At 41.8% G+C, this 68,502-nt stretch overlaps 6 protein-coding genes across 15 annotated transcripts; 5 read left to right on the plus strand and 1 right to left on the minus strand.

The window, feature by feature from the left end:
- The first annotated feature begins 1,946 nt into the window (after positions 1 to 1,946).
- tmpob (thymopoietin b) lies at positions 1,947 to 7,305 on the plus strand. Its single transcript, XM_083762621.1, has 6 exons — positions 1,947 to 2,649; positions 3,366 to 3,483; positions 3,597 to 3,752; positions 4,893 to 5,002; positions 5,883 to 5,968; positions 6,122 to 7,305. The coding sequence occupies exons 1-6, from the start codon at positions 2,404 to 2,406 to the stop codon at positions 6,507 to 6,509; spliced, it is 1,104 nt and encodes a 367-aa protein (XP_083618747.1). The 5' UTR covers positions 1,947 to 2,403; the 3' UTR covers positions 6,510 to 7,305.
- A 1,798-nt stretch (positions 7,306 to 9,103) lies between these two features.
- Positions 9,104 to 18,722, plus strand: slc25a3b (solute carrier family 25 member 3b). Of its 3 annotated transcripts, none has more exons than XM_083763679.1 (8): positions 9,104 to 9,273; positions 11,561 to 11,725; positions 13,759 to 13,886; positions 14,255 to 14,434; positions 14,992 to 15,173; positions 15,961 to 16,133; positions 17,559 to 17,669; positions 18,288 to 18,722. In XM_083763679.1, exons 2-8 carry the CDS (start codon positions 11,581 to 11,583, stop codon positions 18,446 to 18,448), a joined length of 1,080 nt encoding a protein of 359 aa, XP_083619805.1. In that variant the 5' UTR covers positions 9,104 to 9,273; positions 11,561 to 11,580; the 3' UTR covers positions 18,449 to 18,722. The 3 variants fall into 3 exon arrangements, with proteins under 3 accessions (XP_083619805.1, XP_083619807.1, XP_083619806.1); XM_083763681.1 differs by lacking the exon at positions 9,104 to 9,273 and adding an exon at positions 9,557 to 9,574; XM_083763680.1 differs by lacking the exon at positions 9,104 to 9,273 and adding an exon at positions 9,711 to 10,025.
- Positions 18,723 to 18,799: 77 nt separating this feature from the next.
- Positions 18,800 to 27,783, plus strand: ldhbb (lactate dehydrogenase Bb). 2 transcript variants are annotated; one of them, XM_083763682.1, is made up of 8 exons: positions 18,800 to 18,923; positions 21,407 to 21,543; positions 22,521 to 22,638; positions 23,081 to 23,254; positions 23,805 to 23,978; positions 24,221 to 24,338; positions 24,839 to 24,962; positions 26,489 to 27,783. In XM_083763682.1, exons 2-8 carry the CDS (start codon positions 21,415 to 21,417, stop codon positions 26,654 to 26,656), a joined length of 1,005 nt encoding a protein of 334 aa, XP_083619808.1. In that variant the 5' UTR covers positions 18,800 to 18,923; positions 21,407 to 21,414; the 3' UTR covers positions 26,657 to 27,783. The 2 variants fall into 2 exon arrangements, with proteins under 2 accessions (XP_083619808.1, XP_083619809.1); XM_083763683.1 differs by lacking the exon at positions 18,800 to 18,923 and having other exon boundaries at positions 21,398 to 21,543.
- A 1,296-nt stretch (positions 27,784 to 29,079) lies between these two features.
- On the minus strand, positions 29,080 to 31,527 carry golt1bb (golgi transport 1Bb). The gene is made up of 5 exons (XM_083763464.1): positions 31,373 to 31,527; positions 31,107 to 31,198; positions 30,642 to 30,820; positions 30,470 to 30,551; positions 29,080 to 29,702 (listed from the first exon to the last, which is right to left on the minus strand). The coding sequence occupies exons 1-5, from the start codon at positions 31,395 to 31,397 to the stop codon at positions 29,664 to 29,666; spliced, it is 417 nt and encodes a 138-aa protein (XP_083619590.1). The 5' UTR covers positions 31,398 to 31,527; the 3' UTR covers positions 29,080 to 29,663.
- A 294-nt stretch (positions 31,528 to 31,821) lies between these two features.
- On the plus strand, positions 31,822 to 41,030 carry slc35b4 (solute carrier family 35 member B4). Its single transcript, XM_083763259.1, has 10 exons — positions 31,822 to 32,090; positions 32,306 to 32,419; positions 32,520 to 32,622; positions 33,046 to 33,095; positions 33,662 to 33,743; positions 33,890 to 33,950; positions 35,815 to 35,924; positions 36,133 to 36,208; positions 39,387 to 39,462; positions 40,035 to 41,030. Exons 1-10 carry the CDS (start codon positions 32,014 to 32,016, stop codon positions 40,282 to 40,284), a joined length of 999 nt encoding a protein of 332 aa, XP_083619385.1. The 5' UTR covers positions 31,822 to 32,013; the 3' UTR covers positions 40,285 to 41,030.
- Positions 41,031 to 42,179: 1,149 nt separating this feature from the next.
- Positions 42,180 to 52,140, plus strand: chchd3b (coiled-coil-helix-coiled-coil-helix domain containing 3b). Of its 7 annotated transcripts, none has more exons than XM_083763818.1 (10): positions 42,180 to 42,391; positions 44,987 to 46,715; positions 46,941 to 47,585; positions 47,931 to 48,242; positions 49,000 to 49,093; positions 49,177 to 49,357; positions 50,179 to 50,262; positions 50,400 to 50,470; positions 50,578 to 50,713; positions 51,281 to 52,140. In XM_083763818.1, exons 1-10 carry the CDS (start codon positions 42,311 to 42,313, stop codon positions 51,299 to 51,301), a joined length of 3,354 nt encoding a protein of 1,117 aa, XP_083619944.1. In that variant the 5' UTR covers positions 42,180 to 42,310; the 3' UTR covers positions 51,302 to 52,140. The 7 variants fall into 7 exon arrangements, with proteins under 7 accessions (XP_083619944.1, XP_083619946.1, XP_083619941.1 ...); XM_083763820.1 differs by having other exon boundaries at positions 46,941 to 47,018; positions 47,982 to 48,242; XM_083763815.1 differs by having other exon boundaries at positions 44,987 to 47,585.
- Positions 52,141 to 68,502: the final 16,362 nt, after the last annotated feature.

Consider the following 68,502-nt stretch of genomic DNA (forward strand, 5'->3'; position numbering starts at 1 on the left):
TGCTTAAAGAGGCACTTTCTATGATTCTTGGCCTGTGCCTTATTTTCTGTATAAATTACATACAAAGAAAGCTTAAGAGGTGTTTCTCAAGGGCTCAACATTTTTACGCTTACACTCCACTGGCAAGTCCAGTATGGAAAACCTGAACTGTACTTTGAGTCCTGTATTTAGTGTGGTTTGGACTTGAGGTGGGGATCAATTGCTTGGTTTCTGCAGCAGCATCGCAGAAAACCCAAGAGGGATGAGTTCTGAAGGACAGGTGGGGTGGCATGGCATGCACAGCCACCTCAATCCACTGTCCCCAAGGCATGGTCCCTCACCATAGAGTGAAGCCTAATTAAAAAGGCTATAGTTCTGTATTTATTATGTCCTAACTAAGGGCTGAGAACAAACACAGGTAGACAGACTAGTATAGGGAGAGACTGGCATCTCTCTACCTGTCTTTGTCCTGCTTCGCTTAAGTGTGGCTAGCTAGGCAATTTTGACCAGCTATGATCCTTCTCCAAGTTGTCAGATCCTTCTCCCAGTTGTCAAAAGAGATGACTGCCAGTGCCAGACCTCTAATAAAACTACCTATGGTTTCACCACAAAGGTTGATAAGGTAGCTGATACTGCCCCCTTCTGCCGCAAAAGCAGAATATTTACAGCCTACATTTTGATCTTTGATTTATTGATTGATTGAATTTATTAACAGTTTGCCAGAAGTAAATTTCAAGTACAACTCAATACAAAGACTGTTAACTGTGAGTGGACGACACCTTAAAGCATTACACTTGTTTACAATAGGGCCCACCATTTTCAATTCATCAAAACATTTAGAGACGGCCCAGGCCGTAGCGTAACGGTCTGGGCACCGGACTGGTGATCCAGTCGCGGTGTGCCGCGGGTTCGACTCCCGAACCCGACACGGCCTTTACCGCATGTCATCCCCCCATCTCTCTCCCGTTTCCTGTCAGCCTACTATCTGTCCCTTAAAAAATCAATAAAAGGCGTAAGCCGCAAAAAAAAAATCTAAAAAAAAAAAAAAAAAAACATTTAGAGACATACGAATATACACTTAGTTCTATATAGCCAAAAACAGGAAATCATATAGAGGTAAAAAAAAACCCATATATAGTGAGGGGAGAAAGGGGTGGTATGGGTGGGTGATTCAGATTTTACGGGGCCAGTTTCGAATTGCAGCCGTTCGTAGCTGCCCTTTGAGAGCAGTTTTGAAGGAGTCAAGTGATTTGCATGTCTTAATGACTGTTGGTAGGGCGTTCCACATTTTGGTGGTATAGGAGCTAAATGAATTTAGTCCCTTATTCCGTGTTCGTGCCGAATCTGGGTTGCACATGGTTTGTTGAACTCCCTTTGGTGGTGTGGACTTCGTTGACATTAAGGAAGTATTTAGACAGGTACATGGGTATCTTTGTATCGAATGTCATCAACTCGAAGCCATTCCAGCCTGTCAAAGTGGGCAGGGGTGAGGTGGGTTTGGGGAGTGAGGCCAAGTAGTAGCCTGACCAGTTTGTTTTGGGAAGTCTGGAGCCTTCTGCACTTGAAAGTGTTCCGTTCACCTCCATCTGTTCTCTCCACTCCAGGTAGGATTGCATCCAGCTCTTCGACTTCAATATTAAATTATGCTATTAAATATATTATTATATAATGCTAAATACACAAGGATTTTCTTCTTTTTTTATTAGCCTTCTTTTTTTTCTCAATTACAAAAAAAATCCTATTTATTAAGTGAGACCAGTGCCTAGGGGCAGGAATGGATTACTGTGGTTACTGGTTTCTTTGTGGCTCGCTGGTTTCGGCTGCCTAATTTATGCTTCATCGTACGGCGGTGCGGCGCGCGAAATACAGCCGATCTGCAAGCTCATCACGCGTCGCGGGCACGACCCGCGGTGAGCTTGTAGATTGGCTGTTTCCGGCGCGCCCGCCATCGCACGACGGCGTATAGCTCGGGCTTGCGTACATTCATAGCAAACCAATCAGACCAGAGTTTATTGGCGTCGCGTGTCCAATAGAAATCCTGATTCTTGTTGTGGCCTGATGCGACCGCAGGGCGCAGACAGAGTAGCAAGTGGGCCGGTTTGTAGCTAAGCTAATTCAACCGTGATTTTTTTTATATATCGAGTTGGTTTTAAAACCGTACACATTTTCACTTGCAGCATACACGTGTGTCTTATTGATTTTTCCCATTAATCCGGAGTCAAATTAGACGCGAACTGGGATTTATTTTATTTTTTAATTAAATGTTAGCTGTTTTGCTAGCAGCTACATCGCACGAGCGCGCACCAGTTCCGTTTGACAACAGCGGTCACGTTCCTCTGTGTTGTTGTTTGTAAGGGAGAGTTGCAGCTCGTTTTCAGCTGAACCGTTAAAAAAACACAACTAGACAGACAGAAAGGAAACAACATGTCCGTGTTTCTCGAAGATCCGTCGGTCCTCACGAAAGAAAAGCTCAAGAACGAGCTCACGGCGAACAATGTGCCGCTTCCCACCGGTGAGCACAAGAAGGAAGTGTACGTTCAGCTCTACCTGAAGAAGCTGACCGTGTTGAACAACAAGAAGAGCAGCATCCCCCCTACAGACACCTTCTCCAGTGATGATGACGAACTGCCCGCCCCTGTTGTCTCCAACAGAAGCCGTGCTTCAGGCAGAGTAAGTTTATGTTTTCATGTCTAAATATCTGCGTGGATCTATGGGTTTATATGCGTTAATAACACAAGCACAACAAAGACACACCGGAAAACCATAGAGCCGGTGTGCTCACTGTGATGCAGTTAAGCTTGATTGCTCATTGACCTTGACCGATCATAGAATAGAAATCATATTTTATTATTAATGAACCCAAGTTCAATTTATTGTCACAGATATACAGGTGTAAACGTGTGTACATTTTTATTTTGTGCAAGCTAGTAGAAGATGCCCACAAATTGCAGTTACATAAAGTACACAAGAAATGTCAAATATATTATATATCTAAACAAATGATAATAGCAGAGATGTTATCTTCTGTCTTCTCTGGACAATAAAGTTGTATTCTACTCCACTATAATCTGGCTCCATGTTGTGATTTGATTGTGAGTACTCATAGCAGACATTAACATGTATTGCAGTAGTTTAGCAAAGCGATTGTTTTGTGGCACACAACTATCAACTAATATATTAAAATGCTCTACTGCAAAAGCAAACAACATAGTGATTCATAATTGGCTATAGTTAACCATTTCAACGCTAAGGTCCCTATTTTGGGCATGTCCTGTCAAGGTATTCGTCGCGGGGTGAAATGTATCTATAGGGCTTAATTGTTTTTTGTGATATAAATACTTAAGAAGCACTCACAATAAATAATAATAATAATAATTACTCTACAGAAAGCTACTAGAAAGACAGACAAGCCACGCACAGAAGAAATAGAAGTGGCCGGACTCACTGATGAAGGCTTAAAAGAACAGCTGGAAAAACATGGTGTGGAGGCTGGACCCATCGTGGGTAAGATCATTGGAGCAGGCTCCCTGTGGTTGATAAAACCTTCAAAAATATTAGAAATGTGTTCTTTTACCACTACTTGACCACCATATGCGATATATATGCCCTCCTTTCAGCCTCCACACGTAAGGTGTATGAGAAGAAGCTGCAGAAGGTTTTGGATCAACCTCCATCAGAAGCCCCCAGTGCACTTGAGACCACCACAGAGACCACCGCAGACAGTAACCAGAACGGCAACACCAATTCTGACCATTACAGTGACAAGGAAGAAGGTAAGATCACATTCTGAACATTGATTCAGGCTGCTGGGTCCGAAATGGAAATTAAATACTGCATGGTGCACTTAAAGGGACACTTTAACTTAAAACCCATTGTTCTGATGTGAAGACATTTTGTGTGCCAATATATGACTTATATCTTCCGTGTATTTCTTCGCAAAATGTTGAGCCACAAAACACTGATCACACTGATCACATCATTATTGCCGTACGGATGACGTGAAACGATGCGTTTGACATTAGTATTTTTTCCACACTGAATTATTGATCTCCTCATATCAGAACAGTCGGATTTGGTTTGAACAGAACTTTTCACACAAGGTAAACTAGAGAGGTTCTTAAGGGATCCTAAGGGATCGAAACGTTGAATCAAATAAACCAGTGGAGCTGAGCTTTTCATACCAGTGTTGCAGACTCTATTTTTTCTCTTGTACTGCCTTTTGTCTAGCACCTGGGCTAGAGTGGAGGTGCATGCTCTATTTCCTTTGTTAGAGACACAAATTAACATGGAAATTATATAAAAATGTGTCTATGAAGTCCAAAACACGGATCATATTATCATTTAGATTCTCTTCAAAGTCATTTCTTGGATGAACTACACATTTGAATCCCCGAACATTTTCGGAGGATTCCGGCTAGGGTACAGCATCAGCCAACTACGAACATGTTCGTACCCCCGTATAGTGGAGACAGTCATTTTTACCTTTTAACGTTAATCTGGTTGCTATGCAACGTCTCCGTCCCCACCAGCTATGGGTTCTTTACATCCAGCCCCATTTACACTCCATTTAAGCAGTATTTTCAAAGCCCCGTTTCTCTAAAGCTTTGAGCGCTGTCCATGGTAATCCATTGTTCAGATTTAATTTGTGACTTTGTCTCACATCACTCCTGACGTATAACCGATTCTGGCGAGAGGTAAAGAGGTGCGCTCATGCTAATGATGAATCATCACATCAACCTCCCTGCTAACTCGGAAATTATACGGAGGCTTGTAGAATGGGAGTCTATGGCTGGCATAGCTTGGTTGTGCTTTTGCTACCACCTAGCGGGCAATAAATGAGTTTTAGCAATGTCATGTTTGGATTATTTCTCACTTCTTGCCTTGGTTTTCATCCATTATTCTATTTTTTTCAGATGAGACTCCTGCACCTGAACCAGAGACTGTTCCTGTTGTGGAGAAGCCTGTACAAAGCAGAGGGAAAACTCCTGTCACCCTCAGGACCAGTAGTAGACGTCAAAATAAGGTTAGATACATTCTGACAATACTAAACGTAGCTTAAATCTTGTTTAAGGCCCATTTCGGCTGCTTACTTAGTTTAATCCTCGCTTAAGGCCCATTTATGTTGCTTTAAGTGTCAGACGATGGGTCACACTACTGTTTACAGCAGCTGTGACTGCCAGTAATTGTTTACATTTTGATTTACTCTTTTATTGTTGGAGAAATCACCCTGTAATTTCTGCTCATTGCCCAGTTAGCCTACTGAAAGAGTCCAATTGACTTTACAGAAGGCCAAAAAGAAGTTGCCTTAAGTACAATTTACAATTTAGGCATTTAGCAGACGCTCTTAATCCAGAGAGACTTACATTAAGCAGAACTAGTAGTAGTACTAGTAGAGATTATAATCAAAATGTGTTTTGCACTTTTTTGTTAAATTAGCTGCTTATAAGGAATAAAACAAATCCTCTGTCTCTAGTCCCATACTGAATTGCATCTTCTTCTTTTTTTATTAAATGTTTTGCATCGCATTGTATTGCACCGAATCGCATCATATCACATTGGGTACAACTAAATTGTTATCACATCACATCGGGAACAGCGGCAAATCGTATCGGGCAGGGATTCAATGTATCGCAAATGTATCGTATCCCAGGCAATGTATCAAGATGCGTATCGAATCGGCCTCAGTGGTGGAGATTCACATGCTTATCTAGGAACTGAATGGTCTTGCACGTTACACAAAGGAGCTTACTTCTTCTTCCCAATCAATGTGATTACGCCTCATTTGATAAAATGTCTGCAACTGCGACATCCGGCGATTCATGCGAAGAATAAATTAGCCTTTAGGTACATATGTTTTATTATAGGAAGACACTATCTTACATTTTTTCCTAAAATATTGACAGGCAGTGGAGGAGACCCCAAAGAAGGCTGGGGAGAGTGTTGTTGAAGATATCCTTGCCAACGAAATTAGCACACCAACAGGCATCAGGTAACTTTTTAAATGGGACTCACTGATGATAGTTATTTATATGTAATTATTTTAATGTGACTACAGTATGATTAAATTTTGTACTGCGTGATACTTTTTGCATTGATTTAGCTGTGACATCTTCCCATGTGTGTCATCTTCTTCCGTGAGCAGTGCCAGCTGCAGGAGGCCAATACGAGGGGCAGCCGGGCGACCACTGAAACCAAGCGAGTATTGGCTGGACGAGTCCCTCCTGAAGCGCAGCGTCTGCACAGAGAGCCGCTCCTTTTCGGAGTCTGTCTCCCGTGTCTACAGCAGTACAGCCCCTCCCAGCAAGGCACCAGTTCGACAGGGCGTTCTGTCTATGCTACTCAGGCTGCTGCTCACGGTTGTAGTCGCAGGTTCACTCTTCTACGCCTATGAAAATGTGAGTGCTGAGCACGTTGATGCTCTCAAGAGCCTCCTGGAGAATGTGCTCACCCCCCTCCAGGGAGTGGTTGACAGTACAGCCACCTACCTTGGCATCAGTGGCAACGGTGTCGCACAGGTCACTGACAAGTAAGGACCCCTGTCTACCCAGCCTGCGCCACACCCTGCCATCTGCCACAATAGACCTTAACCTAAACAGCAATGTGCGAACGCCTATTCTTTTTATACATTGGTTGAATCAAGGACACAATTTCAGTTGGGTCACATTGTAGACCCCCAACACCCACTTGCTCCACTTTTCTTCCCACAACAAGAGGGAGGTTTGTTCTAATAGCAGCTTCTGTCCTGTGGCAGTCCAAGACTAAGACTAGTTTTTGTCATATTCAATCTGTGTGACTTGTTTTGTCCTTTTTTGTGAATTTGTATTCTTCTACGTAGATGTCAGTGCAGAATGGAGAGGACAGTTATCCATGCATGGTTGTAGTTATTGGTGGATATAGTTTTTAAAGGTGCCAGGTGTTTTCAGGTGAAGTGCCTGGACACTGTCAGCACTTAGTGCCCCGGCCCTCCCATTCCGAAGCACAATGAAATGCTACTACTAAACGACGTCTTTAAGTCTACACTGTAGTCATATAGAGCTAGATAGTGTCTCATTTATTTTTTATGATGCTCAGGTCAATTCCCCTCTAAACTAATGTGATCCGTACTGGGAGGAGACACCTGGTGAAATAAGGTTGCATCACTGTATGAGGAAAATCAGCCAAGCTTGTTGCTGAGGTAAAAAATAATACATTAAAAAAGATTTTTGCTCAGTTGCTAGTAGTCACTGTTGTGCTCAATAAAATAAATGAAGTTTCTTATGCCTGCTGGGATAAGCATACGCTATAACAGCTGGCTTGCATTGAATAAACTGCTGCGGAATTTATATATATTTTTTGCTGTGTTTAAGATTTGTGATCCTTCAGTCTCCTCTATAGGACTGGCTGTTAAAGTGCACCCACATAGCCCTGCACACTTACTGCGTTTATATTGAATCATGATTTATAATGTAGACCCATGAAGGACATAGTGTAAAATCATTATGTTAATTTAATTCAGTGTGTACAAATGTAACCAAATGGACTATTTCAGGTCAATTTGGTTAAATTTTTGTACTCAAGAGTTACAAATGGCTGAATTAACACAAGATTTTACTGTGTGACTGAAACTCCACTGATCTATTCTAATGATTTGATTTAAATTATTATTGATTAGTATTTCTGCCTGCAAATTACAGTGTTTAAATTCTAGGCTACTGTGAATGGGGCAGTGGCATTGATGTGGAAAATGTGGTGGAACATTTTAGTTTCTGGTATTTGGTATTTTTCTAATGTGACATGTTGAACTTTTTATAGCACATCCTAAAGCTGCAATCCATAATGTTATTTGCGACTACATTATTTTGGCCAAAATGCATGGCAGAGTATGCTAATACAATATAACTAGCACATGCAGTAGTTATAGTCGATCTACATGCTCTTTTATTGCCACAAGTTTATCCTGTGGTCAAGTAGGGCAACTACTGGTTGGTGAGATGTTTATTATTACATCTTATGGGTAGGCCTAGAGTAAAATATGTTTGTTACAGTTCCTCAGACAAGAGGTATAAACTATAAAAAGTCAAATTGCAGTTTAACCTCTGCTCAAACGAGCTTGGTGGTTGCAGACCCCACCGTTATCGATTGCAGCTTTATGTATAATGTAAATGCAATACGAAAATATACAAGTGTATTGTAATTAAAAAAAACATTGTTTACTTAAAACAATTGGTTTTTATCAGGCAGCTCTCTAAAGGACAGAAATGGTGGATTATGTGGGTAAGGATTTTGAATCTGTTTTTATTTATAATGTATTATGTGACGTGTATCATGAAATAAATTTGTTTTTTTTGCCAAATGTCTTGCTACTGTGTCTTTTTTTTTAAAACAATATATTTATTGCATTTTTCATTTTTTTTTGACAAACGGACAATACAACAAAACAATACATAATACAGACAATACAATTACTTAAAATGAAAAACAAAACAAAAACATACAATACATACATATATATAAATACAGTATAATAAAATAAGGGCACTTAGATTGGTAACAAGCAAACAATGACAGAGTCCTTATGGCCACAAGACCAAACAGCTGCAGAGAATACAATTAGACATTTTCAGTTTCCAACATTAAATAAGATAAATCATTAACCGTAATATTTCTACTGTGTCTTAAATCTAACACTCTAACACTCATACTCATTGAAGCTTTGTAAAAAATAATAATAAACCAAAATAATAAAGGAAAGATTTCAATATCAGTGCACTGGATCAAGACTGGTAAAATATCTTAAATAATTTGAGTCAATTAAAGGAAATATTGGATCCTACATGAAGATTATGTGATATGAAATATCAAATATGTATGCATCTGACTGACCAGCAGGACATGGAAATGTATACAGGAAGGAATAATGTTTATCTCCAGGGCATTGCTGAAAATATCCTGGCATTCATATTTTATATACTTAATTGACACGTGCATTTTGAAGATTTCAATTTTTTATTTTTTTACTTTTAAGATTGAAAATTGAAATCACGCCTTTCTCTATTTTTGTGTCTGTGACGTATTAGTTTTCGACAGTATTTTAGGCGTGTAACTCCGCGGTAGTTCTGACGGGCGGGGTTTAGGCACTGGAGGCTTGTGGAAAAGTGGAGAAAAGCAGCGTGCGAGGCAATAACGCGAAACGAGACAACTTTCGTAGGCTCGTCTAGACCGGATCCTTGCAGTCGGACGTCACTCACTCTTTTTTTACCCAGGCGGAGGCCCACACTAGCGGCAGCGCCATATTGTTACAGCAAAGTCTTAAGAGTAAGTATGTATATATACTAATCTAAGTACAGATAGTGGCATTATTTATGCTAGACCGGAATAAAAGCGTCGTTTCTGTTGAATAAGTTACTCGACTGTTTTTAAATATTTGAGAATAGTAGCCTACTACTAGTAGTGTTGCCTCGGGGTAGTAACTACGCAGGCTTCCAGAGAAACGTGCTTGGCAAGCACATAGACGTATATCTATGGGCAAGCAGTGCTGGCAGTTAAAGCTGCAATGCACAACTTTTTACTGCATGGCCTACTCAGGATTCGAACCCAAGTCTCTCCCGCATTGCCGGTCAGGCAAGATGCATTATTACTAGCTGCACTTAGGTAGCACTATTTAACAATCAGTAATTGTCCTACCCGACACCGCATACACACGACACGCATATTATTTACATACTAGATACTACCGTATATATTGGACACAATATTTTCTTGGTAGAAGTTTTGCAACTATTAGCTTGACTACATTTCCCAGTAGCTTGTGGGTAGACTCACGAATGAGTAAAAAATTCGAAATTGGGCTTATTTCTCACTCATTCATACAGGTAGGCTACAATTAGCCTAAAATGTAGACTCGTAGATGTATTTATCGATTCTGTCAGAATGTCAGAATCTATAAATACATCTACGAGAGTAAATTTTAGGCTAGGCTAATGAGAAGCGAAATGTTGGTGGGCTAACAACTATAGCTATAACAAGGATTCAAATTATGCCGGATGTGCTGTAATAAAAAACTACCGGTAAGTATAAGAAAAGATGGAAGATAAAGTTAAAATGTATATGTACTGAAATAACATAGCTTTTTGTAGATTTGGGAGTAGTTTGACCAAATAAGTCTGCTACATTTTCAGTGGCACATACGTAGGCTTTGTTCATTGAAGTATTTATTAACAGTTTGCAGAATTACAGTAAATGTCAAGCACAACTCGATACAAAAACTGTGGACGATACTATAAAGCATTACACTTGTTTACAATAGGGTCTACCATTTTCAATTCATCAGAACATTAGAGACGTACAAATATACACTCAAAAACAGGAAATCATAAAAGGCAGTAAAAAGGGAAATTCATATACAGTGAGGGGAAAAAGGGGTGTGTGGGGGATTCCGATTTTACGGGGACCAGTTTCGAATTGCAGCTGTCTGTAGGTGCCCTTTGAGAGTCAAGGAATTCACATGCATGTCTTAATGACATGTGGGTGTGGACTTCATTGACATTAAGGAAGTATCTAGACGTGTACATGGGTATCTTGGTGTTGTAGCAAATCTTGTGGACCAGACCCATTGCAAGATGCTGTACTCTGTCGTCAACCCAAAGCCATTTCAGCCTGTCAAAGTGGGCAGGGTTGAGGTGGATTTGGGGAGTGAGGAAGTCTGGAGCCTTGTTTTAAGGGCCTTTTGAGGTGCATGCATAGTCGAAGAAACCTTGTACGAGGGCTCCTGTTAGGGTCTTCAAGGTGTTTTTGTCGACCAGTGAGGAGATCCTGTATAGGACTCTTGTTCTTTGGTTGACTTTTTTTGATAACGTTGGTGGCCATTTGATAGGAACAGGAACAAGTTGCAGTCACACCGAAGGAGATGGAATCCTCCCTAAATTTCAGTTTTTACACAACATAATGTTTTATTCAATCACTCAATGACTCAATGTCAAACACCACTAGGTACAAAATACCTAAGCTACAAGAGTAACTAGGCTAGTAGCTTAGCTAGTTCCTTTTCTTTAATAAAGAGAATAGTATCTTAGCAAGCCCATTGCCCAACACTGTTGGGTTATTATTAGCATTGCTTCAACAAGCCAGTCGATGTGCTGTTGTAGATGCTGGAGGGAATTTTAGTCGATCTTTAGTTGATCTTAAAGGGATTGTGACATTAAAAAAAAGGTTTTGGAATAGTTCTTATTTGTTTTAGGTTTTCTAATCTCAATTGCACCCAAAAAACATGAACTTTTAACATTTAGTAGATTTTCTGTGATCTGGGGTTTTCTGGCTCAAACAGGTGCTCTGATTTGCCAGTAAGTGATGTAAGACCCTGCAAATCCCATCAATGGGATTTGCCAGCAGATGTCACTGTTTTCACTGTGTTGCCTGTTTTCATTGTAGTTTAAAAGGCTTCCAAACCCCAAAGAAAACTTCAGACCACAGAAAATCCACTGAATGTTCAAAGTTCAGGTTTATTGGGTGTAATTGAGGTCATAAAACCTAAAAGAAAAATAAATGAAAATGAATGTCATAAAACCTTTAACACTTTCTCACACAATCTCCTTTTGTACTACAGCTTATCCAGCCCAGGACACCATGTATCCGACTGCGCTGTTGCACCGTGCCCGGGCCAACCCATTCAGTGCCCCACAGTTCACACTACAAAAAGTCCATGAGCTAGAAGAACCAAGCCGCACTGTACCTGGCGGAGGACGGAGGCTGGCAGCTGCTGCAGTGGCCGGTAATAATTATCTCCTTATCCTGTCAAAAGTGGACAACGTCAGCAGCAGAGTGGTGTCATGTGAAGCTGGTGTCGATGTTCTTTTAACCTTTGATTTAGCATTTCAGCAGGAAGAGATTGGTGTCCTGAAGCCTAATCTGACAGATTGATTCCCCCATCCCACACTATTTTTCAGTTAGAAAGAGATGGTTGTGACTTTGTATCCGGTATGTGTACCACAAACTGCAGTACCTGGGATTCAGGTGACAGGTCTGTGACCTAAAGCCGAGGTGGCATGAATATCTTTGTTTTTGATTGCAATTTGACCTCGCCATACTAGTGACTTGGATTACATTTAAAAGCTACTGATATTCTTAACCCATTACGTTGATACCGCTAACGTCATGGATGGATAATAAAATGTAATATGTGAGATAACCATAATGTTTTCTTTTGAGAGAGAGAGAGAGAGAGAGAGGTATGCCTAACACAACAACCCCATCAATTATCCTCTATTCCATTCATTACAATTCCATATTCATTTCTACACCTGATTAGTGGTACACTTTGCATACAATTAAACTTCAGGTTTCATGCTTAACAAGATTGTGATGAGTAATGCAGGCTAACGGATTCAATGTTGTATTGTTGGTTACATAATACATCCCAGGTATACAAGTGTAAAGTCATTGATATAGTTTAACCTCTGCAAAATGGGGGTGAAAAAAGCGGGAAAACTCTGAAATTATGCACACAGGAGGGGCTCTGGGCGTGAGTATTGTGTTGAATTTGCTTGCTGCGATTTCATGTCATTGATATAGTTTAACCTCTGCAAAATGCGGGTGATAAAAGCGGAAGAATTATGCACACCTTAATTGAAACTATTTCAGAGAACATGCTCCTTAGATCCACCTCTGGGGGGACATCCTGTGCTACTGCTGTTGCAGCAGCGCGGAGACCCCCAGCAGCTTTCTAGGCTGTACAGTTGGAGGTGCTTGAGTCATTGGCATGTGAGAACAGTCCACCTGCTCCTCAGACCACAGAGCTGCACTGGCCCTTCACTGGACCACATCCAGTGTAGACAGTCTGGGGAGCGGACATCATTTCAACTTTATTTTCAATTATGGTGATACCCCTAACAACATGGATGGATAATAAAACGCAATATGTGAGTTAACCTTATGTTTTTCTTTTGAGAGCGAGGTATGCCTAACACAACAACCCCATCAATTAGCCTCTTCCATTAATTGCCATTCCATATTAATTTCTAGACCTGATCAGTGGTATACTTTGCATGAACTGGGTATTTAATTTGTTAAAATTAAACTTCAGGTTTCATGCTTAACAACATTGTGATGAATAATGCAGGCTAACGGATTCAATATTTTATTGTTGGTTACATAATACATCCTAGGTATACAAGTGTAAAGTTCATAATAGTATAAACAACTAGTAAGACACCCTGAGGGCGAGAAGCGACCTCACCCTAAATGGCGAGGTCGCATGCACGCATCCGCCTGTCAAAAGGGAGACATTGAAGAGGAAGGACGGGTGGGGTAGGATCAACATATGGAATGTCAGAACATTCAACTCCATATATAGAGATCTAAGTGTTTGAGGTCAGATGTAGAGTTGCTGGCCTGCTCCATATATGCAGATCTAGGTGATGATCCAGTCTATGTATGGCCATCCAGGGTTTGATGAGGTCAGTGGTGTTGTGATCTACATATATGTAGACGTGATGACACGAGGCGTGATGTCACAAGGCGTGATGGACTGATAACCATATATGGAGGTGTGATACGAGTCATACGACTGACGGACATGTTTTGCAAGTTTTCATAGTAATCTGTGACCTATAGTCGCAATAACTAAAATATAATAATGTGTGAGTTGCCTTTGTTAGGTGCTGCTGAGTGCATGGGACTTCTTAAAAATATACAGTATGTGTACATTTATAATGTGTACGCACATTTATCTGTATATGTGTACTGTATGTATAGTACATGTATCTGTACTGTAAAATGACAGCATGGTGTTTGTGTTCACTACAGACTCTGATGTGAGCTGTGACTTTGGTTCTGCTAAATACTATGCCTTTTGCGGCTTCGGGGGCATTCTCAGCTGCGGAATCACACATACAGCAGTTGTACCCCTTGATCTGGTCAAGTGCCGACTGCAGGTCTGTATTTTAGCTCTCCGTTGCATGTTTTGTTTGAAGGTGATGTATTAAAACAGCTTGTATTTCAAATAAAGGGATACACAACTTGCATAATTCCTGGGTAGGCCCGTTCACTGCCCACCTGTTTAGCTTGTGTGTGTGTGTGTGTATATGTATATGTGTGTGAATATATATATATATATATATAATAAAATCTGCATGCAACGTGGTAAATGGATGGTGTCTTGTTAGCCCACGTATTACTGAAATGAACACCATCACTAATTCGCATGAAGTGCTGGATCAAATGGATGTATTTTGTCTTTGTGGCATTTTCACCTCAATCATAAGCACTCGTGTCGCATCATCCTATATTTATTTTGTCTTAGGTTGACCCTGAGAAGTACCAGAACATCTTCAAAGGGTTCAGAATTACAGTGAAAGAGGATGGTGTTCGTGGGCTGGCAAAGGGCTGGGCTCCCACCTTCATTGGATACTCCATGCAGGGCCTCTGCAAGTTTGGCTTTTATGAGGTCTTTAAGCAAGTCTACAGTGACCTTCTGGGAGAGGTAAGCATTGCTCATTGTTGATTTTAACCTAAATAATAATCGTACAACGGTAATACCAGAGCTACCAACCTGCACACATTTTGTGTACCAACCACGCACTTCTAGGCGTATAGACACCTAGAATTGCGTGGTTGGTACACAATGTGTGCAGGTTGGTAGCTCTGTAATACTCACTGAAAATAGTGAGTGATGCGATCATACAACTGTAAAGTTATTTAGGCTTCAGGACAGGATCTGTGTAGATGATAACTCATTGAGTTGCTAAATATTTTACTCTATCTTATTTAGAGCCTTTTCCCTTCAAAAACATTTTTTTAAATTGATTAAAGGACCTATCCAGTAGGATCTAGTGAAAGAGGCCTACTGGGGGGCTTCCATACGGTGTGTCATAGGCTCAATATGTCAGTTTGACACATTCAGTAGATCTCGTGATCTTTTGTGCCCAGATGTAATTTCTTGGTCTAGTAGGACTATAGTAAATAATAAAAAAATAAATCGCTATAAAACTTTGTAAAAAATATATATATTTAGCCCCAATGCCCCCTGTAACTAAACAGGAAAATGCCTACCTGTGGAGGACATCTGTCTACCTGGCTGCGTCTGCCAGTGCAGAGTTCTTTGCGGACATTGCCCTGTCCCCCATGGAGGCATGTAAAGTGCGCATCCAGACCAAGCCTGGTTACGCCAACAACCTGCGAGAGTGTGCACCCAAGATGCATGCTGAGGAGGGGCTCTGGGCGTGAGTATTGTGTTGAATTTGCTTGCTGCGATTTCACGTCATTGATATAGTTTAACCTCTGCAAAATGGGGGTGATAAAAGCGGAAAACTTTGAAATTATGCACACCTTAATTGAAACGATTTCAGAGAAAACATGCTCCTTAGATCCACCTCTGGGGGGACATCCTGTGCTTCTGCTCTTGCAGCAGCTCGGAGACTCCCAGCAGCTTTCTAGGCTGTACAGTTGGAGGTGCTTGAGTCATTGGCATGTGAGAACAGTCCACCTGCTCCTCAGACCACAGAGCTGCACTGTCCCTTCACTGGACCACAACCAGTGTAGACAGTCTGGGGAGCGGACATCATTTATACTTTATAACTGTCGATTCAAGTGAAATTGTAATTTTTTCATTCAAATCATTCTGTTCAGTTTTATCCACTTGAACTCTAGTGTCCCTCCCTGGGCATGTCATAATAGGTGAGCATTCTGCATGAATGGCAGTAGCCGGGATCTACCATTTCCAGCACAGAGATTTTGTGTAGTGAAACCACTCCCCCTGCTGGACAACATTTACGTTCTGCCAGCAGGGAGAGTCTGGGAACTCAGGCAGAGATGATGTACTCCGGTCCAATTCTGGCCGGAGCGATATGCAGCTGTATGAGGCCGCTAGAGGCGGGATCAACGTGAGACTGATGACGTATTGAAGCGCTGCCACAGCGCAAATGTAAACAAGACTACAACTCAAAATTATTATAGAGATATCAAACAAAGTATACAGGATTCAAGTGTCTACGTTTCATCTTGCTGCAGGTTCTACAAAGGTGTGGTCCCGTTGTGGTGTAGGCAGATTCCATACACGATGATGAAGTTTGCCTGCTTTGAGAGGACCGTGGAGGTGCTCTATAAATACGCTGTGCCCAAGCCTCGCAGCGAGTGCACCAAGTCGGAGCAGCTAGTGGTGACCTTCGTGGCTGGTTACATCGGTGAGTTAGACATCGACAGTACCGCAGCTTGTTAAAGCTACAGTTCAGTCCATACGTCATCCTCTCTCGATGGAGAGGGGTAATTGCAACGATGTCCGAACTGCTATCAATTTGGCTCTAGTGTCCAATCAAGTGCCCTATCTGCTTCAAATAACTATTCCTGCTCGACACCAGGGTCTACAATTGTAAATGGAGGGAGACCACCTCCAACTAGTGCTGCCGGAATTGTCCAACAATTACATTCGGATATTCGTTTTAAAAACCCACGTGGATTCGAGCAATTCGACCCTTTCGGATTTCAATTCGAGCCATTCGGATTTATTAATTATATTTACCGTAATTTCCGGACTATAAGCCGCACCTGAATATAAGCCGCACCAGCCAAATTTAGGGAAAATCCCATATACAAGCCAGCCATATCAAACCGAGGCACGGAGGCAGTATTAATTCACAGAACAGAACACTGCATTGCTGCTGCTGCCGGACCCGGCACCACATTTCATCCTTACGCATTTTATTTATCTTTTTATAATTTCCTGAAGGATAAAGTCGCTTCATGATTGAAGATTGATGAGTGATAGATCTGTGTGTTGTCTAAAAATATACTCTCCCGTCTGTCCGAAACAACACCGAAGCAAAGCCTGTCAGAGATTCTGATCACTAGATACGGTGTTGACCGAAGATTTCACCCTTCTGAGCAGCGTACACCCACTGCGCAAAGAACGTAAAAGGCTCCCGCGGCCCCGCCCGCCCTGTGCTCACTACGCAGGCTGCGCTGCGTAGTCTGCGTTTAGGAAGAGTACGAGGCAGCTGATTTATTCTTTAATGTGTGTCGGCGTGTCGCGTGGCAAATATAACTAATCTACAAGCTCACAAGTCACAACGCGTTGCTTACCCGTCTCGCGAAAACTAATAATAAAAAATATTTTTTAGTTATTATTTTTAATTTGAACCTTAATTTTATATATTTGGTTATTCTTAAAAAAAATTGATTCGAAAATATATTCGGATATAGAATATTCGTTGGCAGCACTACCTCCAACCACTGCAGATTTCTAGCTTTATTCAATTGTATAAACTTATTCGACCATACATATTAGTTAAAATCACTTTTTATTAATTCAAATTAGTCCTGTGTTGTAGTCTGGAAAATACAGCTGTAATGTGATTTATTTTTTATAGAACCAGAAATATGAAAGCATTGTTTATTTAGTCTCGCATTCTAATCTGAAATATAAAATCTGATTGTGAATCCCACAATTAAGGCTTTCCCCCCTCTTTTTAATGCATTAACTTTTTATGGGCTAGCTGCTAGCATACCAGGTTCTGTTCAGAAACGTTCTATGTCGTCCTGAAGCTTGATCAGGATTGTATGCTAAGCTTATTCCTGACTGACCCGTGTTTCCTCTCTGCACCCCAATGCAGCCGGCGTGTTCTGTGCCATCGTGTCGCATCCCGCTGACTCTGTGGTGTCTGTGCTCAACAAGGAGAGTGGCAGCACAGCTGTCCAGGTGCTCAAGAAGCTGGGACCCATGGGTGAGTAAGAGTGGTCCTCTGTGAGCCTGACATCACACGAGCAATGGCTTGCAAAAAAACACCAGAATGAAACACGTTCCTTAGATCCACCTCTGGGGGGTGCTCCTGGGCTGCTGCTGATCTCTGTCCCAGAGTGTTGCAGCAGCTCTGAGACCCCCAGCAGCTTTCTAGGCTGTACAGTTGGAGGTGCTTGAGTCATTGGCGTGTGAGAACAGTCCACCTGCTCCTCAGACCACAGAGCTGCACTGGCCCTTAACTGGACCACAACCAGTGTAGACAGTCTGGGGAGCGGACAGCTCAGCCAAAAATCATTGCATGATGTTACTTTGTGCATGTCTGGAAATCAATTTTATCAATCCTTAGCTATTAGAAGAACTTATGGATGTATGGCTAAGTATGAAGAAATATTAAAAATGTCATAGTTTCAAATGTTATACAGTATGTGATATTAGTTGCATGAATAATCCTATAGTATGTGACCTAGCTTGCAGTTTTACACCCCCATGATGCATCATCTCAGACCCAATTCTCAATAGTATTCTTTTCTGTTTTACTGTATTTGTACCACCTGATGACTGGCTGAATGTAAACCCTTGTCCGTTATGTCCCCCATCCCAGGTGTGTGGAAGGGTCTGGTGGCTCGTATCATAATGATCGGCACCCTGACCGCCCTTCAGTGGTTCATCTACGATTCTGTTAAAGTGTACTTCCGTCTGCCTCGCCCCCCTCCCCCGGAGATGCCAGAATCCCTGAAGAAGAAGCTGGGACTGACGGAATAACACGAGCAGCCTTAAAACCCCCGCACAAAATTAGCCTTAACACCCCAGCCTTGTACCCAGCACTGCAGTGCACGAGTCTTCTGCCTGTTACAGCCTCAAGCTGTCCGGACGCCCACCTGCACTGGGCTTCTTGTCAGACTTGTGAAAACATTTAAACAAGGAATCCCGGTTTCCCTCCCCTCTTTGGAGGTCTATAAAAGTGAACTGTAGGCAAGCAGGTGTTGCCACCGGATTGTAGGTCAATGTTGAAATAAAAGAGAATTTATAAACAAAATTTTGTGGTCTTTTGCAGTGACATTAAAGTTTTCTCTTTCTCCACAAGGGAACGAGTGAGCATTGTGCTACCTGAGGTGTCATGAGTGACAGATTTGAGTCCTTGTAGGGGATGAAATGGCTTAGTCAATTAAATCCAGTCGTCAGTAGCAGCCAGACAAGCATAGCCGGCTAAGAGAGGACCTGATACAGCACACCAAGGGTAAGATTCACTATACCGTTGGTGAAAGGGAAAGGACAATATTTAGAACAGAAATGTGACAATGGTGTTATATTTGTATTGGAAATTCTTAGACCCTCGCAAGAGAACTTCAGTGTGATGTGATCTATAGATATGTTATCGTCGCTGTTGGGCAGAAACCTTGTATAGCCATTATTTCAAAATCATTTTTTAGTTAAAAGCATTGTTAATCTTAAACGCCTTAGACATGTTGGGATGTTTTTCTTTCTTTAATTTATCACGGTTCCATATATACAAGAAATGATTCAATAGCAACAACAGTGTCTACTGTATATCCTTGCCATCTTTAGTCGCATTATCCATGCAGGGATAATCAGAAGATAGCCTCTTATCTGCCATACTTCCTGTATGGTGTGAGTACCAACTCTGCCACCAGCTGGTACTAATAAGAAACTGATACAAATTATAATTTATCCCCAGCTCTATTAGAGCACTAAACAAGTGGCTAGGGTTGCACCAGCTGTTCTTACTTTAGTTGAAGTGTAAAGTTTATACTTAGGGCTTGGTAACTGCTAGTTAATTTTTGAGTATCTAGCTACTGCATTAGGTTTGACCATACTGTATGTTCTTACACAAGACTGAGTTACTACTAGGTAGCCTAAGATGTAGAAGGCAGAATAAGTCTTCCTTGATTGGTTCAATGAGGCATAAGCAGCCTTTAGTTTAAATTGTGGCTGCTATTCGTAGTAAAGTGTTTGCGTTAATACATGCATGGGGTATCGTGTTTTAACCATGTGTGATGCACAGTGATATTTAGTAGGGGTGCACGATTATGAAATTATGACCGATCTCCGATTATTTGTCATATCTGCCAATACCGATTCTGACTGATTCCGATATTATACAGAGGACCACAATTGAAACAAGCCTAGGCCCTAGGGGCTTGGCCCAAAGCCTGTTAATAAAGTATTCAATCAATCAATAAATAGCCTATACTCTCTTCAAAGTGTCTGTTTTCACAACTGCCTACTGAATGAGATTAGTACACAAATTAATATTCTTTTTTATTTGCTGGTAAAAAACGATAAAATCTGTATTTTGAGAACATACCGATATGGCCAATTCCGATTATGCTACTGATTAATAGTGCATCATCATTAGTGCACAAGTTGTAACTAAGTACCCACTACGTTACAATAGGCGTAGTTCTAATGTACCCTTGTGCACCAAACACTAGCCACCATTTATTGTCTACTGCGCTGTCCCGTATTGAGTAACGCATGATATTGAATGGTTCTGTGTATTACGTGATATTGTTTATGTACTGTTTACTGTAAAGTTTGGCGCTGTGAAACTAACAGGTTTGATTGCAGGACAGACAACAGCCAAAGGTTTTCGGGCCAAAAGATCTATTTTATTTCCTGATGCGGCTACCGGCTGCCATGCCTTGTGTATAATATAATACCCACAAGGAAATGTGTAAAACAAAACCGAGTCATCACAGAGGCTGTCCTTGTCTGAATGCGTGTGGATGACTGATTTATCCTATGTGCAATGTGCATTGATTAATGCAGGTGTGTAGTCACACCGAGCTCTATTTAAGTTAGACTCAGACAAAGTGAGTCTAACAGCCAAGTCGGCCATTCTACTCCTTTGAGACAATTATCTTGTTTAATAAATCCCTTCACCTACATACTGTACATATAGTGTCACAAGATATTAGAGAGAGACACGTTGATTAGACTAGCAGATGGCGACTGGGTTAAGGGATTACTGTTAACTCCTAACAGTCTGCAGGCAGTCAAGGTTGCTGTCCAATTAGGGTGACCCTCCATTTGGGCAGGAAGGGTAATGGAGAAGATGAGCATAACCCTGTGTGCATCACGCAACACACCAGTCTGGGCTGAGTCACATGCGCTCTGTGCACAGCAGCTGACGGACTGTATTGCACTGCTAACAGTGAGCCTGTGAGGCTTTGCGGATGCTGGGTTTACTGACCTCTGCCAACGCACCTTAGGTCTCCTTTTAGCTTACCATGCTGATTATATTTTGGTATATATACCTTGCAGCTCGGAGCTTCACTCAACAATGCAAGTATACCATGTTTGTTGTTTGTTGTGAGGCATAGCTCTCTCTTTTTGGGGTGAACTCTGCAGGAGGGTAAAGTCTGAGACGAGCCTGTTTTCTTGGATAAATAATGGATTCCTATGTCAGAAAGGAGTCACTCACAGCTCCATTAGTGTTAAATGAATCATGTCAACTTTAATCTCTAATCCCTAGAAATGCGTCTGTCCTCCAGAGAGCTACAGGAGAAGGCTACAGGCCTATGTCCTGAATGCAGTATTTATGAACTTTTATAAAGTAGAGAGTAGCACAGCATGTCCCGGCTGTGATTGTGTGACATCCAACACTTGTCTGAGGACTTGTCTGGCACCAACATTTTGTCTTTTATCTCTCCCTCTGTGGCTGCCACCCTTTGCTCACTCACTGTCCTCTCACTCTAGCACTGAAAATGGCCTCAATTCTGCAGCAGCTGCTCACCCCACTGTTCAGTGGTGAAGTTGAACCCCCCAGGAACAAGGTGACAGTGGTGGGGGTTGGCCAGGTGGGCATGGCCTGTGCTGTCAGCATCCTGCTCAGGGTAAGAGTCCCCCCTATTAGCCTCCCTAGTGTCACAGGAAGGGCACCAGGTAAAATCTGGTGTGTCTAACTCAAATTGTAGTCAGTTTTTATATGCCGGATATTACTGTGTCATTTCCAGGCTGACAACAGATTACCTTGTCTGAGGGTCTGTATGGGTATTATGCTGCCAAGGTTCAAGGTTCAAGGTCTTTATTAGTGTCCCAGAAGTGCAATTAGGTTTACAGCAAGAGTAGTGGTTTAAAACATACAAACAATACAGGACAACAACAGACATGAGACACCATAGCATAAACAGGTCTGGGCGCATCTCGTGCAAGTATAGTCAAAGATAAAAAAGGCTACATTCGGAAAAAGTTCTAGGATATAAAGTGCTTGTTTCAACATCGTCATCATCAGCAACATATCAACATCATTCTCCAATGCCACTCTCCTTGTTGGTGTGGTTAGAATGGCAGGTACACACTCACCTCGTTCTGTAGTTCAACACAACTTAATTTAGATTAATGTGGTAGTATCAGTAGAAAGTTGTAATAGTACTGCTCTGTGAAATGTGCAGTAATAACCATGAATATATAGGGTATGGGCGTGACATCATCATACCCAGATGTAATGCGGGAACGCCTACTGAGTGGCCTTGACAGCCCATACATCCAAACACGAAAGTCCTATCTAATTGCATTAAACAATGTTAGACAACATTAAACTCACTTTGCCACTCACTTTATGCAAGCGCATACCCTCTATAGAGGTTAGGTAGGTGCAGCTTTGTTCATTTATCCCAAAGCCTCATTGCCACACTGCAGAAACAATAATGATTTGAACTTCATTGTGTAGGTATTCTGGTAAAAGGACATCAGTGAGCTGTGAAGTGGTCTGTCCTTTTTACCTCTATAATTGTGTCCATAGGGAGATTATAATGTGATGTGATTGAGCCCAGTATATTTACATTTAAGATGTCCTGTGGTGTGTATGCAGGAACTGGCGGATGAGCTGGCCCTGGTAGATGTGATGGAAGACAAACTGAAAGGAGAGATGATGGACCTGCAGCATGGAAGCCTCTTCTTGAAGACCCCCACGATCGTTGCAGACAAAGGCAAGTTTATAACTGTTAACATAAGAAAAGAGGCCGCACAGCTCGTAGTCACGATGCTATAAACCTTTTAATGAACCAACGTTTCGGCAAGCAGGTTGCCTGCTTCAGGTTATGGTATATATAAGTTTATAACTGTTAACACACTCAACAAAGATCAAGATGGCCCCAAACTGATTATACTTCATCTTGTGGCCATTTTGCTTGATCTTCTACTGAAAACTGAAACTTGTATTGGTGCTTGAATCCTGTCAGTAAAATAGCTGCATGGTTCAGCTAAATTCCTGCACAATAGACTTGAACAAAAGTCTGACATTCAACCTATGACAGTGAACAACTGTATACCCCCCTCGTGTATTCCTTCACTCCTTCGTCTCCATACATCTGTCACCTCCTAGATAACCTTGCAGCACCAGTTCAACTCCACTTTCTCTCCTCTCTTCAGACTACTCTGTTACAGCTAACTCCCGCATCGTGGTGGTGACAGCTGGAGCCCGTCAGCAGGAGGGAGAGAGCCGACTCAACCTGGTCCAGAGGAACGTTAACATCTTTAAACACATCATCCCCCAAATAGTCACACACAGCCCTAACTGCATCATCATTGTCGTGTCCAACCCAGGTACCGTTGATGTATCATGTAACCTTTATTTAACCGGGGAAAAGCCATTTGAGCCCTTTTTCAAGGCAGACCTGGCCAAGAAAGGTAGCAAAAAGTAAAAGTTACATTGACAGAAATTATGACAAAACTTTGTAATTAAAATATCTTAAAATGAAACGGCCTATTGGAAACATCTACACTCCTCCTTAAAAACATTCCCCAATCAGGGTCTTGAAAGGTTCCCCAATTAATTTTCCTCAAGGGCCATATTTTGACTAGCGTACCAGGCTGGGGGCCGAGTCTGCACGCGCGAGGTCGAGGTCTTGCCCTGAAAATTCATTTTCAGGGCAAGACCCCATTTGAAAAGGATGCCCAGTTTGACATGCATAGGCTACTGACCCCCATTCAATGCCATTTATATCTGGGACCCTTCAAAAAAAGAAATTCTTTCATGGGCCACAAGGGGGCGCTCTGTGGGCCGCAAATGGCCCGCGGGCCGCCTATTGGGGAACCCTGTCCTATGGGATGCAGATAGACTATAATACAGCTCACATTCTTTCCTACCCCGCAGTTGATATTCTCACCTATGTCGCCTGGAAGCTGAGTGGTCTGCCAAAGCACCGCATCATTGGCAGCGGCACCAATCTGGACTCAGCCCGCTTCCGCTTCCTGATGGCTGACAAACTGGGCATCCACTCCAGTAGCTTCAATGGCTGGATCCTGGGAGAGCACGGAGACACCAGCGGTAAGACCACACTAGACTTAACATTATCGTAACAAAAGATGAAACTTGATATTTTCTATCTGTGGACTGGAGAATTAACCACATTGAATGCCTCAACTCCTACGTTCCAAGTGCTTGTCAGGGTGGTCCTCAGTTCAAATAGGATTATATCGGGGGGTTGCGGCCTGAACATGTTGAGAACCACTGGGATAATGCACAATGATGTGAAGTGTTGATGAGTTAGAGGTTCCTGTGTGTTTCAGTGCCTGTGTGGAGCGGAGCCAATGTAGCCGGAGTCAGCCTGCAGACATTGAACCCTGACATCGGCACTGACCTCGACACTGAGAACTGGAAGGAGACACACAAAATGGTGGTGGACAGGTTGGGAAATATTCACTAAAGCCTAATTTTATACACCTAGGATTGTGTAAAAGTGTCAAATAAAGTTCAGCCATTATAATTGTTCATATAACATATTATCAAACCATTCCTATGTATGAAGACAATGTGTTTAATTAATCATAAAGCTATTAATGTATATTTTGTGCATCAAGTGACCCTTGTCTTGTAGCGGCGATGGTTGATGGTTGAGTGGGAAATATACCACACTATGCACATTACTCAGACTTTGGTATGAATCAGTGATTCTCAAAGTGCGGTTCGGAGACCCAAGGGTCCTTGAGGTAGTTCCAGTGGGTCCCCAAGTGATAGTTAGGATCCAAATGGACCCTTAGAGCCTGGTCTGTAGGCGTAACTCTGACCCTGTACAAATGGAACCAAGATTGGCTCAATTTGTACAGTTATGGGTCCTTGGCACAATCAATGCATACCAAACTTGGAGTCCATGAAGTTAAAATGATTGAGATGGTGGTTTACTTCAGTGCCTATGAGGTCATCAAACTGAAAGGCTATACCAACTGGGCCATTGGACTGAGTGTGGCTGACCTGACAGAGAGCCTGATGAGGAACATGAACCGGATCCATCCTGTCTCATGCATGGTCCAGGTGAGCACTCCCCCAAACACACACACACACACACACACACACACACACCCGAGCAAATCAACTTATTTTCATTCCCCATTTAGCAAAGATACAAATAGAAATGGGGTGCGTAACCTTTTGAAAAGCAGTACTTAAAGTCGCTCACCAAGACATTTTCTGTGAGCGACACTGTCATAGCTAAGGCTATCGATATAGATAATATAATTGTGATTGTGAGGTTAGCTATTGGTGCTTTCACAAAATATTCACACAATGCGATTTTTACGGCGTGGCTCTATAGGAGGCAGAGCCATTTAAAAGAGGGTCTGTGAGACTGTGGGCTGTATTTTGCGTATCTTAAGTACCAGGTCTTATTCCCTAACTTGAGTAAACTAAAGACCTGGAGGTTGTGATCAATGCTCTTTGGCCACTCAGAATAGCCAAAAGAGCATTGATCACGCCTCCAGGTCTTTAGTTTACTCAAGTTAGGGAATAAGACCTGGTACTTAAGACACGCAAAATACAGCCCTGTGTGTCTCTGGAGTAACTTACGCAAACTATTTGTGACTGCTGATCAGTCGCAAACCACCAAATGTCTTGCGCACACTGCCAGTAGGCCACATTATAATTGAATATTGTAAGTCTGAAGCCTTACCCACATTTGGATTCATATGTCATAGATACGTCATAGCTGACTGGTGTAATAGATGACTCGTCAGTCGTCATAGGCTGGACACATGAGAAACAAGCCTTTTGCACAGGGAGGACCAAACTATGGCCAAATGTGTAGCAGAAAGAATATCCCGAACATTGTCCATTTAAGCCTGACGTCGACATTTAAAGATGGAGTGCCATGATTTTTGTCCACCCTAAAACATGATCAGCAGGTCTTATTGTTATATAAGGAGGAAGAAGTTTTTCAAAAAAGTGTACAGTATTTGTTAAAATGTAGTTTTTATGTGGGCACCCCCACCAGTTCATTAAGTATGGCTGGTTTGCCTGGTGGGTGGTAATCCACCTGAACTTAATCCACACCCACAGCTGTGTTAGGGGAGGGGCTGATAATGTGATGTCCTCTCTCCTTTCTTAGTTCTCTAAACAAACAAAAATGTCCATAGACTTGGCCGCCAGATGTTGGAGGGGCTAGCACCCTCAAAGATCTGAGATTTTTTATTGGGAATAGCCTGGACACATGAAGTGTGAGATCTACATTGGAGCCATTCTGTGTTCCCATGTGGATCCCGCGATCCACATGATTCAATGTTTGGTAATCATCAGTAATGCCTCCATTACTGGGTAAAGGCAAATAATAGAACGGCTAGAACAGGTAAGGTGAGTCAGAAAATGTCATCACTTTACTAAAAGGCAGCCTTTAAAACCTGGAAAAGACCACAGTTATGCTATATCATGATATTTAAAAAATCCCAAGCGATCTAAAATGTATTTTGCCCAGCCCTATTTTGCTTATGGGTAGCCATAGTCAGTGGGTCAAAAACGTCTGGGTTTCCGAGGCTAGTGGATCTCGAGCTGTTTATTTTCACCAACAGGGAATGCATGGGATTGAAGATGAAGTGTATCTGAGTCTGCCCTGCGTGCTGAACAGCAATGGTGTGTCCAGCGTTGTCAACGTGACTCTGACAGAGGACGAGGTGTCCCAACTGCAGGAGAGCGCCGCCACATTGTGGGGCATCCAAAAGGAACTGACGGATGTTTAACTGAACAGTAGGGGGAAACATACCTACTAGGCCAGTCAATCTAGGATTTGACCCAAAAGAAATTGCAATAGTAATCATTCAAGGTTTTTTTTATGAACCTCAGGGTCATCCAAATAACATTAAATGTGATTATTATATCAATTTTGGATCATGGTAAATTCAAGGGTGAACGTTAGGGTACCATTGAAAACCTGTATAATTCCAAATTAAATTATGCTTTAAAGGTTTTATGACATTCATTTTAATTTATTTTTCTTTTTTCTTTTAGGTTTTATGACCTCAATTACACCCAAAAAACCTGAACTTTGAACATTCAGTGGATTTTCTGTGGTCTGAAGTTTTCTTTGGGGTTTGGAAGCCTTTTGAGCTACAATGAAAAAAGGCAAAACAGTGACATCTGCTGGCAAATCCCATTGACATATATGGGATTTGCAGGATCTTACATCACAAACAGCAGGAAAATCAGAGCACCTGTTTGAGCCAGAAAACCCCAGATCACAGAAAATCTACTGAATGTTAAAAGTTCATGTTTTTTGGGTGCAATTGAGATTAGAAAACCTAAAAAAATAAAGAACAATTCCAAAACCTTTTTTTTAATGTCACAATCCCTTTAAGTAGCATATGACATGTCAAACTAGGGGTTATTCATGATTCTGAATCAATTGCAAGCATTAGTTTTGCACGAAAAACGGCCATAGCGGTCTTCACAAATGTGATGAGGTGGCTATGGCCGTTTTTAGCCTGACATTTTTGCCTTATATAGGTTTTCAATGGTACCCCAACATTCAACCCCTGAATGTACCATGATTACAATGTATATACGTAATAATCAATTTTTAATGTTATTTGGATGACCCTAAGGATCATAAAGAATCTTGAACAACTATATACAAATATTGCAATTTATTTTGGGTCACTTCCCTTTTTAGCTTCTATTGACTGGCCTATACTGTATACCTAACCCTACTTTGCAGAAGGCACAAAATAGCATACAGCTTGCACCTTGTCTGTCTATCCACCACTCTAGATTCCTATGTATGTGGGTTGTTAATCCAATAAATCTTAGGTAGGTTTCAAAATGTCTAAAGAGTTAAGTCTTAAAAAAACAAGAGTGGCCGCACACACTGATAGCCAAAGTGCCGATTATTTATTAGGATGCAGAGTAGGATGTAGGAACCAACGTTTCGGCAGGTACAACTGGTTTCTTCAGGGTATGCCCAGGTTATGGCTTCTTCAGGGTAATACCCTGGAGAAGCCAGTTGTACCTGCCGAAACTTGGTTCCTACTCTGCATCCTAATAAATAATCGGCACTTTGGCTATCAGTGTGTGCGGCCACTCTTTTGTCTTTTTAAGACCCTTTAGATTGTTTCTGCTGTGAGCTGGCACCACTACTAAGACTGGTGTGCGTTTAGCATCCTCCTGCACAGGTTTCAAAATGTGAAATGAATGTATTTGATGAATAAATTTGTTAATAAACCAGTGTTGGCACTTGAATAGGTTACATGCTGTTTAATTGTTCATTGCTATTAAATTAATGTGACGTCCAGCCATGTTTCGAATAAAAGGGTTTTGGTGCTACAGTTTTATTCCGAGGAAGACCTTTGTCGAAACATCAGTAACTTCTGCAATAAGTGAGTAAGTAGCAATAAACGTGCAAAACCAAGGGCTCTGGTGTCTTACTTTGGATAGTCTACCGGTATTATAAGTTGAAAGTTCCCAGTTAAGGTTTTTGATCACAACTTGTCTGTATCTTCACTGGTTGAAGTCAACTTATACATTATGAACTTGGTATAGTCCTTGCTAGTTTGACTCATAAGGCTGGAGGCAGCCATTCCAAATTGAAATGATTTGTGCATGGATAGTATCTTGTACCTACTATCACTGATCGCATTCACATGATTGATGACATCTTTGAAGAATACGGATATGCTAAGCCCTGCCCATGTATCAGATTTTTCTGATTGGTTGTCTGGTTTAGTGCAATCTCGGAACTCATTAGCGATGTGTGAGTCAACAGTCTGTCTCGAGAGACTAGGTTTATTATAATCTGTACATACCCAGGAATTAAAGCAGTTAAAAAAAAAAAAAAGACAGGTTTTCACTACTAAATAAAGGAGCCCCATCATTCTAAACCAGTAGGGGTGGAAAACTTCATGGAAAGGGCCACTATTTCCAAACTTATTCCAGAGGGCCACATTGCATATTGTTTCTGTGAGGCAGAAATCATTACTTGATGGCCTTCCTTGCCTTTGTGCCCTCTATACTACCAAACAAACGCTATGTGGCCGTGTCCCTAATAATTGCACTATTTTGTTTAAAATTACATGCCCAAAATAGGAACACCAAGGTCAATGACCAAAAAATAAGCACATCAGGGTTCATGTGGTTAAGAAAAGTATGAAATGCTCAACTGAGGCAGAAATTAAAAATCAAACTTTATTTCAAGTATGTATTTACAAAAGTTACATCCATTAAAATGTCTCTCTGACAAAGTTCATGTTTAAATAAAGTAGAGTTGTGAGACCAATCAGAGAGGTCTGCTGTGTATCTCCACAGCAGCTCATTTTGATCTTGATCACGTGGAGCAGAAACTGGTTCATGTAACAGCTGTACAAAATTTCAGTAACACTCCATTTCCAGTTGAGGAAAAAACGTTTTATCAGGCTCCCGGTTGCTCTCATCGAGTCGTCCAAGTATCCAGTGGTTGGTCCCAACATGTCTGTTTTTAATCAGTGGATATAACGAGTAGGGGATGATGGAAAAAAATGGAAGCCGACTTTGGGCCTAAAATGAAAAAAATCGCAGTGATAATGATGAAACAATTTCCTTTTAACAAAGGAAACTTCATGATGTCAGTCAAATGTCCAAAGGAATACTTTCCACCCATGATGTAAGAAAAGGGCCTGGATTCACAGTCTTGACCTTTACTATTGGCTTTGGCTGGTAAGGGCCAAAGTCAGTTGTAACTTGTAGGCGATTTGTGCCTCCTGCAGCTACAGCTCATTGTTATACCATGTTGTTGCTCTCGCCAACTTTGTCTACCAACTGAAAGGTAATAAGAAGTATGACAATTAAACACAAACTGCAATTTCCACAATATACACAGTAAGTATAGTGCTTCTGTCAACCACTTTGACTACTTAAAAAGTGCTACACAAATAAAGGATATTATATTTTAGCATTAGCTTGTCACATTCACTGATGAGACAACCGTGATGGATGCAGTTTTAATGCAATACAATGATATGCATTTATCCTCATTTTGTTTGACTATTATCTTCAAGAATCAAGAGGGGTGTACAGGTATAAGTAGCAACATGTTGGAGTAACAAGGTCTACAAAACTGTGCAAAAGCATAACAATATCCAACTGAGATAATAAGAATACTGGACCTGTAATGAAAATTTATAAAATAAACAATAATATTAAAATAATTAAAAAGATTTTAGTCACACCAACTATTAACAACAATGTGGATGTGCAATGGGGAATGCACAGAATTGGGGGAGTTATAATAGAATTCACCACACACACACACACCTTGATGGACTTGGTATATGAATCAGTGTCTCAAGAGAGATACATAGGCTGTGAAATTCATAACGGCATGTGTTTCAGGTTCAAATTCGCTGTCAAACCAATAAAACAGGGATATGGGAAAATGAACAGGAAACGTGTATGCCCTCTAACCTTTGGGAAACCTTGGGACTACAGTTATGCAACCTAATCAAGTCACCACCACCTTTAATAGAGGAGAGCTTTTAGGATCGCAAGTACAGTGGATTCTAAATCATAACAATCGTTATACTTACACTGCTGATCCCTGGTAAGTTGAGCAAGGACCCCAGTACAGGCACCCGCCTGATGAAACCGATAGCCACTGGGAAGAATCCCCTGTTGAGGGAAAACAGGTGAGGTCAAAATCTCAAATGTTTGGCCAATACTGAAACAGCACTCATTACAGTCATTTGCAACTGAGCTGACCTAAATAAGAGGAAGAACCCATAGATTTCCAAGACCACTCCAATGATGGGCCAGCCGATGAGAACCACAATCACTCCTCCCAGGAAGAAGCCTGTGGCTTTGGCTTTGTGTCTCTGGAAGAAGAATCTAAAGGTCCGCTCCAGTCCAATGACAAACGACAGGCCTGCGACAAAGAGGATCTACATACATACGGTATACACAGAATAAGATGTGAAGCATCTAGCCCCAATACGTTCCCTCAGTCCCTACGATCATTCTGTAGCTGCGTAGGGACTGAGGGAACGTATTGGGGCTATGACACATCATGATATGCGTTTCCAAATTGGCACTGGATACAACACAAATAGGAGATGGCATACAGTAAAGTGATCTGTTCAAAGAAAGTGAAACGAAGACAAGATGCACACAAACAATCAGATAATCATATTTACGCAGTCGTAATAATCAGATCACGAACAGACTTACATTTCCAATGGCCAGGAGAGCTGTGTCAAAAAACAGCATCATCCCAAAGAAGAGGAAAAACACCCCGAAACCCGTCAATCCCATACCGATTTCTGTAGATTGAAATAAGTTTTAGAACAAACAAGTCACAACACAAAGCTTAGCTACTACAAGTGCATTAACCCTACAGTGACCCACCACCACCAGAACACTGTCCTAATTCATTCATTCATGCTAAAGTTAGCACGCCTAATAGCAAATCAGAACTTCCATAAAATGCGTCTTACTTTGTGAATCCGTAAGAGAAATCATTTTGACTGCGGGCAATTGGCAAACCACTAGAAGACTCTTTAAAATAAAAAATAAATATTTGTTGAACTAGCACACAAAACTACTATCTGCCGATGATGATCGCAGCCAGAAACTGGGCTGGCGCCACGTCTTCCGGAACCACGCACGTACGTCGCATTCACGCATTTGAACATCTTCGTGAATCGCAACTGCGCAGATTTTGCGCAGATATAGTGTTTATCTCAGGTATGTATGCCTACTGGGTATGTATTATTGTTGTTGTTGTTGTTGTTGTTGTTCTTGCAAGTTTTCTCATCCAAATGCAGCTCAATTAATGGTTTCGTGATGTGTTGAAAATAACAAGCTATTTCAGATGTCAAAACAAACCGGATTTGGGATGATGTATGGACTACAACTCCCATGTTCCTCCAACGAGGAAGACTGTCTGCCTCTCGTCGCCGCATAACAAGATCCATACTCACCATAACTCTATGTACAAGATACGTACACACAAAAAGCAGAGTTTGTTGAGACTAGAGGAGATTTTGTGAAAACGTCCGGGGTTCTGTTCGCCAGAATGTAATTGATCAGGGATCCACTTCAAGGCGTAAAACATATTCATTTTGAATTTCAAATCATGTCTCCTGTTTTTGCAATTATTCTGGTCTTTGTTGGATGTTGTAGCAACGTGGTGTTTCTGGAGTTTCTTGTAAGGTCAGTGATGATTTTTACTATATGACCACTTAAAGGACCACTTCACCACTTTTCAATGTATCTTCATATAATACATTTTGTTATAACATTAACAACTACACTGGCTTCTACATTTGTATACATTTGTGTATATATATACACACACACACACACACACACACACACACACACACACACACACACACCGTATTAATTTACATGACATGCTCCTGCAGAGAACATCCAGGATGTGGGAACATTGTGACATTCGCTCAATTTGCATTCATCGCATTGGAGGGGTTCATCTTTGAGACAAACTTTGGGAGGAAGAAACCAGCTATCCCTATAAGGTATGACTGTGACATCTCACTGATTCTGTTTGAGAATCCTGTCATCATGGAGAAGATTGAACATGGACACTAAATGCTTCTTGAATCTCTTATTTTCCAGGAACTATGTGATTATGGTGACCATGTTCTTCACAGTCAGCGTGGTCAATAACTATGCGCTCAATTTCAACATATCTATGCCACTGCACATGATCTTCAGATCTGTAAGTACTGTTCTTATGATTTCAAATCATCTGTTGTCATTCTGACAGCTCCTCTACTAGACAGAAATAGACGTTTATTGTGCCAACTTGGAGAACACGATGACATGTGAGTGATGACTGAGATAGGTAGTAGAGTAGGTGAGATAGGATAATATATAAAACATGATGATGTGTCAGATGTGGTACAAACTCTGCTTAGGCACAGCATACCGTTTCCTGTCCTGATAAGTAGAAGAGTATGACAAAAACACATCAATTTGATGACACTGTTTAATGAGTAAGAACAATGTATTTACTGATACTGGTCTGGGATGTGCCTCATGCATTTTTCAACTGTATATTTGATTTTCATCTCAAATATCTACCACCAATACGTGGGCCTAATCTCTCTTCGACTAATGTCTTGTGTTCCTGTCTTCATAGGGGTCATTAATAGCTAACATGGTCCTGGGTATAATCATTCTGAAGAAAAGGTACCCATCTACCTATAACTTAACTTGTCAAGCTGGTCATAACTTGCCTTAAAGCTATAATCCTGAAGTTGCATGTCACTCCCGATGTAGTGAGGTAATTGCTACTATGTCCAAAGTACAATAATGTTAGTGTTGCATCTAATGTCCAATCCAGTGTGCCATCTACTACTGCTTCAAATACCTTTTTTTTACATTGTCAAATCAGCAGGTATCATACCTAACACCAAAAACTCCAAATGTCTACCCCCTGTCTGTCTCAAACAGGTGCTTAATGCTATTAAGATGCAAGGCTGCGTTAAACTTGTTACCGAATTCTTGAAGAGAACAATGTCCTGAATTTCAATGATCATGAAAGGAAGGAAAGGGTGACTAAAGTGCAAAATCGGCACCATATAGGTGAAAATAACCTTTTAGTTATAAAGACAAAACTTCAGGATTGTAGCTTCATACTTACTTACTGCATTTGTTTTCCTGTAGTAGTAACACTATCATAGTGCCAGACTGCCAGTAGATCCTATTTCCTAAGCTCATCATTGCTCAGAATGGTATTTATTTTTATCTTGCAGTTATTCAGCGAGTAAATACTTGTCCATAGTTCTCATTTCTGTTGGAATCTTCATATGCACCATTATGTCTGCTAAACAAGTGGTAAGTCACTCACTGATTGTGTGCCATTTTCATGTAATGCAAATTATGCAATAACACAACATACATTGTAACAGATACACCATACATACAACAAAAGTGATATGTGCTATTCCATGTTTTAGTGATTTGTCATTTTGTTTCTATAGAATGTGGCAAATGAAGCTTCAGAGGAGGAAGGTGTCTATGTGTTCATGCACTGGCTGTTAGGTAAGTTATGGTCTCAATAAGTCTATGAGCAGACCATGTTTCACTTGGATACACTGCTTAGGATGTACCATACTTTAACCTCACTTTACGATCCTGTAGGTTCACACTCTATTAACATACGACGAATTAGACCGTTCCTCACCATCTCCTAATCCAGACAACATTCTTGTCAAAACTTGACTATAGTAACTCCCTCCTTACTGGCCTACCGGCATGTGCACTTAAGCCTCTCCAACTGATCCAAAATGCTGCAGCTCGCTTGGTCTTCAACCAGCCACAATTCTCACATGTCTCCCCCCTGCTCCGCTCCCTGCACTGGCTCCCGGTCGCTGCCCGCACAGAATACAAAACTCTGTTGCTGGCATTCAAAGAAACCAAAGGTATGGCTCCCCCATATCTTGCAAGCATGATTGGACCCTACAAACCCTCCCGCGCACTCAGATCAGCCAACGCAGGAAAGCTGGAAGTACCTAGCCTGGTTAATAAACCAGACTAATATCGCACGGACCGCGGGATATTAGTCTGGGGAGGCTCAGCTTGGATTTCATTTCCAGGGGAGCGGGTTGAAACATTTTCTCTTTGACGCAATTGGTCAGAGCTACTGTCAGTCAAAGGTCTCAAGCATTGAAAGTCACTGTACCAAAGCCCGCCCATATTGCATACCGTGTCCCGATTGGCCACCCCATTTCTCTGGTGTAGGAAATGGGCGTACAATTGAGCCTCTCCAGACCGTAATCCGCCGGCAGGCAATTTATTTTTGCCAACGGCTGATTCGGTCTGGTTTATTAACCAGGCTAGGAAGTACCCTCACTAAAAATGCCGGGACAACGCTCCATATGTCCCAAACTCTTCTCCCTTCTGGCCCCAAAACTGTGGAATGCACTTCCCGTTGCAATCAGAACTGCAGCATCACTCCAAATCTTCCGCCGTAGTCTGAAAACCCACCTTTTCAGACTCTATCATGGCCCATAGCACTTGCCCTACCCCCTTAGATAGCACTTTAGACTTAGATAGCATTTGAAACAGACTTATAGCATGTCATGTAAGTACATTTTATTTATAGAGCACCTTTCGAAACAATGTTACAAAGTGCTGTACAACAAGGTAAAACAATCATGTTAAAACAAGGGCATGAAACAAACAATAGAAGGTAAAACATTGAGATGCAAATAAATCAAGTAAAAATATATCATAAAATAAAGTGCTGACGAAATAAATACGTTTTTAACAATTTCTTAAAACCGTCAACAGACTCTGCATTCTTCAGCTGAAGGGGCAGGGCATTCCACAAAGTGGGGGCAACCACTTCAAATGCACGGTCACCCTTAGTTTTGAGTCTAGTTGTAGGAATAGACAGAAGGCCTTTATCGGAGGACCTGAGAGAACGTGTGTTAGGTTTAGCATGCATTAGTTCAGAGATGTAGAGTGGAGCCAGTCCGTATAATGCCTTGTATGTTATTAAGAGAATTTTGAAATTGATCCTAGATTTGACGGGCAACCAATGGAGTGCAGCAAGCACGGGAGTAATATGAGATCTGCGGGGTGTGTTTGTGAGAATCCTGGCGGCTGTATTCTGTACTAGTTGTAGTAGACAGCACAATAATTGCATTGTATGTAGTCATAGCACTTCATAGTACATATGTATAGCATAGTATAGTATATATGTATAGTTTATATGTATAGTGTCATTATATAGATATGTTCTAGTTACGTTCTTAGCTTACGCATGTTTCATGATAAATGCATTCTATATATGTAATGTATTCCCATGCTTTTTTGTTCTTGCCTAATGTAAATCGCTCTGGATTAAGCTAAATGCCTAAATTGTAATTCATATTACTCAATGTATTCCATATTCCCCTAGGTATAGCCATGCTGACCTTTGCTCTGCTCATGTCTGCAAGAATGGGAATCTTCCAGGAGACATTATACAAGCAATATGGCAAATACCCCAGGGAGGCCCTCTTCTACAATGTGAGTCACCTTTTCAAACATGCAGTTTGACGCTAATTCAGCCTCAATCAGGGCGATTCTTATGTGATAAGGTGTTTTTAATCTAATAAATAACTTGTTGCTTAACCAAGTATGTAGAGATTTCTTAGTGAACAAAGTAATGTGAAAGGTTATGTATCACATAGTTTTCATACTGAGTTGAGCTATCCTATTCCACTTCTCTTCACAGCACTTCATGCCACTGCCTGGGTTCCTGCTTTTGGCCACAGACATTTACAACCACGGCGTGTACTTCAGCCAGAGCAGTAAGATATAAGTGTGTGTGTGGGTGACAGCTCCTAACTCTGCATGCAGAAGTGGGTGGCAGTTTTTCACCCTTGTTTTAGATGTATTAACATCTAAAACACACACACCCGTGGTAACTGCCATCGTTAATCTAGACTGATGAGGGCAATGCTTGGAAAGCTGCTCCTAACAATGTGTTATTGCCAGTGTTGATGTTTATAATATACAGTACATGTATTGTATACAGTACAGTGCACAAACGGGAAAGACAGGGGAGAGCTAGGGAGGATGATACAAAGCAGTGATGCACAGTTTACCATGGTTGTTTGTTTGGGATGACTATAAAAGGCTCATCAATATACAGATTATCTGAGGTGTCATAATCTTCCTATGGGGATTTAAGCAGTCATGAGTACATGTAATGACCTTCATCCCTGATTCATAGAGCCCAGTGAGTAAATCCAGTTGGCACCTCGTTAAATTGGTAGTTTTTTCCAAAATGTCGAGGCGCGAGGTCTACTACTGGTAGTACCAGTATTTCTGGTAGAGTATGAAGGTTATTTTTGTCTCCACCAGGCCGAAGGCATGGGGGGAGAGTATGTTTTGCACTCCGTCCGTCCGTGTGTCCGTGTGTCCGTCCGTCCGTCCGTCCGTGTGTGTGTGTGTGTGTGTCCGTGAGCAGCTAATCTCGGCCACCGTTAACCCGGTCGATGCCAAATTTTGCACACACACTCCCTGGATGCCAACGATGAACCTCTGCCCCAAACTTTCCAGAACGGCCTGTTATAGCGCCACTAGGAGGCCGCTTTGTGCAAAACAAGTTTTTGCACAGTACACCTACAGATTTTGTCCAAACATTGCGCAAATTGGTACACAGTCTCTCTAGAGCCATTCAACGAAACGGGTCTTTCAGATTTCTCAGACTCCATCCTGATTGGTTAAGATTGGCTTCCAAAGTTCACAGGAGTGCTCAGTTTCAAACAAAATGCTGCAAATCATGAACACATCGCGTGATTTCCGTGAAATTGTGCACCCACATTCCCACTAGGCCGAGGACGAAATGCCACATGAACAATTTCAACTCAGCCTCAAGGTGGCGCTATAACTGGCCGAAAAGTGTTTTTACCTCTAACTGCACGGATCTGTGGATAATTTACTTTTGTTGCCCTTTTATCCAACCACCAGATGAAAGCAAGCTGCAATGTCCTACATTCCTATCCTGGTGGAGACCTGTGCCCAGAAGGGCACTTTTTCTAGTTCATAGTGCTATTCATTATGTCAGTAACCCTGTTTCGGTAAATATGTATAAACATTTGGTTAAATTGTACACCATGTGGTTAAATGCAACAGAGTTGATAGACTGAAGTACTATCCAAATAAATCTATTCCAATATGCCACACATTCCCCCTCACTGGGATTTAGTTGGTTTGATCTATATGAGAAGAGAAAGATGCATTACTGTAATGATTAAAGCTAATGCCTTTGTCTAGACTACGTATCTGTTTATGCTTGTTAGGGTTGGAGTGTGTCTGCGTGTGCACGTGTCCTATGGGGGGTGAACATATTGCGTGCATGTATGCATGCATGTGCGTGTGTGTGAGATAAATGGTTAAAACGTTGTTTGGATTGGGTGACAGTACCGTATTTATGTGATTGTGTGGTTGTGTGAGTGGGTGCAACATTCAGCCTCAATTCATATACAGTAATTTAGATAGTAGGATAGTACTTTATAGAACAGTGGGGAACCACCCTTTTTTGACTAACCAGGTGACCGTATTGCAAGTTGCAACGGGCTATTGAGGTGATTGATTGAGTGGAACAAAAACATTATTAGCCATTATTGTTATCGTGCAAAAAAGCTTCTTCCTGAGATAGTCAGAATTGATCTTTAATACCCGATCTTTATTATTCATATTGAATTATTGACTATTGTTAGGTTTTATTGTTAAATGATTGGCTTATTATATCATTGTTATTCTAGTTGGCAGCCTATAGCACTGTGTTTTTCTCACGCTGTGTTTTGTTGTGGTTTGTATGCACTTTGTAAACTTGTTTTTTAAAAGTGCTATACGATATAAATACAGTTTATCATTATTATTGTTATTAATTATTATTGTCTCCACCAGGCCGAAGGCATGGGGAGAGAGTATGTTTTGCACTCCGTCCGTGTGTCCGTCTTTCCGTCCGTCCTTCCATGCCAAACTGTGCAAACACTCCCTGGATGCCAACAACGAACCTCTGCCCCAAATATTCCTCAACGGCCTGTTATAGCGCCACCATGAGGCCGATTTAGGCAAAACGCATTTCTGTAGATAACTCGTACACATTTTATCCATCACACAATTCGGTATACACTATCTCCATAGTCATGTGATGTTGAGGAAATGCGATCAACACGGATATGAACAATTTCCCATCTTCCATCCTGATTGGCTAAGATTGGCTTCCAAAGCTCACATGATTGGTCTGCTTCGAACAAAATGCCACAAATCACAAACAGTGTCCAATTTCCATGAAATTATACACACACATTTCCACTAGGCCGAGGACGACATGCCACTAATTTCTTTCCAAAATCGGCCTCACGGTGGTGCTATAAAAGGCCAATTCCTGTTTTTACCTATAACTGCATCTTATGTATGCGCACTCCCTAGAGGCCATGGAAAAACATTTCCCCTGCATCCCTCCACATCTGCCGGTTATAGCGCCACCATGAGGCCGATTTCTGCAAAACACATTATTTGTTAGTCGCACAGATTTCATCCAAATCTCACGCAAATCGGTACACATGATCTCTGTAGTCATGTGATCAAGACAAGCCTGTTGGATTTCTCAGATTCTACACTGATTAGCTAAGATTGCCATCCAAAGTTTTCAGGAGTAGCCCGTTTTGTACAAAATGCTTCACATGTCCTGCTCATCCAGAATTCTATCCTCAGAGATGCTATGACTGATCTGGCTCTGCATTTCCTCAACAAAATGAAGAAAATTGTTGCAAGAAACAAACAAACAAACAAAAAAAACATATATATTATATTACGCCTAAACATTTTGCCAAACATCACACACTCTCCTCTCCTATCCTCCTGGTGGAGACCTGTGCCCAGAAGGGCACTTTTTCTAGTTTTACTCTGTCTCTAGCCAGAGATGCTTGGTTTGCTGAGTCAGTATTCATACATGCATGTTTTCTCTCACAGCTCCTGTGCAGGTTCCTGTGATAGGCCTGACCATGCCGGTACTGTGGCTGTACCTACTGATGAACATGCTTACACAGTATCCTTAAACGAACAAAAACTGTTTTTTTCCCTGGCTGTAGTTTCATCATTAACACTTCACTCTACTATAGTATATGGTTTGTTTTTCATTCTTTTTTCCATTTCCATTTTTGTTTTACTTCTATCTAGGTGCTGTCTTTGTCAAATTGTTAGCTAAATGCCTAGTATAGAGCAGTAGTCTTTGGGCTCGGCACAAGGCACCCCTAAGTGTTTGAAAACAAAAAAAACTTCCTTGGCTGCAGATCAGGCATATTGGTGTGGGACAGCTAGCAGTAACACGCGATATTGGTAAATTCCAAATATTATCAAAGTATTTCACAGCACCCCATGACTTTGACAAACCCTGGCCCTAGAGTGTTATATGTAATATAAAAGTGTGTGTGTGTGTGTGTGTGTGTGTGTGTGTGTGTGTGTGTGTGTGTGTGTGTGTGTGTGTGTGTGTGTGCGTGCGTGCGCGCGGCCAATCAACATGGAAACGAACTCCTCAAGATAACTGGAAGTATTTCTCAAGATGTACTTTTTTTTAAATCCAGTTGTCTTACTGTAGCAGACCTTAACCCATGTCCTCAGGTATGTGTGCATTCGTGCCGTGTTCGTCCTGACAACAGAGTGTACCTCACTAACGGTGACCCTGGTGGTGACCCTAAGGAAGTTCCTCAGCCTCATCATCTCCATCCTGTACTTCCAAAACCCCTTCACTACCTGGCACTGGGTGGGCACAGCCGTGGTCTTCCTGGGCACGTTGATCTACACAGAGGTCTGGACCAATGTCCAAACAGCCCTGCGTGGACCAGACATAAAAGAGAAAAAGGGACAGTGACCTGCAGAATGTGCATTACATCGTGGAGAGTGCCTCTGCACCGATGTGTTCGTCATGGACTGTGATGTTGCGCACAGTAAAACCCCAAGGATCTTACACTTTGGATTACTCTATAATTACATTACGCACTGTTTTATTTGGGGTATTGATGTTGTTTTGTATGACTGATGTTTACGGTGTTGCTCCCATGCATTATGAAGTGTGTGCCATAGTAATGGATGTAAGAAAAACCTACTGTTTTAATATTCAGTATTTTCAGTTATTAGCTTACCTCATCAGAACCTCCAACTGCACACTGTGAGAAAGCTGTTGTCTTTCATTTGTCAGTTTTATGTTTGGTTGGTTATTTATTTAAATCTTTTTTTTCTTTCTAATGTGAAAGGAGATTGTGACATGTTCGATGTAATACAAGTTTCAATGGGAATAGGCTTGACACAGTATACTATATGGTGTTATTGACATGGCCATGCATATTGTAAACAATTAGCATTTAATGTCAGTGTTATATTATCATTGATATTATTACAGACTGGCTTGACATACAGAGGGATAATTATTTAATTTGATTAAGTCTTGATTTGTTTGTATTAGTTTAGTGTACTGTATTAGTTATGTTTAGTTGCTTATAAATTATCGTTGTACTGTCTCAGGATTTTGGACCAATATGTATCAGGAGGAGCCTAGTAAATACTGTAAATGACTAAACAATTTCAATCAACCCTGAATAAAATGAATTAGTAGGCCTACTGTAGTGTAAATTGCATGTGCATGCTGAACCAGCAGGAATAAGGTGTTCAAAAGGCAATAAACTAAATAATAATATAGCTGCACCACATATAAACTCTAGGATTACAGCCAGGTCATGCCCAGTCTCTTTCTCCCATTGACTAAAACGTGTTCAATAGATTAATCAATTAAGTAGCAAGGTTTCTATTGCGTATCTCCATTCTGCCCTAGCTTTCTTTTTGTTTATCCACACTGGTCCACATAAACTAGTATCTCTACTCTGCCCTTTTAAGTTTTAGCTTATTGCATATACATACACACTTAACTAATCTACCGTTAACCCAAATAATTATAAGAAACATAAGCAAAGCAAAGGCTTTTTGACTTAGAACATTCGCTTTAGAATAATAGCAATGGCAATTCAACAGTAGCTTAAAACATACTTTATGCAAATTCTATTTTCACCATTAGCCTTTACTACTTGACTTATCTCTTTTAGCTAATTTCAAATTTGACCAATGGCTGTCTGAGCCTAATCATGGTGGTCTTTTGAAGATGCTCTAACGTCTGTTAAAAAAGGAATTTAAAAATTCCAAAAAGGTAGCACATCCAAAAATGTAATAAATGGCGGACAAAGTACTCACATTTCCATTTCTTTATTGTCACACACCAAAAAGGAACGTAAAAAATGATATATAATATAATTATATTTTACTTATAACTTAAGAAATACTGACAAAATACAAGGCACTTGCTCAGAAAGGTAAAATGTGAGTGAAATTGGAGGAGACAGTGGCGTAGCGCCACCTATGGGCTAAATTGCATGTGTCTGCGAACATAAGTGCTTCCTTATATATTCCAATCTCTTTACAGTCTATGATTCCAATAGTTACAAAAGACACACACCGACTTTTAATGGCCGAAACGACCGAAAAAGAATGATAACAATAGGAATGTATTTGATTTTGAGCAATAACAATGGAACTACTGAACATTATTACACGACTATTACCGTCCTAAAGGAACACAATGTTCATTACGTCACGACTTTCTTAATGCAACCAATTAAGAGAGGTCTTGTTCAGTCCCTTCTTTCTCTCACCCAATGAAGGTGATTCTTATTGGTTTCTGGAGTGGGAAGGGCACTTTCTGCATGCATGCAGGCAGCAGGCAGGCATTTGGGACTGGCTGGCGTGTTACTTTGCCTGGCTGTGGACGTTAGTGTGTAAAACGAATCAAATCGACATAAGGACAACAATATATATTTGCTTACATACAGTTGTGACATTTGGGGTTTGAAATGGGGGGTAACAGCCCAAGCCACATGCCTTACGAAGACGATGATAAAGGCGGCGAAGTTACTTTTGTGAAGGGCATTAAGGTGAGTTCACTGAGAAATTATTGGATCTATAAAATATTATAATTCATACACATCCTAATGGCTGCAAAATAGGCTAATCGATTCGTTCGTTATTGTACAAATATTACTGTATGTTTTGATATAATTGTGTCTTTGCTGAACAGTACAAGCAATTGTAGCCTATTCAGCGTCGTTTCAGATAAATAAGGCAAATCTTAAGTCCAGGGTGATCTGCCCAATTTCTTCTTGAATGTGGCAGTTTCTGCCAACGGCATAACGTGAAGAACTGTATGAGATTGAGTACTGCTCATGGGAGGCTCTCTTATATAGCTAAATATAGAGACCAAAGTGCATGTGGGCAGGGGGTATGGGCTTGTTGACACTTGACACAAGAATGACAACTTATATTACATGTTACACCTCATTTTAAAGGTGCAGTAATTTATATAGGCTACATAAAATATTTCTTAATCAGCTCTATTCCATAGAGCCATGTATGACTTATTTATCTTGGATGGAGTTGGTATCCTGATAACTGACTGACCTGAAAATGTATTTTCTCGTTTCTCTGTTTACTAAAGAGCTGGGGAAATGTGGAGGCCACAAGGGGGCGTGGACTCCACATCTCTCCAGCTCTTTAGTAAACAGAAAATTCCCTTTCAGGTTGGGATACCACCAATTTAACTGCAATGAGGAGAGAGACCTCATATAGAATACATGGATAAACACATGAAAATGGAAGCCAGGAATGAAAAAACGGAACTGGAAGCTGATAAATTATATTTGACATTATTTAACATCTGAAAATGTATTTTCTGTTTGCTAAAGAGCTGGAGAGAGACCCTAGCCCAGTCTGTGACCTCTGTTGCTAGCTCCGGGACTATAGGGTCACCTATCGTTAAGTTTTGGTTGAGGCGAAACCGTCAAACCTGGAGGCACGTTCCTGATTGGAAACGCAACTCTATATTAAGCATGCACTTTCCCAATCAGGAACGTGCCAACATTACTAATTAACCTCAAGTTGGCAAAAATAATAAGTAAGACATTAAAAAGGAAAAAGGTTGTTTTAACCATGGATTCTTTTTTTTTTTCAGACCATTGGAACTACAGACATCTGTAGGATGATGCTGGTGAAAGTTGCAATCTTTACATTTTTGATAAGATACTTGCCAGCAAGGTGATACTTCCCATAGACAGCCCATTCATCCAAACAGAAAAGTCCTATCTAATTATATTAAACAACGTCCACTCACAGTTAACAGTCTTTGTATAGATTTGTGCTTGAAATGTACCGTAATTCTGCAAAGTTGTGCAAACTGTTAATAAATATTTCCAACATTTCAGCTGTAGGGAAAGCTTGAATTATCCTCTTTCAATCTGTAAAGTGTTTGTTTCATAAAAATCCACCGTAGATTTTTTTTTATGAGCTACTTCCTGTCAAGACATTCTTTGCATGTGATTTTTCGAAGTGTTTGGAAGCGCTCATTGAATATCACTCAACAGCCCATGCGTACCACCTGTTTTGAATGTGCACATAGTGCAGCAGGAAGTTGCTTTACTGATAACGAACGCTTCCATACTCTGATCATCTGCAAGGAATTTCTTGACAGGAAGTAGCTCATAACATGTCTATGGTGGATTTTTATTAAACAAAGATAATTCAAGCTTTCCCTACAGCTGCAATGTTGGTGATTTTGACGTTATTTAATATAATTAGAGAGGACTTAGAGGATGAATGGGCTGTCTTTGGGAAGGTGGAAAGCAGAGGTGGAGGTCACAGATGAAGCAAGAGAGACCCCTCAATGCTTCAACTGTTTAATAATACACTTTTTTGAGGGGCGCATGGCTTTTGAAGATTACATCACATAATGGCAGCCACGTCTATGGTATTTTTGAGGGGCGCTAGACGCTAGTCCCTCCTATATCCAGCTTTTGGTGTCTGTCAACAAACTTTGTCCTACACAAACATTAAATTCCAATGAATGGAGAATTTTACGTCATAGTGTCTGAGCAAATAGACATAGTGTCTATTTTACGTCATGATTAGAGATGTCCCGATACTGTATCGGTATCGGAAAAGTATCTATATCGACCCTGATCGGGTCATATCGGTATCGGCGAATATGCCAGTCTAACCATCGATCCAACACAGGGGTAAGGGGTTGACACTATGGCAGGTAAATAAAAAATGTGGAGTTTGCTTTCGAGTTGCCCAAACAGCAAGTGCACCTTTGAGTGAGGAGTCTGCTATTAACAACACCAGATAAAATAAGTAATTTTATTTTTTTATTATAAATATTATTCTCTAGTATCGGTATTCGGTATCGGCTAACACAGAAATTGTGGTATCGGGATCGGATCGGGAATGAAAAAAGTGTATCGGGACATCCCTAGTCATGATGATGTATGATGATAAGAGTGCTTTTTAATGTTTGTTTAGAGCACCTATGACGTAAATCGTTTGCCAGGGCACTAAATGATGACGTAAGACGTCATATTGTTTTTTCTTTTACCAGAAAAGATCATTTACACAGCACCTTTTAATGCTTTGAATAAATATGCCCTGTTTGAACAAATATGCCCTGATACTGATCTAAAGACTTTTCATTTCCACAGCTGTCGGATAGAGTTGTCAACCGCATGAAACAGCCTTCAACTGTTGGGAAACCTCAACCATCTGGAACTGCATCTGAACCAGAACCACTCATAATTACTACCCCCAATGTTGAACACTCACTGTCACTTCTGGAACACCCTCCTGCTTTCTTCACCCCACCTTCCTCTACACCTGTACCTTCTCAACCTCTACAACTTGCCCCCCCTCCACCTGTTAAGTTTCATTCCCCTCCACCTTCTTTGGTGGAATCCACAGTTCTCCCTTCACCTGTAGAGCCAAGTTCACCACCTCTCGCAGAACCCGTTGTCACAGCCACACCCCCTCCTCCATCTGTTGAGCCTGAAGCTCCATCCAAACCTCCTGAAGTTGAAACGATTGTCCCACTTCTGGACTCTGTCTATATGGCTCCACCTGTGCCTGTTGAAAGAAAGGAGGAGCCCACAGCTCCTCCTCCCCCTGTAGAGGAGCCCATTGTTTGCCTGCCTTCTCTGGCTCAGCAACCCACACCTGTTCAACCAATACTACAACCGCATGTAGAGCCAGAAGTCCTGCTGACTGTTCCCCCAGCAGTGGAGCCTGTAGTTACTTCATGCCCTGTTGAACCCATTGTGTTTCCCCCACCACCTGCTGAGTCAATAGTCCTGGCTCCACCTTCAGAGTCTGAAGTTGTACCCACAGTGGTTGATCCTGTGGTCCTCTCCCCAGCCACTGAGCCACCTATCGAACCAATTATTTTTGGTAGTATCTCAACAGTGGAGCCTGTTACTTCATGCCATGTTGAACCCATTGTGTTGCCCCCACTTGCTGAGTCAATAGTCACGACTCCTCCACCTTCAGAGCTTGAAGGTCTACCCCCTGTGATTGAGTCTGTTGTCCTCTCCCCAGCCACTGAGCCAGCTATTACACCAATTACCATTGGTTTAGCCTCAACCGGGGAGTCCGAAGTTAATTCGGCACCAGTTGAACCCATTGTGTTTCCCCCACCGGCTGAGTCAAAAGTCCTGGCTCCACCACATTCAGAGCCTGAAGTTGTACCCACAGTGGTTGTTCCTGTGGTCATCTCTCCAGCCACTGAGCCGGCTATTGAACCAATTATCTTTGGTTTAACCTCAACCGGGGAGTCTGAAGTTAAATCGGCACCAGTTGAACCCATTGTGTTGCCCCCACTGGCTGAGTCAATAGTCCTGGTTCTGGATGAGCCTGTGGTTCTCTCCGCAGCCACTGAGTCTGCTATTGAAGCAATTATCTATGGTAGTCCCTCAACAAAGGAGCCTGTAGTTACATTAGCACCTGTTGAAACCATTGTGTTGCCCCCACCTGCTGAATCAATAGTCCCGACTCCTCCACCTTCAGAGCTTGAAGTTCTACCCCCTGTGAGTGAGCCTGTTGTCCTCTCCCCAGCCACTGACCCAGCTATTAAACCAATTACCAGGGAGTCCGAAGTAAAATCAGCACTAATTGAACTCATTGTGTTTCCCCCACCTGCTGAGTCAATAGTCCTGGCTCCACCTTCAGAGCCTGAATTGTTACCCACATCTCCAGAGCCTGTCGTTTTAGCTACACCTGTAGATCCTATAGTTCTAGCCGTTCCTGTTGAAATTGATCAAACTGCTTCCACTGCACCTGCTGTCACAGCGCCCTCTGTTGAATGTGCTGAAATGGTTGCACCAGTTGAAGCTAAAATCCTTCCAACCCCTTCACCTGTGCAAACGGGTCTATCTACCCCTGGTGAGTCTGTTACACTTCCCACCACATATTCTGAGCTTAGAAGTGAAATACCTCAAATTACTCCAGTTGAGGTAGCTACCATTGAGCCTGTAGTTACCTCTACACCAGTCGAGACTGTTTCGGATGAGCCTGTAGCTCTACATCCACCAGTCGTTGAGACTGTTTCTGCTAAGCCAATCGCTCTACATACACCAGTCGTTGAAACTGTTTCTGTTAAGCCTGTAGATCTACCTACACCAGTCGCAGAGACTGTTTCTGCTAAGCCTGTAGCTCTACCTACACCAGTCGCAGACACTGTTTCTGGTAAGCCTGTAGTGCTACATCCACCAGTCACAGAGACTGTTTCTGCTAAGCCAGTCGCTCTACCTACACCAGTCGCAGAGACTGTTTCTGCTAAGCCTATAGCTCTACCTACACCAGTCGCAGAGACTGTTTCTGCTAAGCCAGTCGCTCTACCTACACCAGTCGTTGAGACTGTTTCTGCTAAGCCTGTAGCTCTACCTACACCAGTCGTTGAGACTGTTTCTGCTAAGCCTGTAGCTCTACCTACACCAGTCGTTGAGACTGTTTCTGCTAAGCCTGTAGCTCTACCTACACCAGTCGTTGAGACTGTTTCTGCTAAGCCTGTAGCTCTACCTACACCAGTCGTTGAGACTGTTTCTGCTAAGCCAGTCGCTCTACCTACACCAGTCCTAGAGACTGTTTCTGCTAAGCCAGTCGCTCTACCTACACCAGTCGCAGAGAGTGTTTCTGCTAAGCCAGTCGCTCTGCCTACACCAGTCGTTGAGACTGTTTCTGCTAAGCCAGTCGCTCTACCTACACCAGTCGCCGAGACTGTTTCTACTGAGCCAGTCGCTCTACCTTCTCCAGGTGAGACTATTTCTACTGAGTCTATGGCTCTTGCTACGCCAGTTGAGACTATTTCCGTTGAGTCAGTAGCTCTACCTAGTCCACCTGAGACTCTTTCTGTTGAGCCAGTAGTTCTACCTAGTCGAGTTGAGACCATTTATGCTGAGCTAGTAGCTTTACTCTCTGCAGTTAAGACTATTTATGTTGAGCCTGTAGCAACTACACCAGTTGAGACTATTTCTATTGAGCCTGTAGCTGTCCCTATATCAGTTGAGAGTACTCCAGTTGAGCTTACTACTCCATTTCACACCATAGATCCATTTTGTCCTGCTGAATCATTGTCCTGCCCCTCTCCTCCACTCACAGAGCCTGTGTCTGTTGTACCTTCATCTCCTCCTGTTCTTCCACCTCCTGTAGAGCATGCATCACCACCATCACCTCCCCTTTCTTCCACACCTGCACGAGAGCACATTACCGAAGAGCCGTTTGCGCTGCTGCCTCCACCCTGTCACTCCATGGAAGTGGTCATTCTATCCACTTATCCACCTGTTACGGAGCCCTCTGAGGAGCCAATATTCACCCCTCCAAATCCGCCAGCTTTGGAGCCTATTGTGATCCTCCCTCCCCCTGTCTTTGATGAAGAAGTCATGATGAGCCCACCACCCCCACCTGCACCAGGTAAGAACACATTTATTCTTCTTTTCAAAATATTTTTATTGAAACATTTTCAATGACGGAAATCTCAGAGGCAGGTAAATAATTAAAATACAATGTTGTTGAGCAACCCATACCCTCCCAGACAAAAAAAAACATTTTCTCCCCTTCCAATTTGATAAGTAAGGCAATCCCTTCTTATTTTCCCCAGCCTCTCTACGAGTAGGCCTACTCAATCTCTGCTAACCCCCACAATAAGTCATTGGGAGGGTGAAGATAGCCTCGAGTCTCCTCCGATACCCGGGCCGTCAAGCCACCATCTTCTTTTCACGTGACAGTGAAGGGTCTCACTAGGGGGCGTTAACGCATGTGGAGGTACCGGCTAGTCCCAGTCCCAGTCGTCCCCCCCCCCCCCCCCCCCCCCGAACAGGTGCCCTAAGAACAAATTTCTTTCATTTCCAAGATGTGCATGCCAGGTAACGGTTGAATATTCAGACATGCAGAATAGATTAACCACTTAGTTGACTGTTTTATTTTTGGTCCCCTCTTTTTTTCCCCTGCACCAAATCTCGTCTTTGAAAATAGATCTATAGCTCACACCGCGTTGTGGCATGTATTGAGCTTGTAAAACAGATATTCTTAGTAAATGTTGGCCTATTTATGACATGCCTAAAATAGGGAAGCTAGAGTTCATGTGATTAAGAGGCTATGAGAAGATTGTTAGACATTTACACAAAAAGATCTTTATTGACATGATGTGTGGTGGCATCTTCTGCTGCAGTGGATGAAGCCATGCTGAGGAGGAATATCGAAGAGGAGCTGCAGAATGGTCTGGAGCTGGAGATCAGCCAAAAGAAGCAGGAGCTTATGAAAGAGTAAGCATCTTATTATTCTAATTAGAAGGACTCATGTCATATCTGTGTCTTCATGTGCCTCTGTGTTTGCATTTTGTGTGCAGGTTAGAGGAGATGAAGGCCCTGGCCCTAGCTCATGCGAAAGCAGAAGCCAAGGCCCTGGTTGAGGAGGAGGTAAAGAAGACGCTGGCTGAGGAGAAGGCAGTATACATGGAGAACCTGAAAGAATCCCTCATGACGGAGCACATGAACACAGAGGACGCGAGACTCATGGCCCAGCTATATGTAAGAACAACAAGCATGGCAATGATGGTTATTTATCAATTTACTACTATTATGCTGTTAATGTTATTACCCTGTAATAACTAAAATAATTTAATTTATAATTAAAATCATGCGTATGGCTGTATTTTATATTACTTGGTTTTACTATTGACTGGTAGGTCCAAAGGCTATCGCATTGTAGAGTGCCATTGTTCATGTAGGCTGCATAGAGTGGCAAAAGAGACTGTTGCTGATGATGTTTCTTGCATGTTAAATCGGCTTGAGTTTCTTCTTTGAGTTTGGCTCTGTATGTTTGACTGTTACTTCTAATCAGCTTGGCTTCTCTACGCAGTTTACTGGACTGACTGGATATTAGTCAGTTAAGGGCTGCTTTCTGCCCCAGTGCTTGCACGTTTTCTGACAGAGTGTTGTTGTGGTTTAGAATTTCTCATAATCCAACTGTAAACACAGAATTCTCTCCATGTCTTACTGCACCTCCCCTGTCTTGTCTTCTGGCCTTGTTTCAGTGGTTGGAGCTGAAGGTAAGATACGAGAACTCCTAGATGCATGGCATTCTTTTTCACTTTGTTTCATCTTTCCAGGCAATTCCACTGTACACTAAAAAAGAACACTGTAACCCACCTGTTTTTCTTGCCGCATGTTATCTCATCTTGTCAGTCATTACTATGTATTGGTTGTTAGAGCTACATTATGCGGATGTCGTCATCATCATCATGGCTGTCATTGTCCTGAATTTCCCCATGGGGATCAATAAATGTCTATCTGTCTCATTGACATTTACAGATGTAGGTAACAGTGTGGTGTTGTATTTCCTCCTTCAGGCCCATAAGCTGGATGAGAAAGAGAAAGAATTGGCAAAACAGGCTGCCTTCTTTAAGGACCATGTGGCTAAACTTGAAGCAAAGGTATCCCAATTTCATCATGGTGTATATTGACACGTCACTTTCCTGTACAGTATATTCCTTGAATCACTTGAACCGTCAGACTTCGCTATTCTATTCGTTTTGTTGTTGATATTCTGATATGCTTTTGTTTGACACAGAGTGCTCAGTTTTATAAAGTTACAGCTGAGAGCTTCCAGAAGGGCAAAGAGGACGCACATGGCCGTTTTGCGTGAGTTTGAATGCCATTCCCAACGTACACTCTTCAAAAATGTCTGATTGCAGCATGGTATTTTCCAGCATTAACACCACCATTATGTTTAATGTTTCTCCTCCCAGGCGGTACAACATCACTCCAGTATGTGGTGACCTGCAGAGTCAGATCTTGAAATGCTTTAAGGAGAATGCAGGCCACACCCTGTCCTGCTCCGGGATTGCCTCTGCCTACATGCAGTGTGTGGACAACGCCAAAAAAGTAGGACTAAATACCATTATGCCTAATCTAGTGGCTGTGTCACTGTCCACAGAAAGGGTTTTATGGGTGGAGAAGTGCTTGCATCTATCATTTATTGACGCTGACAAGACAACATTAAAATCTGTCAACCGCTGCGGTGCTTGGATGTCTCATCATCTGCGTTATTGGCACAGATAACCTATAGCTGAAACGACGGGAAACATGGACTTGTTGTCATAGTTGTGTTAACTATTCAATGTAATGTCCCAAATAACCGGGTTGTCAGACACCTCCAGAAGTATCAAACATGACATTGTTGAGTGGTACTCCCAGAGCTCTGAAACACTATGCTCGGTGCTGGGAAGAGGAGCGCTCCGGCAGGTCTTTACCATTGAAAATGCATGACAGAAAGGCGCTAGCAGGTAGCAGCTCCAATAACACTTTCTGTGGACAGAGCCCCTTATACTCAGCACACCGAAAGGAACAGATCTTTTATAAATCAGGCATGCCACATTATGCTTTCTGTACTATTTACTACAATACATCTACTGTTTAACATCTTTTAATCCTGCCCTTTACTTCTCCCAGAAGACGAGCACTGGAGGCTAATATGATCATCTGTGGACAACTGCCTTAATAACTCGCTGATGCCATTACTGCAGTCCAACACCAAAGGAAAGGAGACGGGCGGCATTCACCAAACACACTTAAAGATTAACTAACAGTCCAAACCAGAGACAAAAGCCCACAGGTACCAGAGAGGGAATTGCAACAGCATCTACCTCATAATTTTACAGAAATCTGGACGACCGGCATTAGAAGTGAGCCTGTTTTATGCTTCAGTGTCGTGCCGTCACTCGCCGAATTACATTTTGTCCCCGAACCATATAGCATAATCATCACATGGCCGTGTCGCTTGCCAGAAATAACTGAATCTTCAGTGGTAATTATGCCACGTCTTTTCGGCAAGCGACAATGTTGTACAAAATAGGCTTAACTTGGGCTTTAGTCTGGCGTGTTTGATATAGTGACCATGTTTTGTTCTTGGGACTGGTTCATAATAGACAAATTGACACTATGCTACAGCTATAATGAAAGATGGATCATTCCTTTTGCTCACGTACATCTGTTTTCCAACAATGAAAAACAAGACATTTTCAGAAGTATTTTATTTCCATGTTCAACTGTAGGATTTCAGCTGGGGTAGTAGTGTGACAATTGTATGCACTGAGATGTGGTGTAATAGATTGATATGCACCATTGCCTTAATGCTATTAACATATCTTGACAAATCAGAAAATAAGAAAAGAAATCCACTGCATAAAGAATTGTGGGATTTAAAGCACGTGCATAATGCTAGTGTATTCTGAATAAGTAAAGTGAGGCACTTTAATGTGACGTTTTAAAGTAAAATTATGATGTTCTCAATAAATGTTGCAAAAACATGACATTTCACTGCTTTGTGGATACTGCCCTCTTGTGGATTTTGAGCAAATGATGATTTATAAGAAAGATATTGTTTGTGTGACTTGTGTCATCAAACAATTATGCTGCTAGGAAATAAAGAGCAATAACTGCGCGCTGCAAAGAATGCATTATGTAGCCAGCCAGTTTAGCAAAATTGGTAATTTATTAGTTGGTTCTGTTTCCTAGGACAAAGAGTAGCCTATGGCCGGGTTGTTGAAATTCTACCACGACCGTACTTTACCAGGCATTCACTATTTGGACGTAAATGGACTTTCCAATGTTTCCATGGAGGTCGACACATTCTGCTACCATGTAAGTATACTTGTAGTGTTTTAGATTGATGGTAGACAAGTTTCCGAACCAAAAACAAAAACGGGCATCTCAGTGTAGGCTAGTAAGGCTACTGTGATGGATCTGGTGAATATTTGCTGTCATTGTGAAGCGCGACACCTGTGGATCTTTGCTCGTAAATGGCATGTTTGTTTTTTCCCCACATAAGTGTCGGTCATAAAGATTTCATTCAAACGGCAGGTCGTCAGCTGATGCCGATATATTCAGAATGGTAACCGGAAAGTCGCCCCTTTTCCGACTTGCTGCAACATTTGCGGACATCTCTCCAGACATGTCGCCGTGAAGGTCCCTGAAAGTCTGGACATGTCACCCACCAAATGAACGGTGTGTGACAGAACTTTGCACACTCGCAGTAGGTCAAGGAAGGATCTTTTCACCAAATGCATTCTCACATTCATAACAGGTCACAGACAGGATCGCATCATGAACTTATAGGTCATAGTTGGTCCCTCGGTGGAGGTGACCCAAGAAACTGCTTCCCCTCAAACTCACCATAGACATCATGACAAATGTGATGAGGTCAGCACATTTTGGGCACATTTGGGCAAGTGGCTATGGCTGCTTTTAGCCCAAGGAGTGTATTTTGTGCAAAACTAATGCTTGGAATGGATTCAGAATCATGAAAAAACCCTAGTTTGACATGTCACATGCTACTTAAAACAAAAGGGAAATTTGACATTTTTGCCTGCCATAGGATGTTAATGGTAGGGTCACAAGAAACCCCTACGAAAAGATTGCCCAATACTAATTTCCCACTTTAAACAAAAGAAGCCTGTCGGCTGCCGGACTATATTAATGGGGAAAGTATTCCTCTTTCACTTGCCAAGTTGCCATTAATGTAATTATCTCTGGGTATCTAAATGTTTTCTACAAAACTATTGTGAATTGAATGGTAGGCCTACAAGACTGCTGTTCTGCATGTATGTTCTTGTTCAGTATATTGATTAAATGTGGGCAGTTGAAGTTATTTAGATTATTCTGAGCTTAAATGTAACATTTCTATATTACCTAGCTATGAGGACAACATTCGCCACAGACTCCATGAAGTGACTTGGATATAGTCCTTTTTATCCAGGAGCCATCTGGCTCCACAACCAAACTTGACCCAGCCATATGAGAACTTTAAGACCGGCACTGTCTGTTAATGGCTTTTAATCACAGACTCCTGCATGGACTCTGGTTCACTTGCAATCTTGAATGTTGATAGATTGTCCGTATTCATGCAGATAGTGTTGAAGGTCTGTTGACACTGACAGACCATATTTGGTATATATGAATTAAATATCACTGTTGAGTGTTTACACAGGGATACATTCTTAAATTCATTGTTGATGGATGAATAATATTAACTTTGGATGTATACATGTATTGATGGACTGTCATTCAAAAGTAGTGCCAATATCTAGGCCATTTTTTTTCCACACTCCCTAGAGGCCAAGGACAAACCTTTGATCTGCATTTTTCACATCTGCCTTTTATAGTGCCACCAGGAGGCCGACTTTTGTAAAACACATGTTTCACTCATGGTTTTATGCTGAAGGCTGTAAATTATTGATTAAAACAGTTGCTAATTGAAACTGTCGAGCAGGCAGGGTCATGTCAGTGAAACAACTCTGTCATGAAACACATGTTGCATAGCTCTGTATGTTGATTGTCTACTCTAGGCCATTGGTTCCCAACCTTTTTATACTTAAGTACCACCTCAGAAAATATTTGGCTCTCAAAGTACCATTTGATGGTATTTGGTACTTGATGGTACTAAATACCACAACTGATGTTAAAATACAGGAGCGTATACCTGCCCTTTGTGTTCCAGAAAGAGAGAGAGAGAGAGAGAGAGATGGAAGGAGAATGACAGCTACTGAAAGAGAAGGGAAAGTGTTTTCTGATGCCAGATAGAGCAGCTGGTGTGGATTATGGGATGGCAGAATGGTAAGGATGTCGGCTGGCGGGCAGGGGCAAGCTGTGGAACTGAGGGTGTCCAGAGAGGCATTCCATGCAATGCTGTGGCTGGACATGGAGGTTGAGGGAAGGGACAGAGGCACCGAGGAGAAGGAGAGAGAGAACCGTCAGGTCTATGGATGCTGTGTGTGTATGGATGCTGCGTTGTCTCACTGGATAATTGTCGGTGGGCTCCTCTTACTGTAGGTACTGTGAAGAACGTGAATGGTGGGGATAAGCGTGGCTGGCACGTTGGTGGTGTGGGGGGGCTGATCTGGGTAAAGGGTTATGAGGTGAGGGGTTGATGTGACTCAGCCCACGGAGCCAAAAGTGATGGACAGATGAAAGAAGGGGAAGGAAGGAGGGACTCATCATGTGGTCAGCTGACTCATCATGTAGGAACGGAGTTACTCAGACTGAAGCACGTGCTGAGCTGCGGGTGTGCCGGGGGCTTTTTGTGCTTTGTGTAGGAGAATTTGTGTACGGTATATTTGTGTGCATGTGCGTGTTTTACTGATGAACATCCCTCTGTGTTTGACAGGGGCAACAATTATTCCATTTCGTGTCACATAAATGGAATGCAGGAGTGGAATTCCTGTTTTGTGAGTCGTGCCCTCTCACCTGCTGTTGACACACTGATCCTATTACATCCTTTCACTACCAGGGAATTTCCCTGTTCCTGTGGTCCGATGATGGTGGAAGTAACTCACCATGCGAGTGTGACTGTGGATAATCAGATACTGTTCGACAATTCTCTCAGTTCCTGGCTAGCTCAGAAGGAACAAGTTGGTGTTTTCTTTGAATCACTTGTTGTTTAGTTTAGTTATGGAAACTCAAAGAAGGGAAACCATGGAATTATCCTATCCACTGATAATTAATGGAGCATTTTAGAGTCAGTCAAGTACAAGAATAAAAGATTGAGTGGAAAAGTTGTGTTTGAAATGTTTGCCAGGGTGGGGTGTGTATGTGTACTTTCACTGTGCATATTTGTAAATTGTGAGAGACAGAAAAAGAAAGGTTAAGCACCGAGTGAGTGCCAACCTGTCTGGCATGTTAATGTTTCAAACCAGACTTGAAAACCTTTGACCATCTCCACTGTTTGTCCCTAGCATTTACTGTAAACATGTACAGACTAGTACATTTGTTTGTGTGCGTATGCATGTGCGTGCGTGTGTGTGTGTAATAATGACTGGAAAGTGGCAGACAGTGGACAAACGACTCACACTTACGGAGAGAGTGATAGTGCGCGTGACACACACACACACACACACACACACACACACACACACACACACACACACACACACACACACACACACACACACATACACACACACACAGAGGGCGGCAGCAGGCTGTGCTCTCATTGGCCAGCTCCATCTCATAACTCTTGTGTGTTTCAGTGGGCTCATGCACAGAGATGGACTGAGGACCACACACTGACATACAGTAGAAAGATGGACACATGGGCAGAGCACCTTGCAACTGAATCAGTAATCATGCAGACATCTTGGTTGGAGAAGATGGAAGGTGAGTGAAAAGAAAGACACAGGCTCGTGTTTGTTTGTTACTCGTTACTTACTCTGTGTGTGTGTGTGTGTGTGTGTGTGTGTGTGTGTGTGTGTGTGTGTGTGTGTGTGTGTGTGTGTGTGTGTGTGTGTGTGTGTGTGTGTGTGTGTGTGTTATATGCATATATAATTATTGTTGTATACCTGACACCAACGTAGCATGGCATTTCCTCATTTAATCCAAACAGCTATCATTGTTCTGCTCATTGTGTCAACATGTTGTAGGAATTGAGAAGACCATGTCATCTGTAGCCTTTAGCCATGCTGAATCTCTCTTGTTTCACGGTCATTGAAATAAACCTGATCAAGAAAAGAGCATCAACAAGCTCCTATTATTCTTGGTTCTGTGGGGATAGGAGGCAGTACTCTGCTCTCAGCACACAGGTTCTGTGGGGATAGGAGGCAGTACTCTGCTCTCAGCACACAGGTTCTGTGGGGATAGGAGGCAGTACTCTGCTCTCAGCACACAGGTTCTGTGGGGATAGGAGGCAGTACTCTGCTCTCAGCACACAGGTTCTGTGGGGATAGGAGGCAGTACTCTGCTCTCAGCACACAGGTTCCCCGTCATCAGGACCTCCTGCTCCGCCTTGGAGAGAAAAATACTTTCTCTATTACACACAGTTTACTGTTGGTAAATAGTAGACAGATTTCCTCTCCTCATGTCATCCACTCCATATGCACTCGAGCCTCCCATTGTATTAGTTTGCGAATGGACATACTGCAGTGGTTCTCAAACATTTTCATGACAAAGACCCCAAATTGTATTTGGCCACAGAACCACATCTGAAAAGACTGAAAAGTGCCAGGTTTTTCAAGATTTTATTTACAAATGTTTTGAAAACATCTACAGGGTATTTGTTTCACATAGATGTATTAGTATAAAATAGAGTTAAAGGGTTTAAACTGGGGGCCCTGGGAGTCACCAGATTCTACTTTGAGAACCACTGCTCTACTGCACGTACATTTGCTTGAATTGGCTTCATTTCAGTTTCCCTTCCCTTATGTGATGGTATAGCGTACTATGTGAGTGTCAGGTGACCACTGGTTGTCATCCTGCATCAGCATGTGTGGGATATATATAGCATCAGCCATGGAACGAGCAAACCTCATTCTGTCATTGAAATCCTGTGTGCGATGTTGTCTCCCATTTGTCAGTACAGTCCCTGATCAAAAGGAGGGTGGTAAAGTGGCATTACAGCGTGAAGTTCCAAAGTTGTCTCTGGTGTGTGCATCTCTTCATGCACAATTGTGTCTATGGCTTAGGATGCATGTCCATATTAAAATGGGCAGTTGTTTAATATCGCTTGGTCCGGCAGACTTTATACAGAACAGAAGCCAATAAACTTCATGTTTATGACTGACCTGCCACAAGGATATAGCCAGTGATTGGTGCAAGTCAAGACAGAAGAGTTGTTGTCATGGCGCCGTGATGTGACATCCCATCTCAAGTGTTGACACTGATGAGGAACTGGATGGAACAGAGGCTACGTTTCAATGTCCTACTTTAAGAGGACTGGGGATGAGTTTCTCTTGTCTGGCCCAGTGCCCAGAGCCTTACTGTGTTTCTGAAATCCACAGGATCCTTTAGAATGTGTCCTAACACAGAGCACACCATCTTAAGCATCTGATCTGACCTCACTGACGGAGCCCAAACATAAACATATCCTTAACAACCGTGCTGACAACATGCACCACCTCCATGTCACACAAGGGGGTAAAAGTTGGGTCTCTAATATACCGGTAGTCTAGTTGCCAGCCCATAGAGCCCGGACATGTTGAGTACACCAAAGTTTTATGTTAGAAATGTTGAGTATGGGTCCCCAGCATGTAGAAACTGCCAGATGCTAACTTGCATTATGTTGAGCAATTTTCATAATTGGCATAATATGTGACCTTTGCAACCTATAGAAGGCAAAATATTCCAAAATTTCATCATGCTTTATGTAGCATGTGACAAACTAGGGGGTTTTCATGATGCTGAATCCATTCCAAGCATTAGTTTTGCAAAAAAAAACACTCCTTGGGCTATAAACGGCCATAGCTACTGGCTGCTTTAGCCTGGAGTGTATAAGGAGTGCAAAGAAAAAATAAATTCACATCAAGTCTTTATTTAGGGCCATTATTTAGTTTAAATAGGAACATGATACAGTGCTACACAATTTATCTCTGTTTGTGTACTATAGTTTGTGTTTCTGTTGAGAGGAGGGTGCCGTAATTTAACCTGCTGAAGACACGATTAATGCCACTCCACTCTTCTGGAATGCGCCTCCATCAGCACATTCGCCCACTGTCTCCCGTCCCACGGTCCCATACATTGCCCACATGCAATCACTCTGTCTTTCTCCATCTGTCACGTTAGAACACACATGCATACGCGTATTCATGAGGCTATAGCTTCTGCCATTAAGCATAATTGCTCTGTTTGCCCCATGTATGAACTTACTGCAGCATACTATGGGAGCATTAACTCAACGATTGACCTGGAGCCACACAGAGTCATATTAACCTCCAAATGAGATATGGTAAAACATACACAGACGGTGCACTATCCTCTGAAGCTCAAGGGAACAACAAGAGATTGCTTTCATTATATCACCATCCATAGCATGGATGGAGAGACTGCTATTCTTCATGGCCTGATGATGAACTGTGTTGACTGACTCACTCCCGGCATTGATCAGAATAAACTCTGAGCTTCCTTGAAGCCAGAGGACAAAGAGTCACTAGAATGATGAGTGACAAATTGATGACTGCGCTTTGCGTAACACATCACAGTTTCTCTGGATACCTCCTCATGTGGCAGCTGCCATGCCCCAGTCATCATCATGGTGACTGTTTCTTTCAGACCGGCAGGCATGAGGACACAATGGGGGCCTTCTAGCTCTTTGAATCAATGAAAATCAATGAGTCAATAATTTACAGAATAACAAACAACAACTGCCCATCATGGTATCATTCAAACGTAATCCATAACATTTGAATGATCATGACCTTTCCTCTAGCACCACCCTGAGGCAGAAATGTGAACTTTGCACAAAAAACATATTGTAATGTAGTAGGAACTAAGATTGCAGGACTTTAATAATGCTACGTTTTTTTTCTTCTTTTTTTCAACAAAATGTGCATTTATTTGTCATTTCACAGCTGTGTTGTTTCCAATTCCAGTTTCAAGATGAATAATTAAATTGTAGGGCAGATTTGGCACATGAACCTGGTCACCAGTGGGATGATGAACTGTGTGTAACTTGATCAACCGACCTCTCCACAGATCCTGTGACAAACAAGCCAAGGACGAAGAACCATGTGAAGCCAGCACAACAAACAAACAAACAAACAAACAAACAGTATTACTACTACTAAGTATTCATATCGAAAGTACCAAAAGTGGAAACTACTAGAACAGGGGTGCCCTCACATTTTTGACTCGAGATATACTTTTAAAATGAACAGCTAAACAAGATCTACCCACCCCAAAAATTATTATCCAACTGCTGAGCTGCACGGTGCTGTTGTTACATATAAGACAAACACACTTGGAATAGGAAATAGAGGGGGGAAATGTAATTGGTATAGTATTTTCAGATAAATTATAACTTTGTGTGCAACACTTAGGGTTCGAGCTGATGTCAATCAATCAAGTCACCTTAATTCAAGTGGCATTTTATCTATCTGCACAGCCTTTGTGATCTACTGGTAGATCACAATCTACCTTCTGGGCACACCTGTACTAGAATGTCTAAATTCACAAGTTCACAATGTACAAAATTCCTTTGAAAATAGCAGATCTACAAGCTCACAACATAGCTTGTAGATTGGCTATTTTCAAATTGCCAAAGTATATAGGTCTGAAGTGGTTTTGTAATAATAATCAAAATCTACAAAGTAACTAATAACTAAAGTTTTCAAATAATTATAGTGGAGTAAACAAGTACAATATTTGCCTTTGAGATGTAGTAGGGTAGAAGTAAAAGTACAGAAAATTGGAAATACTCTAGTAAAGTAAAACAATTACCTCAAAACTGTACTTAAGTAAACATATTTGGTTACTTTACACCACTGAGAAATATTAGTAATTGTAAGTAATAGCAAGGGATATTAGCATCTAATTTGTTAGAAGTGTTTTTACTTGTGTTTTCTGTCTGTTTTCTATTAAGCTGTTTATTTTCTAGTGAGTAATAATGTCATAAAGCTGTTTTGTCTAATGGTGTAACCTTGTTGTCCCCCCCTCCCTCTCTCCCTCTCTCCCTCTCTCCCTCTCTCTCTCTCTCTCTCTCTCTCTCTCTCTCTCCCTCTCTTTAGATCTGTCCTTTTAAGATAGTGAGTAATGCTGCCCTGTCATTGGTGGAGCCTTCAGCTGGCCTTGTTCTGCCTAATGCCTATACCCTACTACAGTAACTTTCCTTTCCTCCCAAACACACTTGCCAGCACATCACATCTCATCACACCCTAACATAACTGTTAATCTCATATTCTTCAAAGTGAGTTTAACGTATATCGTAGATGTACGTTAAACTCACTTTGCCACTCGATTTGCCACTCACTTTACGCATGCACATACCCTCTATACCCATGTGGGTCTGAGAGCTTAAGAACAGCCAAACCAACACTGTACTGTACTGTACTGTACTGTACTGTACTGTACTGTACTGTACTGTACTGTACTGTACTGTACTGTACTGTACTGTACTGTACTGTACTGTACTGTACTGTGGAAGGTACTGTAGTCTGTACTGTACTACTCTGTACTGTAATCTGTACTGTACTTTGGAAGGTACTGTACTCTGTAGTCTGTACTGTACTGTACTGTACTGTACTGTACTGTACTGTACTGTACTGTACTGTGGAAGGTACTGTAGTCTGTACTACTCTGTACTGTAATCTGTACTGTACTTTGGAAGGTACTGTACTCTGTAGTCTGTACTGTACTGTACTGTACTGTACTGTACTGTACTGTACTGTACTGTACTGTACTGTACTGTACTGTACTGTACTGTACTGTACTGTACTGTACTGTACTGTACTGTACTGTACTGTGGACTGCAGCCACTAAATGGTGTTATTGGGCATGGGGAAGATGGGCATGGGGCACATGAACTCTTCAGCCGCACTGATATAAAATCACACCTGTGTGAACTGAGCGGTGAATGCTGCTCAACAACACCGCTGGCTGGCTGCAGTTATTGTTATATTATGCTAATAGTCAATGCCCACAGTTAAATTGCTCCAGCCACTAAAGAGAAGTGGGAAATCCCCCGCTGTGAGGACACTTTTTGAGGAGAGTTTATGAGGACAGCCATTTCTTGAAATAGTAGTTAGTTAGATATTTAACATCAAACACCTGTTATTTATTGCATTGTCAAGTCAAGGCAGGAAGGCCTGACCATAGAGACACACAACTTGCAGAGCAAATGACCGCTCTCAGAAACTGATTTCATCTGGTGGAATAGATTTGTGTACCCATTGTCTAGCACCATGTGAAATCAGAGTTTTGGGAGATGGAATATCTGCATGCAGATGCTGTATTCTAAAAAAAATGTTTAGTACACAGAACGTGTGTGTATTCATGAGACTTGTGGTATATTCTGGTTATTCTGAAAAGTCGACTGTGTTTGGATAGATTACTGTGCCGTCTTTTTTGCCTCATTTACTACAATTTAGGCATTTAGTTGACTCTTATCCAGAGTGTAAATATATTATCAGAGTAAATTGCATGAACCCTAGTCAACAAATGACAGGATAAATACATAATTGTATATTGCAAAGAAAATCAATTTAAATTGTAAAACAACAAAGTGCTACTTAAGAAACTATGATGATACGTGGGTAAACATAAAATATCACCTGATGAAGGCCGCCTGCGGCCGAAACGTCGTGTCTTATATTATGGTGTTTTAAATAAAAGAAAACACCATTGGAGCAAACCTGTGTGCGGACTCTCTTCTCTTCACTAAACATCAAATATGTCTAAACAACATTCTATCTAAATGGTATTCTTTGCGTTTGTGGTCAAGCAAACAGTAGGCCTATAGTATATATCACTTAGAACTATGTCCAACATTCTGTACATCAGTATAATATAACTTGCCTCTACCAAAAATAGGCAGCAACTAGAAAAAGTGCCCTTCTGGGCACAGGTCTCCACCAGGTTATCCACAGATCCGTGCAGTTAGAGGTAAAAACACTTTTCGGCCAGTTATAGCGCCACCTTGAGGCTGAGTTGAAATTGTTCATGTGGCATTGCGTCCTCGGCCTAGTGGGAATGTGGGTGCACAATTTCACGGAAATCACGCGATGTGTTCATGATTTGCAGCATTTTGTTTGAAACTGAGCACTCCTGTGAACTTTGGAAGCCAATCTTAACCAATCAGGATGGAGTCTGAGAAATCTGAAAGACTGGTTTCGTTGAATGGCTCTAGAGAGACTGTGTACCAATTTGCGTGATGTTTGGACAAAATCTGTAGGTGTACTGTGCAAAAACTTGTTTTGCACAAAGCGGCCTCCTGGTGGCGCTATAACAGGCCGTTGTGGAATGTTTGGGGCAGAGGTTCATGGTTGGCATCCAGGGAGTGTGTGTGCAAAATTTGGCATCGACCGGGTTAACGGTGGCCGAGATTAGCTCCTCACGGACACACGGACGGACGGAGTGCAAAACATACTCTCTCCCTAGGCCTTCGGCCTGGTGGAGACAATAAGTGATATAAGGAATGAGGGGTGCTGCGGGTGAGCCAGCAGAGGTGAGTTTTTCCGACTCCAGCAGAAAATGGAGTCAGTTTGCAGTCCTGACAGGGTGGGTGGGGGCATCTCATTCCACAGCTTGGGAGACAGTGTCTAGTACACAGGATAAGAGCATCCCCTAGCTCCCTACAACACGACATGAAGGGAGGGACACGACAAACTTGACTAAACTTGCCACGGTTCTCTGCTTACTGGAGCATTACTGTTTTTCTGATTTTCTCTGTGTTCTATTTCAAAAGCAAAATGCCTGATCCAGCAGCACTACAAAAGTTTGCCCTGTTATAGCCTACAGTCTATGGTTATAGCGCTATTTACCAGATGTGTTAACATACAGATTTACTGGATTTGTTTTGTGCATAGGATATGTTTCATTCTGAAATGTACTGTAATCGATAATTGCCTTAATCTATTGTCACTTTGTATTATTATGTGCTAACTAAATATATGGATTTAACCTGCATTTTGAGGTTGTACACTGGAGGACAAGAGATTTGTATTTTGACTTGTGAGTTTTAGACAAACCTTGTATTCCAACTACAAGTTTGAACGTTTACATTTTAAATTTTGATGATCACATTAATTAAGTCTAAGTCTTAGAAATCACAGATGTTTCCTGACACAGAGCAGGAACTAAATTCAACAAATCAAAAGGATGAATCCATTTAATGTTCTACTACCAACTCAGGAGTTTGAGTATGGCCTTGAAAACATTTGGCCGAAATAGTCGATGTACAAGCTTGACTATGACGCAGATAAGTTTGGCCTTGGGACAATTATTTTCAAAGCTATTCAATGGTAGATAGAATACTTTATGGCAACCGTGATTAAAAGCACATTATCACCAATTAAATTTGCCAAAATGGATTAAAAGAAAGCTTTCCATTGTGGTCCACAATGGGCCAGAACATAATCAAGGGTTAATTTAGGAACTGGAATATTATAGGGTGTTCCTTAAAACGCAAAGTTTTGAAAGTCTAAGCTCCAACCTGAATTGGTTGCACTAGTTGAGAAAACCCTCCTGGTGAAATTTTTTCCTCAATCGGACAACATTTACCCCTTCCTCATGGACCTTGAAGTTTCACCCCGAGGATCCCAGACTAGGGCAGGGCATAAACGGTGCTAAAATCTTACATACATATTTAAAAATACCTATTTTACCCTTTCAAACCTCTTTATAAGATATTGTAAGATAAATGTGAAATCATTTTTCCAAAGCCAAATCCCCAATCAATGTACATATTAACAGGTGATACATATTACAGCATGTTTATCACTTCCAAACAACAGTCCCATGCCTTGGTGTTTGTAAAGATGATTTTAAAATGGCAAAGGTAACAACCGAGGAGGTACTTAAAAAACTGAGTGCCCTCCAACCCCACAAGGCCACTGGCCATGACAATATTCCCTCCAAATTTCTCAGAGACTTAGCCTTTTCCATAGCTCCAGTCATCACCCACATAGTTAACCTCTCCATCAAACAGGGACAGGTCCCCCAAGATTTTAAACTGGCCAAAGTAACCCCCTTGTACAAAAAAGGGAGTAAATTAGAACCCGGCAACTACCGCCCTATTTCTATTCTAAGCTCCATCTCGAAAGTGATGGAAAAAATAGTCTATGAACAGGTTGAAAAGTATCTTGCCACTAATAAATTGCTGTACGAGTTCCAATCTGGTTTCAGAACATCCCACTCCACTGACACATGCCTCCTCTATTTGAGCGATCACATCAAACACGAGGTGGATGCTGGAAAATACTGCGGCATGGTCATGCTGGACCTCCAAAAGGCTTTTGACACCGTGAACCACTCCATACTGGTTAACAAGCTTAAAGCTATTGGTTTTGATAGCACATCAGTGAGCTGGATGCAATCCTACCTGGAGGGGAGAGAACAGATGGTGGAGGTGAACGGAACACTGTCCCCTCCCCTCCCAGTGAGCTGTGGCGTCCCACAAGGAAGCATACTAGGGCCTTTACTGTTCCTAATTTATGTTAACGACATGACTTCAGCTTGTGACTGCAACTTGTTCCTGTTCGCAGATGACTCAGCACTGCTGGTTTCGGACAGGAACAAACTGCAGGTTGAAAAGACCCTCAGCTCTGAACTCGGTAGAATCTGCACCTGGCTCGCTGATAACAAACTATCCTTACACCTGGGAAAAACTGAATCCATCCTCTTCGGATCAAATAGTAAACTCAGCAAGGCAGATGGCTTCTTGGTTAGAGTGGGTGACAATATTATCACACGAGGCCCAGGCCGTAGCGTAACGGTCTGGGCACCGGACTGGTAATCCAGTCGCAGTGTGCCGCGGGTTCGACTCCCGGACCCGACACGGCCTTTACTGCATGTCATCCCCCCATCTCTCTCCCGTTTCCTGTCAGCCTACTGTCTGTCCCTTCAAAAAAAAAAAAATCAATAAAAGGCGTAAGCCGCAAAAAAATATCTTAAAAAAAAATATATATATTATCACACGAAAAGATCAAATTACCTACCTAGGTTCCATCCTGGAGGCCAATCTTTCCGGTGATAAAATGGCCACCAACGTAATCAAAAAAGTCAATCAAAGAACAAGATTCCTTTACAGGATCTCCTCACTGGTCAGCAAAAACACCTTGAAGACCTTAACAGGAGCCCTCGTACAAGGTTTCTTTGACTATGCATCCACCTCTTGGTACCACAGCACCTCAAAGGCCCTTAAAACAAGGCTCCAGACCTCCCAAAACAAACTGGTCAGGCTCCTACTTGGCCTCACCCCCCGAACCCACCTCACCCCTGCCCACTTTGACAGGCTGGGATGGCTTAGGGTCGACGACAGAGTACAGCATCTTGCAATGGGTCTGGTCCACAAGATTCGATACACCACCAAGATACCCATGTACCTGTCTAAATACTTCCTTAATGTAAACGAAGTCCACACCCACAACACCAGAGGGAGTGCAACAAACCATGTACAACCCAGATTCGGCACAAACAAGGGACTAAATTCTTTTCGCTCCTATGCCACCAAAATGTGGAACGCCCTACCAACAGTCATTAAGACATGTGAATCTCTTGACTCCTTCAAAACCACTCTCAAAGGGCACCTACGGATGGCTGCAATTCGAAACTGGCCTCTGTAAAATCTGAATCCCCCCACCCCCCCCCCCCCCCATTTTCCCTCACTGTATATTGTATCTTTTCCCTTTTTTGCTTCCCATATGATGAATTCCTGTTCTGTTCTTTAGCTACATAGAAATGTCTATTTGTATGTCTCTAAATGTTTGTATGTCTTTAAATGTTTTGATGAATTGAACAATGTGGACCCTGTTGTAAACAAGTGTAATGCTTAATTGGGTCGTCCACTCACAGTTGACAGTCTTTGTATTGAGTTTGTGCTTAAAATGTACTGTCAATTCTACAAACTGTTAATAAATATTTCAATCAATCAATCAATCAATGACGTTTAGCCTGAGTTGCAGTAGCTCTCGCGGTTTGCCACTCACAGATTTGCTTAGATTTTGGCGCAATCTAGTGGCCAAGTTCAGATATACGCGTAGCTGCTGTAATTTAAGTTAGAAGAAGAAGTTGGGTCACATGACGACACATGCTGTCAACACAGAGCACAGAAGTCACAATTCCAATCTCCATAATCCGTGGCCATCCACATCTTTTATGCCTTTTCTAGAAGAATAATCGGTGAGTATGTTGTTTGTAAGAATTCTATAAATATTATTTTATGTTAACTTTGTATTATATATGTAATCAATTTACTTCAACACTAGCTAATTGAGTCATGCTAGGCCCACATGCATTGCTAGCCAGGTAGATGTAAAGTGAGGGCAGAAGATGCATATTTAAATTAATAATGCTTAGCCTATATGATGCTAGACTTTAATCTGATTCATACTCTTGAAAGTACCTCCAAACTGCAGACATGTTTGTTAATTACCAATGTAGAGCGTGTGACATGATGCGCGTGCATGTAGCGAGTACGGGTAGGGTACTTGTAATGAAGCATGGTATCGGGGCGGGTTCGAGTACTGGTATCCGTGCAACACTAATCTGTGTGTTTGTGTAATTTCACCGTGCCCTTCACAATTTTCTTTTCAGGTTGTCATCAATCCATGAAGCATGGCAGCAGCAGCAAAAAGTCGAAGCATGGCAGCAGCAGCAAAAAGTCAGTATTTGATTGCTCCATTGGAGAGTATTGCTGGGTCTCAACTTCCCTCTATAGAAGAAGTGCTGGGACTACTGATTTACAGAATCAAGACCGAGAAGAAATCTGCGCGGGAGGCGGCCAGCTCTGTCATGGCAAATTGTCATTGAGGTCTGGTTAAAGGCCAGCATCCCAACTCAGAGAAAAGACACCATCCTGACAAAGATTCTTAAACTCCATAAGGAGTTTCACAAAGTCAAGCAGAACAAGGGGCAAGCTGGATCTCAAGCGGTGCGTGAGGACGCTTTCAAGAAGCGGTCGAAGAATCTTTTCGATGTCGCTGCCAGCAATGCCCTGGACATCCTCAAGATTGAGGAAGATAAGGCCTTTCTGCTGGCTCAGCGCGAACCTGGTCGCCGTGGAAAGCTGGGATGTGTCGACACACAGTTAGCTGCTGTGGAGGCCCGCGTCGCTCAACGCCATGAGAAGCAGGAGGGACGGAGGCAGCGTGCGGAGGATGAAGCCAACACATCCATGACCTCCGTGGAAATGGAATCATCGTCCACCTCTGCAGATGACACTAATTTGTCTACTCCATTGCACTGATTTGTTTACTCTATTGCACAGATTTTTCTTATGTTGTTGTTAATTCATTACTCACTTCTCATGTTACGACTTTAAAAAATAAAATAATTATATAAAGGCTTTGGCAAAATGATTTCACATATAGGCTACTTTTCCATTGAAAGAGGTTTGAAAGGTTAAAATTGGCATTTTTAAATGCAAAATGATGTAGGTAAGAATGGTTGTATCCAAAAAGTAAGCACAGATTTGAAATCCTAGGAGAAAAACGCATAAAATAGACACCCCCCTTGTTAAGATATCCTTTAAATTAATTTTAGCACCGTTTATGCCCTGCCGTAGTCTGGGATCCTCGGGGTGAAACTTCAGGGTCCATGAGGAAGGGGTAAATGTTGTCCGATTGAGGAAAAAAATCACCAGGAGGGTTTTCTCAACTAGTGTAACCAATTCAGGGGGTTGGAGCTTAGACTTTCAAAACTTTGCGTTTTAAGGAACACAAACCACCTTATAAAGTATACAATAATGGCTAGATTGCTACAACAGTAAATAAATAAAATATGTATGCCGGTATAACTACTGACAAAAATATGTGTGTAAACAAATGTTCCAGGTGCAGCTAGAAACGCTTGTGTTATCATTTTGTGCAGGCCCGGATAACGTCCTTGAATGTGGCACTTTGAAGATTTTATCTGGAGACAGTCATACTCCTTTTCGAACAAGAGCTATTTCATGCTTCAAGGTCTCTCAGAATAGGAAAAAAAAGTGATTGTTTAAGGCATGTGAAATACAGTTCTGGACAGTTTTTCATCCAAAAATCGAAAGAAAAAAAGAGTGGACCCACTAGTAAGAGCCCTGGGGAGGGGGGTGTCAATGAAGTAATAGCTGGTTTAAGTTTAAGGTTTTTTTTAAAGAGTATTAACAGTTTATAGAATTACAGTACATTTCAAGCACAACTCAAATACAAAAACTGTTAACTGTGAGTGGATGACACCATAAGCATTACACTTGTTTACAAGGGGGTCCACCGTTTTCA

This window comes from Protomyctophum parallelum, assembly GCF_964188405.1.
Source record: "Protomyctophum parallelum genome assembly, chromosome: 4".
Classification (NCBI taxonomy): Eukaryota; Metazoa; Chordata; class Actinopteri; order Myctophiformes; family Myctophidae; genus Protomyctophum; species Protomyctophum parallelum.

Bases quoted from the DNA above. Each gene is read 5' to 3' on its own strand.
- tmpob (XM_083762621.1), top strand. From the start codon at position 2,404: ATGTCCGTGTTTCTCGAAGATCCGTCGGTCCTCACGAAAGAAAAGCTC. The intron at 2,650-3,365 runs GTAAGTTTATGT...ATTACTCTACAG, and splicing joins GAAGCCGTGCTTCAGGCAGA to AAAGCTACTAGAAAGACAGA. The intron at 5,003-5,882 runs GTTAGATACATT...AAATATTGACAG, and splicing joins GTAGTAGACGTCAAAATAAG to GCAGTGGAGGAGACCCCAAA.
- slc25a3b (XM_083763679.1), top strand. From the start codon at position 11,581: ATGTATCCGACTGCGCTGTTGCACCGTGCCCGGGCCAACCCATTCAGT. The intron at 11,726-13,758 runs GTAATAATTATC...TGTTCACTACAG, and splicing joins GGCAGCTGCTGCAGTGGCCG to ACTCTGATGTGAGCTGTGAC. The intron at 17,670-18,287 runs GTGAGTAAGAGT...CCCCCATCCCAG, and splicing joins CAAGAAGCTGGGACCCATGG to GTGTGTGGAAGGGTCTGGTG.
- ldhbb (XM_083763682.1), top strand. From the start codon at position 21,415: ATGGCCTCAATTCTGCAGCAGCTGCTCACCCCACTGTTCAGTGGTGAA. The intron at 23,255-23,804 runs GTACCGTTGATG...CCTACCCCGCAG, and splicing joins CATTGTCGTGTCCAACCCAG to TTGATATTCTCACCTATGTC. The intron at 24,339-24,838 runs GTTGGGAAATAT...GGTTTACTTCAG, and splicing joins CACAAAATGGTGGTGGACAG to TGCCTATGAGGTCATCAAAC.
- golt1bb (XM_083763464.1), bottom strand. From the start codon at position 31,397: ATGATTTCTCTTACGGATTCACAAA. The intron at 31,199-31,372 runs GTAAGACGCATT...TTCAATCTACAG, and splicing joins TTCTCTTACGGATTCACAAA to AAATCGGTATGGGATTGACG. The intron at 29,703-30,469 runs GTAAGTATAACG...ATTACCTTTCAG, and splicing joins ACTTACCAGGGATCAGCAGT to TTGGTAGACAAAGTTGGCGA.
- slc35b4 (XM_083763259.1), top strand. From the start codon at position 32,014: ATGTCTCCTGTTTTTGCAATTATTCTGGTCTTTGTTGGATGTTGTAGC. The intron at 32,420-32,519 runs GTATGACTGTGA...CTTATTTTCCAG, and splicing joins AAACCAGCTATCCCTATAAG to GAACTATGTGATTATGGTGA. The intron at 33,951-35,814 runs GTAAGTTATGGT...ATATTCCCCTAG, and splicing joins GTTCATGCACTGGCTGTTAG to GTATAGCCATGCTGACCTTT.
- chchd3b (XM_083763815.1), top strand. From the start codon at position 42,311: ATGGGGGGTAACAGCCCAAGCCACATGCCTTACGAAGACGATGATAAA. The intron at 47,586-47,930 runs GTGAGACTATTT...CTCCACTCACAG, and splicing joins AGTCGCTCTACCTTCTCCAG to AGCCTGTGTCTGTTGTACCT. The intron at 49,358-50,178 runs GTAAGAACAACA...TTCCTCCTTCAG, and splicing joins GACTCATGGCCCAGCTATAT to GCCCATAAGCTGGATGAGAA.